General features: G+C 40.1%; 1 protein-coding gene across 1 annotated transcript; it reads left to right on the top strand.

The window, feature by feature from the left end:
• The first annotated feature begins 35,104 nt into the window (after nt 1-35,104).
• Nucleotides 35,105-67,663, top strand: Usp38 (ubiquitin specific peptidase 38). The gene is made up of 10 exons (XM_041663447.1): nt 35,105-36,240; nt 37,610-37,745; nt 43,429-43,558; nt 45,905-46,006; nt 50,891-51,049; nt 53,676-53,869; nt 56,826-56,919; nt 59,245-59,351; nt 60,765-62,130; nt 64,723-67,663. The coding sequence occupies exons 1-10, from the start codon at nt 35,559-35,561 to the stop codon at nt 64,882-64,884; spliced, it is 3,132 nt and encodes a 1,043-aa protein (XP_041519381.1). The 5' UTR covers nt 35,105-35,558; the 3' UTR covers nt 64,885-67,663.
• Nucleotides 67,664-72,089: the final 4,426 nt, after the last annotated feature.

Below are 72,089 nucleotides of genomic sequence, written 5' to 3'. Positions count from 1 at the left end.
TTACAGGCTTACATCACCACTCCTAGTTCTGACTTGGGTGCTGGGGATCACACACAGGTCCTCATGCTCATGTGGCAAGCGCTTTACTGGCAGATCCAGCTCCCCAGTGCCTGCCTTTCACTGTTAACGTTGGAGGCCAGCGTTTTACATCTCATTAGCATCGCGTGCTACATGTCTTCAACTGGAAGATCATTTATCAGTTACCATTAATGAGTTCATGCTGTAAGATTTTAAAGAATGTAAAGTAAGTAAATTATTGAACATCCCACAGGATGATCCTTATAAACTGATAGAACAGAAAGAGATCCAATGCATCAACCCTTTCAGGACTTGGATAGAACATTCTAATTGTGTAAGTTTTAAACGCTCTGTCAAAATGAAACAGTCACAGCAGTAGACATCCAAGCTGGCTTTCTGATTACCTACGCAATAGATAAAGGAAGTTATAATGACTTTTAAAAGCCTCAGATTTGTTCTCATGGGAGCCAAGAACCAGGAGGAATGGAGTATTTCACAGACTAGTGAACACTCTTCCCCTCAACGGTAAGCTTCGCTGAACTCTTGTGTTTTATCAATGAACTATCTCATAGTTCAAAGACAGAGACATTAAAAAGCACACTTTAAAAAAGCATGACTCTGATCATTCAAGAATTATATAAAAGCAAATGAGTTTTGACCTCATTAAGGTTAAAGTACACGTCTCAATATGGCGGATTAGCACAGGCTACTGGTTTTCTCACCTAAAATCAGCTCCGGAGAAACTATTAAAGCAAGTCAGAAACATGGATTCCAAGAATGAACATCAATAAGAAAAACCACAGGAGACACCCTTGTGGGAACAGATAATTGTGCTTTGAATAGGTGAGGGGATTTGAAAACCCCTGATCTTATAGTCAAGGCAGAGGCGTGAGTAACCTGAATATCTACAACTTACAGCTGGCATATGACGTCAGGGCCGGGACCGAGCGCTCGCCTGTGTCGTCTGTGCTGCCCTAGATACTATCAGGAGTGTTGTGTTTGTTTTACCCTTTTAATTCTTGGGGGGCACTGCCCAGCTCCCAAATAAATACATGGAGGCTTATTCTTAGGTGTAAATGCCCAGCCTTAGCTTGGCTTGTTTCTAGCCAGCTTTTCTTAACTTACTCTGACTACCTTTTCCTCTGGGCTTTTTCCTCTTCTTTTACTTCTGTATATCTTACTTTCACTCTTACTCCATGGCTGGCCCCTGATGTCCTCTCCTTGTTCTTCCATTGCTCCTCCTCTTCCTCTTTTCTCCTTCTATTTATACTCTCTGCCTACCGAGCCCGTCTATCCTTGCTCCTGCTTTGCTATTTATTACAACTATCAGGTGTTTTAGATAGGCAAAGAATCAGTTTCACAGAATTAAACAAATACAGCATGAACAAAAGCAACACACCTCAAAATAATATTCCCCAACAAGGGAGTTAAGCTATAGAATGCTCAATTGGTGTGTCTAGAGTCCTGGAAAATCGTGACGTGTGAAAGACTCGCTTGATGTCAGAAGTGCTGTGAGTACAAAAATCATGTTTCCTTTTCCTTTGGTGTCAAGTATATTAGGTCAAAACTGTATATGTTGTCTGTCCACCCCTCAGAATGCAGAATACTTCATGGAAGAGGAGGCAAAAAGAGTGTAAGACCCAGGAGGGATAGAAGACACCAAGAAAACAAGGCCTTCTAGAACCAACAGGGCTGATGTCCACATGAACTCACAGAGACCGCAGCAGCACGCACAGGGCCTGCACAGGGCTAAGCCGAATGGAGTCCCAGACAAGGGAAGAAGACACAAAGCCCCATCCCTAAGCCAGAAGCCATCTCCAGTTAAGAACTGCTCATAAGAGAAGACTTCATTTTCTCCTAAATTCACCTAAATGGAGTCACACTGGGTATACAAAGAACACTTAAGGGCCGGCCCCAGGCACAGCAGTGGATGGTCAGCACCAAATGACCTTAGCGATCTTTCTGAAGGGGTTTTGTCTCATAGTGCTTGTATGGGCCTTATTTTAACCTTACAGATCTTTTGCTTATATATTATGGTTTCTGATTTTATAGGATTTCTGTGGGTGCACGTATGTATGTCTCTGTGTCTGTACATGTTTCTTGTGCTTTTTCTTTGGCTCTTTGCTTGTTTGTTTTGTGCTATTCTGGTTTGTTTGATAGCTTTTTAGTGCCTGTTTGTCTTCTAATGAGAGAGAGAAAGAAAAACATGGATTTGGGTGGGTGGGATATGGGGGGAGCTAGGGAAGGGAACCATGTTTAGAATATATCATATAAAAATCTATTTTAATAAAAATTTTTAAAAATTAAAAAAGTATGTGCCTGTATAGTGTGTGGTGTGTGTGTGTGTGTGTGTGTGTGTGTGTGTGTGTGTGATGAAGAAAATGACATGGAAAAGTGAGCAATACAAAAGCTGTATTTATGTAAATGCACCTAACAGGGCATTTTTAGATTTAGATAGTAACTATAAAAGAACAGAGTAGAATCACTTGAATTTGGGTATATATTCTGACAGAAGAGTTGACAAGACTTGTTGATGGCCACAGTGAAAAGGACAAAATCAAGATCTGAGACAGAGAGAAAGGAAATCCAGTTGGCAAGATGTGGTAGGCACTAGAAATTAATAGATTGGCTTTGGGGTTGTTATGTTTGAGATGCTCGTTTTGTACCCAACTTGAGGAAACAAGCAGCTCTCTGGGTATAATAGTCTGTACCTCAAGAAGAAGGCAAAATATTAAAAATATAAGACCAACTGACAAGTGGGTGGCATTTAAAACGGCAAAACGAGAATGCAGTGTCCACGCAGACAGTGGGCAGGTCATCTGAGAACTGTACCCTACTCCCGCTGAGCTCTAGAGAGCACGCAGAGAGTCCGTGTAAACCAGGGACGATGGCATCTAGGACAAACTCGGAGTCTCCTAAACAGCCAGGTAGCAGGAATTTCAAGACAAGAACTGCCATCTGAGCCAAAGCATGGTGAAAATTTGAGTGGGGAAGATAAACTTTGGACCTGCGAAGAAGCAGCTAGGAGCTGGTGTGAACAAGAGCCATCCCACTGACGGAGACGTCAATCTCATGAGCTGTGGGTTGTGAACCAGGTTCTATTTGGACCAGCAAAGCTGACTGTAGTGATACACTGGGACGCTGCTAGGCGGTTATATACCATGAGGAGTGGCATTGAATCCCTGTGTAGTCTACGACACCTGGAACATGCACAAAAACTTGATACGATATTTTAAACATCCTGGAAGATATTAGTGGTGTGGTTAATTCTTTCCCAAGTGATTGATTTGCTTTTAAAACATTATTTTCTCAGGACCTTGAATATTCTAGACAAGCAGTCTAGCAATGAATAACACAACCAACTCTTGATTTTATTAGATGGGTCCCTCTGTGTGTTCCAGGCTGGTGCTGAAGTCACTGCGACGCCAAGGCTAAAACTTGTGCTAAAACTCATGTACCACCATTCTTGACTCTCATTCTTTGATTTGGGGTTGGGATTTATGTGGGGGGCGAGGCTTATGGAGTGTTTGGAGTTGTTTGTATTTTGTTTTGTTTCTGAGACAAAGTCTCTCTTGCTGGCCTAGAACTCTAAACCAGATTGGTCTAGGACTTCTAGAGACTTGCCTGCCTCTGCCTCTTGAGTGCTTTATTTAAAGGTGTGTGCCACGATATCCAGCTCTTCTTTTAAATATATAAAAGATTTGAAAAAAAATCCCATTTGCCTGAAACATAGTGTTCGGAATTAAAGCTGGCAGCTCGGATCACAGTGAAACGTGGTGTGGTCCCAGGGTTACAGTGGAGAATACAGGAGGGGGAAATGGAAAGTTTAAGAACAGTGAACATTAGACTTTACACTCACACTCCCCGGAAGATGGTTCACGGGACAGAAACCTTGTTTATAGGCCAAGCATATGGAGCACTCTATTACTACTGCACTTGGGGCAGAGACAGTCAGGTCTCTGTGAGTTCAAGGCCATGAAGGTCTACAAAGCGAATTCCAAGCCAACTGGAAAAGCATAGACTCTACAATGGCTAGTGTGCCAAGTAGTATTTTATACTCTTCAAGTTTTCTTTACTAAGCTGTTTTAAAAATAAATAATATTGACTAATTGGCTCAAAGATATTTTCTAATTCACAATTTTTATGACTTCAACAAATAGGCCTGGCACTCCAGCAGCTCACAAAACAATTATAGTAATTTTAAACTCCATAACAACTCTTGCAAGACAAACTAGCACATCACTAATTCTTGCATTTGACAAAGCTATAGATTTTATCTGCCATATGTGATGTGCTATGACCCAGAGAAATCAAACAAAGGATGTCTTTCTTATTAAGGTTATAGATGAAGGAAGTACCTTAGGCCAAATAAATAGCTCACAACAGGACACAACACTGTCAGAGTGATAAACCAGTTGGCATAGACAACTAACTCTCGGGGAAGAAGGGGTTGCTGTATGGTCATTCAAATAGTCATTTGAATAAAATTATAGTTAAGATTTAAATTGTCTTTATTTTAAAAATCCTCCCCTCCAAAACATAAAATTTTCATCACAGCCCATCAAGGCTTCTGTTGTAACACATGTATGTGGGGAGGGGGCCCCACAGGATCTGTGTGTGTATGTGTGTGTGTATTCCACAGGATCTGTGTGTGTGTGTATGTTCCACAGGATCTGTGTGTGTGTGTGTATGTTCCACAGGATCTCTCTGTGTGTTTGTGTGTGTGTTCCACAGGATCTTTCATAAACACTTTTTAAAATTTTACCCTTTAAAGAAAAAAAAACTTAATGTTTTAAGACAAGCACATCTGGCGAGGTGGTGGTGGCGCGCGCCTTTAAATCCCAGCACTCAGGAGGCAGAGGCCGGTGCATCTCTGTGAGTTTGAGGCCAGCCTGGTCTACAAGAGCTAGTTCCAGGACAGATTCCAAAGCTACAGAGAAACCCTGTCTCAAAAGAGAAAGAAAGAGAGAGAGAGAGAGAGAGAGAGAGAGAGAAGAGAAGAGAGAAGAGAAGAAAATCTGTTTGATCTTTTCTAATTTACACAATTCTGAAACCAAGCTACTCTAAAAATGAAGCTAGAAAAATTAATTCACAGAAAGATGTTGCTCACCTTGACGTTTCATCTGGCTTTTATAGGTTTTGGTTTGCAGTCAAGCAGTTCAATTGAATCATAAGTTACAAGCCTTTCACAGTGCTAAAACTTTTTAAACCCAAGGAAGTAAAAACTGGATGGAGCTCTCTGGTTCTACAATATTAAAGGAACTTTTAAATGTTGTCAGTTTCCGAAGCACAGATATTCGCATCTCCAGTGCTCATCACAAGGTTTGCTACATTTGTGGTTTCCTCACAACTGTTAAACATAAACTGAATAAAGAAATGAATTATTATGAGAGGCATTTCAGGGAAAAGATACCAAATGCAAAAACTAAGCTGTGAATATTCTATTGGTATTTGCTGATCACACAGAGAAGTATCTATCCAAGCTTGGATCTACTAGAAAATTAGTATCAGGTCAAAAGTAAAGGCAACGACTATAGTCAAGTTTGGGACACAAATAAAATTTCTCACATATAGGGGAACTCTTATCACAGTAAATATATGTAATATATATTGATGTTTATAGCTGTTTTTATACCAAAAGAAGTCCATTAAGCGCATATGTGTAATACTGATTTTTATTCAAATTATTAGCATGTGTTAACTGTTCATATTAATGGAAATTTCCATATAAATGTATATCATGCATTAACCATATTTGTTCTCAATTTTAATCCTCTATTCCTCCAATTCCTATGCTTTTCTTTATATTTCCTAATAATACCCATCTTTTATTTTCAGGGTTTTTTAAATTTTCATGTATGATAAAAAGCATTAAACCTGTCTTTCTGTGTCTGGCTCATTTGCTTAACATGATAACCTCAGTTGCTACCAATATTCCTGAAAATCGCATAGTATTTTTTCTTCTTTATGGATACCTAGACACCATTCTGCACACATACTATATTCATCTGTTGATAAGAACCAAGACTAAATCCATTACTGTTGTTAATAGTGCTACAACAAAAACGGGTGCACAGGAATCTCTTGTGCACCAACTTCATTTCCTTCCAGTGTACACTCAAGAGTAGTATAAATGGGTCATGTGGCAGATCTGTTTTTAGTTTTTCAAGAGTCTCCGTGCTGCTTTCCACAGCAAATAATACTTAATTTTTTAGTAAACATATTTAAAAGTCCATATCATCAAAAACTTGAAAAATTTTGGAGTTAGATGCAACATGAAAAGACTTGGGATAATGTGTTGTTCTAACAGAAGAAATCAATTAGAAAAACTTTAGCAAGTTCAAGTCATTCTGCTAAGATAACTATCCTTCCACATATTATAGAAAATTGGCTTTAAAAAAAAAGACTATTCTAATATACATCCCATTCTAATGTATGGGAAACCTTACAACAAGAATTAAGAGAAAATCCTCTTGATCCAATGGGTTATGATAACCTAGTTGTATTCGTAGCTATAAATGTCCATCTATTAGATGATGCTTCCCTTTCCCTGCCAGTAAAACCTGCCTCATCTAGATCACTGGGATCTCAAAGATGCTCCCCAAAGAGAGCATGGTAATAATCTGAAAAAGCAACAGAGCTAACCAGCAAATGGATGAACAATTAGGATTTTTCTATTTTCTTTTTTTAGTGAAATAGATTCTTTTCATACAAAATATTGTGATTACAGATTGTCTTCCTCCAACTCTCCCCAGAACCTCCCCACTTCACTACCTAACAAAATTCACACTCTTTCTTTCTCTTATTAGAATTCAAGCAGGTATCTAAAGAAATAGTAAGATAAAACAAAAACTAACAAAACAGAGAAGGACAAAACAAACAGAAGGAAAAGAGTCAAAGAAAAAGCACAAGAAACATATATATATGCATAGACACTCTCTCTCTCTCTCTCTCTCTCTCTCTCACACACACACACACACACACACACACACGCACACACACGCACCCATAAAAAACACAAAAACCAAAAATGATAATATGTACCCAAAGAAAGTACCTTCAAAAATGCCAATGGATTTGTTTAGTGTTGGCCATCTACTGCCGGACATGGATCTTTCCCTTAAATATTGTTTGTATACCCAGTGAGACTCTGTTGGAGAAAACTAATTTTTCATTTACAAGTGGTTATCTAGTAGAGATAGCTTCGGGGTTACAGGCAGGGACCGCATCTGGCTTAGACCCATGCATCCCAGTGCATTCTGCCAGTCTCTGAATTACAATGTGTATCTGTCCTACTTTGTTTAGAAGGCCTTTGGGTGTCTTCCATCCCCTCCGACTCTGACAGTCCTCTGACGTCTTCTTCTGAGGAGTCCCTGAGCCCTGAGAGGAGGATTTGATGGAGACATCCCTTTTAGGACTGAGTGTTCCAGGGTCTCTCACTCTCTGCACAGGGTCCAGTTGTGGTCTCTGTATTTGTTCCCATCTGCTGCAGGAGGACACTTCTCTGATGATGGAGGAGTGAGACACTGGTCTGAGTATAGCAGAATGTCATTCAGATCCATTTTATTTCTATCTTCCTTTAGCAGAACAGCAGCATTTGGACCCCTAGGTCCGTGGCCTATCTAATCTCAGGTTCTTGGCCAGAGGGTCAATTCCATCTGAGGAGTGGGCCTTAACTTCAGTGATGGGTTGGTTATTTCTATGAGCTTTGTGCCACCATTGCAATAGCACATATGGCAGACAGGTCACCATTGTAGACCCAAGGGTTTGAGGCTGGGTTGTTGTTTTCCTTCCGCCTTTGGTAGCATGAAGAGTACATTCCAGTACCATGAACATTTGTCAGTACAAGCGAAAGATCTAGGTAGGCACCAGCCCAGATTTTTCTTATTTAAAGAGTTGAATAGGTCTTGTCTTCAGCAACAAGGATTTAACATCAGTTTCTGGAGAGTAACCAATGACCTGGGTTGTTTGGGAGTTCCCCTGGTGCCCCTTTTGGCAACAACTCTATTATATGGAACCAATTTCCAGAACTAGAGCTTCATTTGGCAATGAGGGATATCCAGTTGGTGCTCAGTCTCCCCTATTATTTGGTGGCTCCATTTGGATAACATATAATATATATATATATATATATATATATATGCTTCTACTGTATTGTTCCCATATGACCTCTCAAATGGCCCTTAGTTTTAGCTGACCCTCCTTATATATCACCTCCCACCCCTTCCCTATTTGATCCTTCCCTCCCAATCCCCCAACTTCCATCCATAATTATCTGTTCTATTTCTCCTTCCTAGGGAGATCTAAGCCTATCCTCCCCAATCCCTTAGTCTATACCTAACCTCTGTGGTTATATGGATTTATAGCCTGATTATTAAAGATTTAACAGCTAACATCCATGTATAAGTGAAGTCATGCCATGTTTGTCTTTTGGAGTCAAGGTTACCTCACTCAGGTCGACTTTTTTTCTGGCTCTATCCATTTATCCATTCACTCATTGACAGACATCTAGTCTTTTCCTGTTTCTGGCTATTATGAATAGAACAGCATTGAACATGGACAAGTGAGTATACCTCTGTAGTAGGATGTAAAGTTATCTGGGTATATGTACAAGAATGGTATAGCTGGATCTTGAGGTAGATCTAGTCCCAGTTTCCTGGGGACCTGCCACACTGATTTCATAATAGCTGTACAAGTTTGCACTCCCATCAGCAATGGATAAGTTGTCCCCTTATTCCACATCCTTGCCAGCATGATATTTGTCATTTGTTTTTATTGTAGTTTTGATTTGCATTTCCCTGAGGACTAAGGATGTGAATAATTAGCAAAATTTTAAGCAGCATTTAAGTCACATTTAAAAAAAAAAGAAATTTTGCATGATGCAGCATTTTTTAGAGTATTTATCAAATCACATTTTAGTCAAATAGACCAAATATTGGTATCATCCACCCTCTACAAAATAAGTAAGACAATGCTATCTTATAATCAACTGAAAGGCTCTAAATATTCAGAACACCTTATATATTAAAGCCAAATCAATCCCGGCACTGCAGTGATCCTGCAAGAGGCATCTGGTGGACAGTGAATATCCTCAGTGTCATGTTCTTAGAAAGTAAATTCATCTGTCATGTGACCCCAACTTGGGCTTATTAATAAAAAGTTATAAATTACATTTGGAGATAAAGATTAGTTTCTCACAAATGAAACCACAAGTCAATGAAGCACACACATATCCACATAGAAACAGAAGGAAATGCACAGCTTTAGCTGCTACCGTACAAAAGAGTCAAAGGAAGACCCAGTTTGTCACAGCACAAACTCAAGTCAGCAACTGGAGTGATATTTTGTGTGTGTTTTAACAAGGCTTTCCTGAAGATCAGAGTGCAAAGCTAAGCCACTAGAGGCCAGGAGTGGGGCATACACCTTTAATCCCAAAATTTGGGAGACAGAGGCAGAGGGATCTCTGTTAGTTCAAGGCCACCCTGCCTACACAAGATTAAATTTCTCTAAAAAGAGAAACAAAACTCACACAAAGGTGACCCCAGCACTTGGGATCCTATACCTTTAATCCCAGCATTACAGAGCTGGAGACAGGAGTAATATGGCTGGTGGCACACACCTTTAATCCCAGCACTAGGGAGCTGGAAACAAGAAGGATATAACTGGGTGCAGTCTGAGGTTTGGTGGAGACAGAGCAGTCTGAGGAGACAGTCTGAGGACAGCATCACCCCTTTGGTCTGCGCATTGGTAGAGGAAAGAACTCTAGTGGTTTTCCGCTCTGCTTCTCTGATCCATCCATTTTCACCTCCTGATAGTTGACTCCAAGTTTTTATTATAAAGAAATATTAGAGTTCATGATGCAATCAACCTATTTCATTGTACATATGCACTGGAAGGGAATGTGCTCAGATTCTTTTAACGGCTAAAGAATAGAAGGGAGTCTAAAGAGAAAAATTTCATAATTTTTTTTGCCTGAAAACAAGACTCTTATTAACTATATCATCATCATTAAGGCTAAAATGACACGGATGCTTGGTGGTGGGTGTGCGGGTGCATACACACATGCAGCATTCATGTGGGTTTTACTTGCTGTAAGTAAAATTAAGTCCTGTAGATTTTGGTAATGAGAGCCCAGTTAGTGGTGGCCCGAGTCCCTTTTCATTTCATTTTGTTCTGCAGCGGCGTGTTGTTTTTCTTCTACTCTAAAAACGCTCATCAAGCACTCACTAAATGCCAGATGCTGTGCTTGGAGCTGGGAATACAAAGGTGAACAGAAACAAATATTACCCTTCCCCTTTGGTTCTCCCAGAATGGGACAGAGCACCACAAATCTAATAATCATAAAAGTGGAAAACATCAAGTAGAAAGGTGAGGGACACAGTGCTGTAAGAAGGCCAATTTACCAAAAAAAAACAATTTGCAGAAAACCAATTTGCCAAAAATCAATTTTCCAAATCACTGATTCACTGAATTTCCTAACAGACAACTCTGAAAGTCAATTTGCCAAAAAGCCAGTTTCTAGAAAACCAGTTTGATGAGAAGTAGTCTGCCAGATCATACTTACACCAAATGATCCATCACTGAACTGCTGACGACTTTTGAGGAATTGGTTTCCTAGTTTTGACGCATTTGCGACTGCTCTTTAAGCCGAGTTTGACTGTGTGTCTGGAATGAACGTCAGCTTCATGTTTTCACACCCTCCTTGACGGCATTCCAATGTGAGCGTCTCCTTCACTGCAGCTCACCGTCTGGGGTCTGGCTCCTGCCAGCCACTGACACTGCCAGAAAGACAGCTGCCCCAGCCATCCTGGATCAGGATGATGAACTAATCTGCAGATTGACTGTGGCCAAACTGTTGCCAGCAGATTGGTTATTTGTGAAACTGACTCTGAACTGTTTCTCAGTGAAAATGTCTGAAGTCTGTGTGCTGAGGGCCCACAACAGACGTCTTAGACACAAGAAGGCTTCATTAATGGAAAAATAATAGCTGGACTCAGGTGTGAAAAATACATAAGTCTGAACAGCCGTGGCACACACCTTTAATCCCAGCACTCAGGAGGTGGTGGCAGGAGGATCTCTGAGTTCAAGGCCAGCCTGGGGTGAGTTCCAAGACAACCAGGGCTACACAGAGAAACCCTGACTTGAAAATCAAAACAAAACAAAGTACATAGAAACAACCAGAAGAAAGGAACGCAGGACAATGTCCAAACAAAAGCAATAACATAAGAAACGACAGTTTGGTAGGGGAATCCCTGCAGTAAGATCTGCAGAAGAGACACTGGGTAGAGAAGAATGTACACGAGGAGCAGATCCATCCAGAGGCCGTGACAGCTCCTGTCTTCTAAGACTCGGAATCCTTGATGTATTTTAAGTAGGAAAATGACACCGTTGGTTTTAAGTTTTGAAAAGATCACCATTATAGATTTTAAGTGTGTGCTTATATAGGCTAACCTCTCACCTACAATTTATTTCTTTTGATAGTCTAGGAGAGAGATGCCACTATTCAGGCAAGAGGATATGGATGAGATGGAACAAATTATATTAAATCACCTGCCAGTTCGGAGGAAACAAAAATCACATTGGTTATGGAGGGCTGCACATGTGGGTGAGGACTGGGAGTGGTGGACGGTTCCTGTACTCTGGTTTGCACAGCTGCATTGAAGACTGGGAGTGGTGGACAGTTCCTGTATTCTGGTTTGCACTGCATTGAAGACTGGGAGTGGTGGACAGTTCCTATATTCTGGTTTGCACAACTGCATTGAAGACTGGGAGTGGTGGATGGTTCCTGTATTCTGGTTTGCACTGCATTGAAGTACTGTTGCTAAGAGAACTCTGGAAGAAAACCAGGCTTCAACAGTATTTTAAACAATAAATTGCCACATACGTTCTTATTTTATCTAACTTTTAGAATATCTTCTCTCAAATTTTTTTTTTGTTTTGTTTTGTTTTTTCGAGACAGCGTTTCTCTGTAGTTTTGGTGCCTGTCCTGGAACTAGCTCTTGTAGACCAGGCTGGTCTCGAACTCACAGAGATCCGCCTGCTTTTGCCTCCCGAGTGCTGGGATTAAAGGCGTGCGCCACCACCACTCGGCATTCTTCTCTCAAATGTTAAGTTATTGAAAGATTAAGTGTGAATTTGGTCAAAGATGGTTGATACAATGTAGTTCTTCCTCTCTACTTGTATTCAATAAACTAATTCTTTTTAGGGTTTCTTTTATTTGCTGACAATTTCATATATGTATAAAATGCATCTTGATCGTATGTTGCGGGAGCTCCTTAGGCTCCTTCTGTTCCTTCATCTCCTTCAGCCAATAGCAGCTGAGATACCAGCCCATCTGGGTGTGGTCTCTCTCCCTTTAAATAGGCGGCCACTTCCCTTCTTGCTCTCTCTGGCTTCCGGCTCTGCTTCAGGCAACTAGGCTCCTTTCCTGATTGCGCAAAAGGGCTGATGTCTGGGACGGTGATCTGTAAGTTTTCCCCTTTAAATAAATAACCATTCTATTAATCATAATTCCAAACTGGTGTGGGATTGTTTGTGACTTACGCCTTCAATCGTATCTACTGCAAACTTCCCAACCCTGACATGCCCATCATCCCCGTCCTTTCTTTTTACCATAGCCCACTAAATGAAATTGGTGCCCCTACCTGCTAGAGTGTTAGCTAATCCTGTGGCCGTGCTCTTTGCTGGTTGTCACAGCTGTCTTGAGTTTGTCGAGTCACACCCTACACCTCCCATCTCCCGGCTCTTAGGTTCTTCCCACCCTCTTTCCCATGATGCTCTCTGCCTGTGGGGGTTGACAAAGCTGTCCCATTTAGGGCTGAGCACTCAACAGCTGCTTGCTCTTAGCACTGCAACTTTGAAATGCTGTCCATTATAGAAAGGAGCTTCCCTGGCCAGGATTGAGAGCAGCACTAATCTGAGGGTATAAACACAGATGTCTGGAAGGCAGTTTGACAACATACCCATTTAGCAAAACAGCAGTAATAGCTTCCCCGCTAGAGTCTATGACCTCACGAGTCATAGACTTTTGGCCAGGTTTATAATTTCAGGCCTGAATTCTTTCCTATGGAACAGGCCTCAAATCTGATTTAAAAAAAAAAAAAGTCCTGACACATTGGTGATTTAGGTTAGCATTGTTTAATTTCCAGGTGTTTGTGAGCTTTCTGAATTTAGTGCTGCTGTTGAATTCTAATTTTAACCATGGTGACCCAATAAGATACATGGGGTTATTCTGATTCTTTTGTATCTGTTGAGGTTTCCTTTGTTATCCAGTATGTGATCAATTTTTGAGAAGGTTCCATGGGGTGCTGAGAAGTACATTCTTTTATGTTTAAATGGAATGTTCTATAGATGTCTTTTAAGTCCATTTGAGTCAAAACATGTTAGTTCTCTTATTTGTCTATTAAGTTTCTGTCTGTATGACCTGTCCAGTGTTGAAGTCTCTCACTATTAGTGTGTGGGGTTTAATGTGTGATGTAAGTTTTAGTAGTGTTTCTTTTGCATATGAGGGGAAGAAATAAAGGAAGAAATTAAAGCCTTCCATAAATTCAATGAAAATGACCACATAACATACCCAAATTTAGCGGACACAATAAAAGCAATATTAAGAGGAAAGTTCATAACACTAAATAGCTACATAAGGAAGTTGGGAAAACATCCCACACTAGTGAGCTAACAGAACACCTGAAAACTCTAGAACAAAAAGAAGCAAACTCACCTACGAGGACTAGATGGCAGGAAATAATCAAATTGAGAGCTGAAATTTTATTTAGTTCCATCTCTGCACCTACCTAAGATCTGCCCTATCAACAGGCCAAGGCAGTTTCTTTATTCATCAAAGAGGGGACTCCCAAATCATCATCTTCAATTTCTTTCCTTCAACATTTAAAGTTCTTGTCATACAAGTCTTCCACTTGTTTGGTTATAGTTACTCCAAGATATTTTATGTTATTTGTGGCTATTGTGAAGGGTGATGTTTCTCTGATTTCTTTCTCAGCCCATTTATCATCTATGTAAAGGAGAGCTACTGATTTTTTTTCTTAGTTAATCTTGTTACATTACTGAAGGTTTTTATGAGTTGTAGAAGTTTCCTGGTAGAATTTTTGGGGGTCACTTATGTAAACTATAATATCATCAGCAAATAGTGAGAATTTAACTTCTTCTTTTCTGATTTGTATCCCCTTGATCTCCTTTTGTTGTCTTATTGCTCTAACTAGAACCTCAAGTACTATATCAAATCGATATGGAGAGTGGACAAACTTGTCTTGTTCCTGATTTCAGTGGGATCACTTTGAGTTTCTTCTCTTTATGTGGTTTGGTTATCAGGGTAATTGTAGCCTCATAAAAAGAGTTTGGCAATGTTCCTTATGTTTCTATAGTGTGGAACAATTTGAAGAGTATTGGTATTAGTTCTTCTTTAAAAATCTTATAGAATTCTGTACTGAAACCATCTGGTCCTGGACTTTTTTGGTTGGAAGACTTTTGATGACTGTTTCTATTTCTTTAGCAGTTATAGGTCTATTTAATTTGCTTACCTGGTCATAATTTAATTTTGGCAAGTGATATTTATCCAGAAAATTGTCCATTTCCTTTAAGTTTTCCATTTTTATGTTGTACAGGTTTTCAAAGTATGACCTGATGATTCTCTGGATTTCCTCCATATCTGTTGTTATGTCCCTTTTGTTTTCAATTTTGTTAATTTGCATATTCTCTTTCTGTCTTTTGGTTAGCTTGGATAAAGGTTTGTCTATTCTATTGATTTTCTCAAAGAACCAACTCTTTGTTTCATTGATTCTTTGTATTGTTTTCTTTTCTATTTTGTGGAGAAAATGGAACTGAATGCTAGGAGGAAGAAGGGAGAGTCAGGGAGAGGCCATGGATCCACCCCAGATAGACGTGCTGGAACTTTGCTGGTAGGCCACAACTTCATGGTGATAAACAGATTAATAGAAATGGGTTAAATTAAGATGTAAGAGCTAGCCAATAAGAAGTTAGAGCTAATGGGCCAAGCGGTGATTTAATTAATACAATTTCTTTGTGGTTATTTTGGTTCCAGGCAGCTGGGACAAACAAGCAGGGCCCCCTTCCAACAAGACGACACCAGAAAATGGAAAGATCTCCCATGTTCTTAGGTAATCTTGGTTAAGTCATTTATCTTTCATTTTCTGCTTTTATTTTCAAGTCATCTAAAGAGGCACCATACAGGGTCTTAATACCCTACTTTATGACATTTCCCATCCTTAATATGGAACAGGTTTTTTCTTTTAATATTACTTCACTCCTTAATGACTTCCCAGGTGTCTTACCAAGTCTGATAACTTTTCAGTTTGCCCACTGCTGGCATGATTTCTCTATGTGGTCATGGCTCACATTGGGTGCCATTTTTTTTTTAACTAAGCCTCTATCTTTCCATTTTATCAATAAAGACTCAGGAGCCAGATGCTGAGGTGAAAACCTGCTAGTTCAGGGAGTCAGAGAAAGCATTCAGCTGCCTCTTCTGTTCTCATCCCAGAAAGAGAGTTTTCTCTTACCCATCTCAATAAAAAGTTCCTCCAACTGGATGTCCCTCCCTTCTACTTCCTATGTGTCTATCTGTCCTCCTGACTTATTTTTACCCACAACTGTTTTTTCCTGTCAACTGGCTGTTTGCTCTGCCTCTTGACCTATGGTTTATTTTATTTCCTGTTCCTTCAATAAACAATGAAATCTCGAGATTCACATTGTGACCAAATATCCTGCAACAGTTTGATCTAAAATTATATTTGGAAAAGAAATAAGCGTGCCATAGCCTTAATTACATAAATGATTACTATACACCACTGATCACTCAATTAGTTTTTATCCCATTTTATTCATTAAGGACATTCATCTAAAAATCTGCAGATTGAACACTGAGTCATATTTCCAAGGATTTCCACAATCCACATGATACTGAGCATAAAATGATTAAGCAAAAAATATCCTTTAAGGTATATGACAGGAGAGATAGATCAATGGTAAGAACACTTGCTGTGTAGCCAGCAAATTCCCAGCACTAATTCAAAAACCCTACATGACTGCATGTGACTGTAAACCCAGGGAGAGGTAGGCAAATCCTGAGAACTCACTGACCATGGAAAATGGTGTGCTTCACTTTCAGTGAGAGATGCTGTCTCAAAAGTTTAAGACAGAGAGTGACAAAGGAAGATGCTGATGCCATCCTGTTATATACGTGTCCTCACAGTATTATGCATCAGTAACACACACACACGTACTTACACCATACAACAACAACAAAAAAAAAACAGCCTTAAATAAACTTTAAGAAAACAAACCACCCAACTGAAAATGCACCATGAATCAGGATAGTTCTCAAAAGAGTAAGTACAAATGGCTAACGAACCTTTATTAACTGTTCAATATCATTGGCCCCTGGGGAAAAGCAAGTTAAAGCCACTGTGAAATTCCATATAACTCCAGTCAGAACAACCACCACATATGCTGGTTGGGTATAGGGAAAGAGGAATGCTTAATCACTGTTGATGCAGGGTGTGAATTTGTGTAACCACTACTGAAGTCAGTATGAATGTTTCTGAAAAAGTTAAAAATAGTTCCGTGCATTTACCTTTAATTTTCATTATGTTACTGTTTTTAAACATCTGAGTAATGCTCTATTGTTTAAATGTACCACATTTTTTCTCATCCATTCCTCAGCTGGGGGACATATAGGTTGTTTCCAGGTCCCGAGTATGATGAATAAAGCTGCTGTGAACATAGTTGAGCAAGTGTCCTTGCAGCATGGTAGAGAATCCTTTGGGTTTATGCCCAGGAGTGGTGTAACTGGGTCTTGAGGTAGATCAATTCCCAATTTTCTGAGAGACAGCCATATTGATTTCCAAAGTGGCTGTACAAGTTTGCACTCCCACCTGCAATGAAGGAGTGTTTCTCTTACTCCACATCCTCTCCAGCATAAGCTGCCACTTTTGATTCTTATCTTAGCTATTCTGGCAGAGGTAAAATAGAATCTCAGACTCATTTTGATTTGTATTTCCTTGGTGGATAAAATGTTGAACATTTAGGTGTTTCTTGGCTATTTGAAATTCTTCTCGTGAGAATTCTCTGTTTAGAACTGACCCTATATTTTAATTGGATTATTTTTTATGTCCAGTTTCTTGAGTTCTTTATATATTTTGAAAATTATCCCTCTGTCAGAGTAAAAAATTCTCTGGTAACCCAGATGCAGAAAATGGTATGTACGCATTTAAATATGTATTATATTAGCTGTGAAATAAAGGATAACAGTGTTACAATCCACAAACCCAGGGAGGCTAGGTAACAAGGAGGGCTCAATGGAAGATGCTCAGATCTCCCTGGAAAGGGAAAATAGAAGAGATTTCATGGGTGAAAAGGGATTAGTGGAGATAGGAACATGAGCGATCAGGTTGGGGATGAATGGAGACAAACAGTACTGAAAGAGATGACAAGAAAGGGGACACATTTTGGAGTCAGGTAGAAAATTGGTGCAAGGAAAATTCCCAGAAATCTAGAAAAAAAGACCCCAGCTAAGACTCTTATCAATAGCAGATATGGAGCCTGAACTGGCCATCTCCTGTGACCAGACAAGTCTTGAAGTGAAGGGATTGGGACACCAACCCAGCCATATAGCCTTTGACCTACAGTTTGTCCTGCCTATGGGATGTGCTTGGGTAAGGGTGGCACAGAGATTGTGGGAGTGGCCATCTGGTCATGAGAGGGAGCCCACCCCTGACACTGTCTGGAGTGTCAGTACCCAGAGGATGGAGGGCCCAGAGGCTTAGGCTAGAACCAAATATGATTAGAGAAAGAAAAAAAAGTCAATGTAATGATGCCTAACAATATTCTGATGTATTCACAAGTTGATGTCTAGTCCAATTGTCGTGGAGAGGTTTAATCCAATAAGTGATGGAAACAGATACAGAGACTCACAAACAAACATTAGGCTGAGCCCAAGGATTCATGCTGAAGAGAGGAAGCAAGGACTGATCGTATGAACCAAAGGAGCCAAAAGCATCACAAGAAAACCCACAGAATCAACCAACCTGCACTCATATGAACTCACAGCATCTGAACCAACAACCAGGAGCCTGCATGGGACTGACCTACACCCTCTACATATATGTGACAGTTGTGTAGCTTGGTCTACTTGCAGAACTCCTAATGGTTGGAACACAGCTGTCCCAACACTTTTGCTGGCTTTGGGCAACCTAGTCATCAGATTGCCTTATCCAGACTTAATGCAATGGGGGTTGAGTGCTTAGTATACAGCTTGATATGCCATATTTGTTGATACCATAGGAGGCCTGCCCCTTTCTGAACAGAAACAGAGGAGTAGGTGGGGGAGGGGAGAAAAGAGGAGGGAGGAGGAATCTCAAGAAGAGGAAGAAGGGGAAACTGTAGTTGGGATATAAAATTAATTAATGAATTAAAAAGATAAAAATAGAACTATAATATGACCCAGCTATACCACTCCCAGGTACATATCCATATGTAAGAGGACTCCATATCCTCTTACAGAGAAATGTGTATACCCATGTTCACTGCTGCTCCATTCACAATAGTTAGGAAATGGAATCAACCCAGATATCTTATCAAATGATGGATGGAGAATGAAGATATGGTGTATATACACACAGGATTCTATTCAGCTGCAAAGCAGTGCAATTTGGGGGAACATATGAAATAGGAAAATATACTAAATAAGTATATCTTCACCAAGTAACCCAGGCCCAGAAAGAGAAACACCTCATGTTCTCCCTCATACATAAATACTGGTTTTGAAATCCGTATTTTTAAGTTAGACTATCTGTGAAGTCAAAGAAACCAGAAAGTAGTTATGAAAGGGAGAAGAGAAAGGTCTTAAGAGGACGGGGACAGTAGAATACATAAGATATGAAGGTAGAGGGGGAATATTGGAAGTTAAAAGTTTAAGTAGGCATGAAGTCAGGGGAGGGGGAAGGAAGGGTGGAGGTAGGTTAACCAAAACTTAAAAACAAAAGAAAGAAGGAATGTCCTTGAAGCTGATTCAAGTAAACAAAATGTTATCTACAAATCGTATTTTGAAAATATTTGTGATGGCCATGTAGCTCAATGAATTTATGTTTTCAGTCTGGATACCAATCTAAAGCAACTTTTCCTACCAAAGAGCCTCTGAGGTTGCAGAAAACAAAGCAATCAAGTGTGTGGCACTTGTATGTGAGAAAGTCTATATAAATTTCAAGTGACTTCCAGAAATAATAACAATGACTTAGAAGATGGTACATAATACAAGTTTCCATAAAAATAATACCACCATTCATGGCTTATTTGCAATGGATCAGAACCCTCTTAAGGAAGATGTGGAGAACTTGGGAGAGCTTAGATGAACGCTTGTCAAGGAAAAAAATGGAAGTCAAACACAGTATCCCATCGTGAAGAACTGGTTCTCAATTTTGTATATCTGACTGCAGTGCACAAAAATTCCTATGTGGTATTTGCCTAAATCATAATGCACAGGATCTCCTTCCTTACACATTGTTGGAAAGGGCTCAGGGCAGAAAGGACCTGTTGGAAGAAATGCACCACCATAGTCTGTAGTCCCAACAATAATCCTCGCCCAGGCCATTCCTCACAGATGAGTCGGCAGCGAGCAACCCTGAGAAGTAAAGTTTTGTCTAAGATATAGGTCAGGCTTGCTCACTACTTCCTCTAGAATCATCGGAGTGTCTCGTTCGGTGCTGAGCTCTTAGAGCACAAGCTCCTGCTGGGGCCTTGGCACCACTCCCACAGGAAGGAGAGGCAAGAGGAAGTTTCCAGCCGAGAAGATGCATCTGCTATCAGTGTGGATGGATGGTTGATGAAACAGAACCTGGTTCATCTGCTACCTTGAAACACAGAAAATCAAATCTTAGACATGACAAATTCTGTTTTTAGTTGAACTAAAGATCCCAGAGTAGACAGCCTGAGGCAAATGGCACATTATATATGACAGGTTTTAAATTTTTACTAATTTCAAAGATTTTCATTCCACAAAATGCCTCCAACAAGAGCCTCTAAGATGATCACTAAGGAACCACTCCTGTGCCTTCAGAGGTAAGTTAGCATTCTTTTTCTAGGGAATTTAGACAGTGTTTGGTATCTGTCAATTTATAAACTATTATTGAAACACTGTAAGATCCTTACAGACAGACAAATCAGACAGTAATAAGATTGAGTATAAGAATAATGTGTGTCTGTGGAGAGAAAGTCAGAAAGGAGAGAGACTGATGCCACAGGATATGACTGAGAAAGCAAAAACTTCAAGAGATGTACAGAAAACACAGAGTTAGAATTAACAAAATTGAGAAAAACAACAGTGAAACCATTTTCCCACTGGAGAAGGGAGAAGTGAAGAATGTAGCCTTCACTGTAGTAAGAACAAAGGGAAGCAGAGGTAGGATACTTGAGTTCTGAGGCATAGGAAATATTTAGAAGTGAATATGAGACTTAAGAGCAATGAGGCCACCGTTCATGGAGATGACCTAAACCAATGGTGTAACCAGACAGTGTGGCTTGACACTATTAGAACATTCTGAAATTAAAAGTATGTAACTAGCTAAACTGTGGGACTGAATTCCATGATAATTTAACCAAATTCAGTAATGTTTATGTCATGTACCTACAGATTAGCTCAAACACATCTTTCTACAAGGCCTCTTATTCATCTTATACTATACCATAAAACATTAAGGCTACTGTAGTACACATTGTTGATAAGAATCAGAAAAAAGTGACTCACTTAAACTAGAATTTTTGTCTGGTACAAGTCAAGCTAAAGATGGTCAATTTATTCCTGTGAACTATCACTTTCAGATAATTTAACCAACTGGCCTACTTGTGCAGTATGGTGAGACAGAGAAATTGTTTGGGTTAGATAAACACATTATGGATTTTACACTCTTAGAAGAGACAGGCTTTCTTCGTCTTAATGACCAAGTACCTGTAAGTTATGCTCAAACTCTAGAATGGTGTTATTATCTCTTTATCTCAAACAAATAAAAAAACCAAAAAGGTACTTCTACCCTCTTTTCAGGAGCTCATTTGCAATAGAGAAGCTGTAATTGAACTATTGATATTTGTGATTACTGATACCTTTATTATGATCCTTCAGTGTCTTCATTGCTCTCGCAGAAATTTTATCTTCAATAAACATCATGAATCCCCAGTTTTCTGAACTTTTCTATCCGTGTGTGTGTGTGTGTGTGTGTGTGTGTGTGTGTGTGTGTGATATGCTGGGGGTCTGAGTCCAAGGCTTCTTGCATGCTAGGTAAAGCAGTCTACCACTGAACTGCATTCCTAGCCCTCAGAGTTTTCTAACCTGGTCCCAGATTCCAAGTGGGGAGCTTGACATGTGTACCCCTTTCATTCGCCTTACCCCTAATGATCTCCGTCATAATTACAGTGCCAACTCAAACCACAACTCTGCTTCCTAAGGCAGGAAGTAAGATGGAGAGAATGAAGCAAGGAGAGAGGATATGAGGGAGAGAGATCTCAGAGAGAAGGACCGGGTCTGTGGTGTTAAAGGATTTGATTCAATAACATTCTATTGATTTTTTTTCTCAGCCATACAAAATACTATATCACTCCATACAAGGGACTTGAGCTTCTATTGATTTTATAACCAATATAAATGGAAAACTGCACTTCCTGTAAACCTAGTAAGTCACATTTTTCACACGTTTTGCTCCATAAAACATCTCTAAGAATAGAGTAATACTAGCATTCTTCTAATGAATAAATTTTCAGTAATTTACCCAGTGATAAAATTATGTAGAAGTAAAGTAAACCAAGCTTTGTCCGGTTTGGAAAACAAGGATATATCTTCATGAATCTACAGCTCCAACTAGACAGAGCATACAAGACCAAAAACAGGAAGATGGCCTGCTTGGTTCCCAACCCTCTTTGCTTGACACCCATAACTGTATCTTCCAACTAAAAAGAACACTTCAAGTGAGCAACAGTGCTGAGCACACAAAGCACAACATCCTCGAAGCTTTCTCGGACACCTTTCCCATTCTTCCTGCACCTCTCTGACCCAACAGAGACAGTTTAGGAAACTGTGCTTTGCTTCACAGTTTCAGGTGACTGCAGTCCATCACTAGGGAAGGTGTCACACAGTGGCTCCAAAAACACTGGTGAAAACCCACGGCAAAGGCTCTCTGTGAATAAAGAAAGAGCCTGGGCCAAGCGCAGCTTTCACAGACCTGCACCTAGGGGCCTATTCCCACCGTCTAGTCCACACCTCCCAATGCAACACGACCAACTGTGAGCAAAGACTCTAAACAAGAGTTTGGGTGGACACTTTAAATTCAAATATGACAAACACCCGTATCCCAAAGGACCAGTATTTTTTTCTACCTTGGAGTCTGTATCAAACTATCATAATTTTGTTTAATCTAAAAAACAAATGTTCCTGATTAAATCCTCAAAAAAAAAGTCCTTAGCACATTTCACCAAATATTTAATATCCCAAAGGTGAGCAAGGTCTATTAGTAATTTATTTTCGTAGAAATTCTTATAGCCAGTAGCCTTTAAATTACCAGTCCACTTGAGGCATGGCTTCATATTATATATGCCAATGTAAAGCATGTGTCCGGGCTCTCTTCTAGCTGCAGGATTCGGTTGTTATTCCTTGTTCGAGCAGAGGACTGTAATCTGTGAGTCTACCCCTAAATAAATAACCCTCTATTATACTCAATTCTGAGCTAGTGTGGGATTTCTTTTAAGCATCCGTCTTCATGGGTGCCCACGTGGATCTGGACTCCACACCTACCTGGTGGACTAGCTTAAAGGCCTAACCAGTCCACAGCCCATAAAGTCTCCCACCCCTGCCCGCTTGGCTTGCTTTTGCCTAAGTGGTTTTTTTTGTAAAACCCTCGCCACAGCGGAGCTAACCGCATGCAACAACTTGGAAGTTTTCCAAGCTCACACACAACCCCTCTTCCACTGCCACATTCCCTGCCACATGGCGACTTGTGCAGCTTCCAGTTTGTGCTCCCTGCCCGTGAGTTCTGGGCTTCTTGCTCCATGTACGGAATTGATTTAATTGCTTTTAATTTGTCAAGCAAAGCATCTTTCTCAGTGTTTAACCAGCACCAAGGCGAAAAACTAAAGCAGCTCAAGACTGTTCCTGGCACCAGGTTGTGCCATTAGTCACAACTCTGTAACCATGACATCTACTGGACAATAAAGAATATTACACTTAAAACAATTTATCAGACCTCATAGCAGGTAATTAATAAATCAATATATAATTGTAGACAACATTACCTTGGAAAATTTTAGTAACATTTTTGTTAATACTATGGATTATATTCTGCAAGGCTTATATGGCTATTGTGATACATCCATTTGTTGGATATTGGGACTCAATTTTTTTTCTTCATATTATATCCTTAAGAAAATGGTTTAATAACAGAGCCAAGAGTGAGGCACTTTTAGAAATGATACAGTCTTTACAGATTAATAATGAACAGCTATCTGACAGGATTATACCATTGAAAATCAAAAGTTACCTGAAAAAATTAATACTGTTGAAAAGAATAACATTAATTTGACAGACAAACTTGAATCCATGTCAAAGGGTATTGAGAAATTATCTGAAATAATTCATACTGTTGAATTTGACAATTGAAATTTGTTTAAAAGTTATAATAGGTGAACAGATAGAGTATCTTTACAGGAAGGCAATCTGCATGCTATCCAAATAATGTCCAAGGATGAGATGTTATCTTTAAATGAAAAACTTCAGATCTTGGAATCACATGTGCAGAATGAGGACCAGAGTCTGGGTACCTCAGTGAAATCACTAGAGATATATACAGGCCAGGAGATTCAGGCTTTACAAAAGACAGTAGTAAAAAGATTTGAAATGATTGAGGAAATTATTGGAGCTGATGAGCAGAGAAAGCAGGTACAAGGATAGGATTCAAAATTGCCAGTAGCTGTCAGAGATGACTTAACCAGGATTTTAGCTTCCTACCCTATAATCTACTCTGACAAAGCATCAATTTCTAAAAGCTCAAAAGGATACAAAGAAGGTAGATGGATACCTACAGGAATAAATGATCTAAAAGAAACTAAGCAAGCAGCAGTGACTTACAGCTTGCTTTCCACATGTGTTAGGGAGATGGTAACGACATGGGCTTCTAGCATTAAAGCTACACCACATGACTGGCTTCAATTGGTTTCAGCAGTCCTGAATAATAGGCCTCAACTGATGTTTAGATGTTATTTCAGAGAAGAGGCTAAAATTTTAGAACAACAGGGAAAAGCAAAAGGGCTTGAGACTTCACAAGATCAAATCCTAGGTTAGGGCACTTATACTGACCCCACAGGCTCAAGCTCTTTACAATGAACAAATCTTGTCCCTATGCCACAAAGCAGCCTTAAATGCTTGGGACAGAATTCAAGAACCGAGAAAACGATTTGAATTATATACCAGGTTAAATGGGGCCACAGAGAACCCTTTAGTGACTTTTGACAAAGATTAACTAAGGCTGTATAAATAGGAATAACAAACCCAGATGCTAGATGAGTACTTATTGAATCTATGGCTTTTGAAAATGCCAACTTAGAATGCAAATAGATACTTAGGCCTTTAAAGGTTAGATCAGCACCAATGGATGAATGGATCCTGCATATACTGAACATTGAGACATTTAACTATGATACTGAATCTTGGGTAGGAGAAGCAATTTCTAAAGTAATGAGAAGACACCAAAATGTCAAATGTTTAAATTGTGGTTGAATAAGTCATCTGAGAAGGTATTGTAGACAAGGAATTCCTAGGAAAATATCTCCTCTGGGAATGGCAAGAATAGGAGGACTCAGCATTCAGGTATATGAAGAAGATGTGGCAAAGGCTGACATTGAACCAATGAATGCAAATCAACATCAGACAGACAAGGCAACCTGATACCATTAGGAAACTCCTTGGAGGGCCACCCACAGGCCCCTAAGTCAAAAGTAGTCCAGTCATTCCCAGTCACTCTGGAGGATATATCTCACCAGGAAAATTAAAAAAAATCCAGAGCCTTCTGAAAAAAAAAACATACTATTCTAGATGATGGAATAAACAAGAAGAATGAATCAAAATTCCAATATGAAATAAGAAATGTATATTCTGGCAGACTTCTATAAATGATCAAAGACAAAAACTAAGAATGAATATAAATGGCATTGTAATTATAGGTTTGATAGAGATGGGTATGGACATGAGTATCATTACTCCAGTATCTTGGCAAGGAAAGTAGCTTCTTCAAGGGGCAAACATTCTTTTGGAATCCTTTCTAAAGTGAAAAAAGCTCAAGATGGGTTAAATGCATAGGGCTAGAAGGACAGAGAGGAAGTCCAAGGCCATATGTAGCTAATATTGCAGTGAATTTATGAGCTTGTGACCTGCTACAGCAATGGAATACCAAGATTAACATTCCTGCAGTCCCAGAAACTCATAATTTTGGGAAGGATATTATAAGGTACTATACATAAAGGTCACCAGTCATTCAGGCTATACAAGAACAAAAAGCAACTAACAAACCTTTAGAGGTACCAGCAGCCGTACCTTCAAAATGGTTAACTGAAAAACCAATATGGGTTAAACAGTGGCCATTAACAGAAGATAAACTGCAGGTTTTAGAACAGCTGCTTCAGGAGCAACTAGATGCTCGCCATATTGAAGAATCTTGGAATTCTCTAGTATTTGTTGTTAGAAAGAAATCTGGTAAATGGAGAATGGTGATAGATCTATGAGCTGCCAATAAGGTAATTCAACCTATGGGCCCGCTACAATCTGGAATCCCTCTGCCTTCTCTATTACCAAAAGGATGGCCTCTTATAGTTATTGATTTAAAAGATTGTTTCTTCACTATACCTTTACAAGAAAAGGATAGAGAAAAATTTGCCTTCACACTGTAAAGAGAATTATCACTTGTGAGAACATGCCATCTGAGGGTAAGAATCTCTGAATACTAAATAAAATAATAATCATGACTCACTTAAAAATCAAGCTGACTTTGGAGTTGAACACTGATTTTATCCTTCTCTAAATTCAAGCATGTTGTTAAAATAAAAATTTGGAGTTTCTGTCTCATGTCAGGAGCCATGGTATAGGACAGAAAGAAGAAAGAATTTAGAAAATATTTTACTTTTCTTCATACCTATTTTTGTCACTGTAATACCTTTTATTAAATATATGTCTGTATAAATAATGTTTAAGTTTTCCACAACGAACAATGAATTTTCCTGCAGTAATTTTTGAAGTTTCCAGGAAGAAGATGGGGCCCCACAACAACAACTCCACCTTGTGGTTATGACATCCTGATGTTGATAGTGCTATTATAAGACATGTTTTGGTACTAGCTGCTCCAGATGGTCCCAACTTGGTTAGCTGAAATAGAGCACTTTTTTACAATATTCTGGCCAGAACTCCAAAACCCTACTGAATGCTCAAAGACTATTTGCAATTATACCAGATAGTAATCTTGGAACTTAACCATCATTTTACTTTCACAGGATTCCATAGAAAGAACATCGCCCCCATGACAGCTGGAAGTAATTAGAGAAGATGACATCCCCTTTCCCAACAAAGTTTGTCCTCAGGGTTAGGGACATCATTTAGAGGTTGATTATAATTGGTATCGAGTTGGGGGTTGAGGGAAAAATTATATAAACTCAGGGATCTCTTTGAAAAAAGGGGGGGGGAGAAATTGGATAGGATAATAGATTAGTCTGAGTTTACTCACACTATTATTAATAATGAACAATGGAGTGAATACTTCTGAGCTATTATTTACATTGGTACAGTTTCTTGCATATTGATGCAAACTTGAATTATATTGAATATTTTCCTATTTTCGTCTACAATATTTGTATACCTAGGCAAAGTTATTTTGTCATATTGTATGTGTACATGCTTCTACCTCTGCTTAAGATATTCTGTATATATTTATCATATTGAAATATATATTTCTACCTCTGATCAAGATAACTATACATTGTTTACATTTGAGATCATTGTCCTCATTTGTTGCACAGTTGTTTAAAGATTGTTTAATATTTTAATATGAAGTCTTAGTCTTTAAGCTATATAGGTATTGAGATTCATAGGTCAATAGTCATCCATGTTTGTCATACCTATAGTTAGACTAATCAGGTTCTTTAGATACATAGATATTGTATTCTGCATAGAAAGGTAATCTTCAACCACTTCAAAGAGTTGTAGAATATGGTATTTAAATAACTTAGTGTTCTGTTTACATGAGACACTATTGCTCCTGGCAGAACCAATCTATTCCCAAAAGAATGTTGAGCACCGAAGACACTCCACTTGGAGCTTGTTTTCTTCTTGGCAAAACTGGTCTTTGATCAAGGATCTTCTCATGCATAAACCACTGACAAAATGCACAATGTCCGGACAGGACAAGCAGGATACAAGAAAAAAGACTGTCAAATCTTGCCAAGACAGGGTAAGACGGTTCTGAAAAATTTCCTGCCTCTGAAAATGGTCTGTCAGTTACTCTAGGCTTTAGCCAAAATTGGGTGCTCCAACAATGCAAATGAGACTTTGGGTGATTGCCCAGGTGGCCAGTTGTCTCTGTCATTTGTTGCATGTTTTGGAAGTTGCTTGATTGCACTTCCTGCTTACTCAAGTAATATTATTTCCCTTCTCGGGTCTTCATTGGAGTTGAAGAATAGATAGTTGCAGTTACTTTCCTCTCATGACTTGGACAAGTTATTTATTATACAAGACTTAAACTCATTAGGATAATTACTGAAAAATTTATCACATTTCTTGCTTGATATTATTTATGCTGGCTCTACTTCTAATTTTTATACCTGATAATTGTTCTTATTGTATATAATTTTCTATTAGGCTTAGAACTTTCTTATTTAAACAAAAGTGGGAGGTGCTGTAGGAATTCCTACAGCCAGTAGCCTTTAAGTTACCCACTCACTTGGGTGTGGCCTCTTATACTATATATGCCGATGTAAAGCACATATTTCGTCTCTTTTGGCTGTGGGATTTGGTTGCTGTTCCCCGTTTGAGTAGAGGACTGTAATCCGTGAGTCTACCCCTAAATAAATAACCCTCTATTATACTCAATTCTGAGCTAGTGTGGTTTCTTTTAAGCATCTGTCTTCAATTTATGGAAGCTGCCGTAGAGATAACCCTCCTTACAGGTCACGATGGGTAGCAAGGTGTTGCCCGGCAGAGACATCATAGAGTCAAGCTACATACTCCATCAGCAGGATGCTCTAATAGAAGAAACAATCCTAAACCCAGGGCCAGAGAAGCTCTATATCACCATGGATCCCATCTCACTCTTCCTGAATTTCCCAGCATTCTAAGAAAAGCTGATCGCCAGATCTGCTAAGACAATGAGATCCACCAGACACTAGATGTAACAAAAATATAACATCAGAGCAAAGCCAGGCAGTGGTGGCATGTATCTTTAATCCTAGCACTCAGGAAGCAGAAGCAGAAGGATCTCTCTGAGTTCAAAGCCAGCCTGGTCTACAGAGCAAGTTTCAGGGCAGGCTCCAAATCTACACAAAGAAATCTTGTTTTGAAGAAAAGATAAGAGGAGAAGAGAAAATATAAGCAAAACATTTTGAGAAAATTCAGAATTTATCTAATGCGGAAGCCCAAGTTAATAATTATCATGGCCACTGTACGTCATCACATAAAGAACTGTCTTTACAATAAATGATAAATAATATATTCAACAACTTTAATAAACATTCTGGAAAAATTGAAACATGGGAAATTTAGGTGCATTTTGTATCTCACAATTTAATTATTTCGCTCAGCTTCTTCACACACTCACCCTACTTGTGTATATACTTTACACATATTAAAGTATAATTTAAGGCCAGTCTAATAATTTGATTACCACGTACCCCACACCATGAACTGTATAATGCATACAGTAACTGCCGTAGATTTCCTACAATTTCATCTCTCTTTCTGACATGAAAAGAATTCATCAGGCAAAATTACTGTCTTATAAAAGTGTTTTTTTCCTGAAATTATATGGGACTTGATGGAGTAATTTCACCATTACTTGTTCTTTGGTTTCTAACTTTTTTCCATTTACAAGATTATGAAGTATAACCTGTTTAGTAAGAGTATCCTGCCTAAAAAGACAAAAGTGTAACTAAGACAAGAAATGTGATTGTGGTCTTAATGAGGAAGATAACACAAAAGTTTATTTTTAAGTTGTAATTTGTAACTATAAACTGCAATTTGTAATTGAGAAGAAAAGTATCAGAGTAAAAAGATAAAAAAAATAAATTTATTAGCATAAAAATAACTTTTTCACTAGAAATTGTAGTTTATTACATTTGGAGGTGATTAAGAAGTTTGATTTTTTTTTGTTTACTGTTTGTGATCCTGTATACAAACCCCAATAGCCATCACCTGCTTGAACTTTAGTGTCTAAATGCAATTTTTAAAATCAATCTAAAGTCGGGCGGTGGTGGCACACGCCTTTAATCCCAGCACTCGGGAAGCAGAAACAGGCAGAACTCTGTGAGTTTGAGACCAGCCTGGTCTACAAGAGCTAGTTCCAGGACAGACACCAAAGCTACAAAGAAACCTTATCTCGAAAAAAAAAAAAACAAAAACAAAAAAAATCATCAAACTAAATATTTACATATCACGGCATATATATGTTACAATAAAGAAAATTTATAAGTAAACCTTGGCAAATATCTCTTTGAAAATTAATGCATGAGCATTTACCAAAAAAGACTTTCTTTTACAACAAAGGTCAATTTTTTGAATAAACTCTGAGTGTTAAGTGCTAGGACAGTGGTTTTCAGCCTGTTTCACTGCCCTTTGGGTGTCAACAACCCTTTCATAACAGTAGCAAAATTACAATTACGAAGTAGCAACGATATAATTTTATGGATGGGGTCACCACAGCAGTAGGAAGGTTGAGAACAACAGAATATTTAATATCCCAAAGGTTAGCAAAGATATACTACACTGGGTGCTAGGTAGTGAGCAAGAGAGATGACCCTTGCCTATAAAGAGCTTTACCCTAATGCATAAGAAAGACAAATAAGACTCATTGAAATATAATTGTGGTAAATGTAGAAATACAAGACACTATGAGGATATTTTATAAAATAATTGGCTCTTGCATTAGTTTGGCAAAGTGTCCTCAGAAGATAGGTGAGATGGTCAGTTTTAGCTGCCAGCTTGAATGGCTTAAGAAACCCCTAGGAACGCTGGGCATGTTGCATATTTTTAATCATAGCACTTGGGAGACAGAAGCAGACAGACCTCTGTGAGCTTGAGGCCACCCTGGTCTACACAGTGAATTCCAAGACAGCCAGAGCTATGTAGAGAGACACTCAAAAAGCAATTTCAGGAAAGAAACGCCTAAAGATTAGTAAAGTACAACTCGAGCATATCTGTGAGGCATTGGGGGGGGGGGGTCCCTGAAGATCAGAAAAGCAAAGCAGCCTGTAGAACTCTAAAATAACTCTAAAGCCATTTCTGACAACTCCGAGGCCTCTCAGCAGTAGTGCTCCCCCTCCCCTGGGAACCAGGAATCTAACAATTACCCACACACGTACTGAAATGTTGGGAACTTTCCATTTCCCTGAGTCTTTGTGAATGTTCTCCAGAAATTGGGGCAAGATAACCTTTAAGATGTTGACTCAGTTCCAGATGTACACCAGGTGGGAGGCCTCCCAGAGACTTGATTTGACTCAGCCCCTAGGAAAGGGGTCAAAGTGACCCTCAGATGTTTCCTCTTACCTGGCAACTGCTCTCCAGCCAATTATTGGTACTAGCCCTTTTGAATAAGCCAATCATTAAAAGCCCCCTTGCTTATGTGGCTTTTTCCTCTAAAAGTAGCCTGTACCAGCTGTTCGGGGTCTTTCTGGCCTCTCTAATGCTGGAAGACCCTGTCATGACAGAATTAATAAAATCCTCATGTTTTTACATAAGCTGTGGTGTGAGAGATGGTCTCTTGGGGCAACTCCTCCTCAGTGATTCAACTCTAGGGTCCAACACAGCCAACCACTAAAGAGACATTTCACCTCTACCAAATCTTCAGATCAAAAGAGCAAGATCCTGTCTCCACGAATCCTCAGACTCTATACTTCCTGTTTCTTCCCCTTTAAATTCCTCTCTCTTAGCCCAGCAATATTGCTTCTGTCTCCACCTCCCTAGTGCTGGGATTAAAAGTGTGTGACTCCCAAACACTGGGATTAAAGGTGTGAACCACCACCATCTTTTTCTTGTTAATAGTCTATGTTTTGAATAAAAGTTTATTTATCCAATTTAACCATTCCATAGATTACTATTACACATAAAGCTACTGTAAGCATCTGCGTATGATTATTTTTATTTGAATACATGTTCTCATTTCACTAAAATAAATACCTTGGAGTTCAGCGACATGGCCATATGATAACTGCACGCTTAATTTTGAGAAATTTTTGAGGTTATGCATATATGTCTGTGTGGAAGTGGAGGTGGGTGTATGTATGTGCACGTCGGGATTGGAGGTGGGTATATGTATGTGCATGTAGGGTGTGGAGGTAGGTGTATGTATGTGCATGTAGGGTGTGGAGGTAGGTGTATGTATGTGCATGTCGGGGGTGGAGGTGGGTATATGTATTGCATGTCGGGGGTGGAGGTGGGTATATGTATGTACATGTCGGGATTGGAGGTGGGTATATGTATGTACATGTTGGGGGTGGAGGTGGGTATATGTATGTACATGTTGGGATTGGAGGTGGGTATATGTATGTACATGTTGGGGGTGGAGGTGGGTATATGTATGTGCATGTCGGGGGTGGAGGTGGGTGTATGTATGTTCATGTTGGACGTAGAGATGGGCATATGTATTGCATGTCAGTGGTGGAGGTGGGTATATGTATGTCATGTCAGGGGTGGAGGTGGGTATATGTATGTCATGTCGGGGGTGGAGGTGGGTGTATGTATGTGCACGTTGGAGGTAGAGGTGAGCATGTGCACTTTCCTGTGGATGCACACTGAGGCCACAGCCATTGGATCTGTCTGCAACTGGATGGAATTACAGGCTTCTGTGAGACAACCAATGTGGGGACTTCGATCCAAATGCTGGCAGTATGCACTCTTAACTGCTGAGCCATCGCTCCAGCCACCATATTTACCTTTAAGAAGCTGCCAAAGAAGACAGATGTAGGAAGTATGCCTACAATTCTAGGTCTTGAGAGGCTGAGGCAGAAAGATTACAAGTTGAGGCAAACCAGGGTTTATATAACGAGACCCGAAAGGAAACTGCCAAATAAATTTTCAGAGGGGCTAAACCATTTTGTACTAACACCAGTAATATAACCCTATTTTTCTGCATCCTACCCAGAACTGTCACCAATTCTAAAGTTCATGGCTCTAACAAGTGTGCTGTGGTACCTTAGTTTAATTTGCGTTGCTTTTGTGGCTAATGATACTGAATATCTTTTCCTATACTTATTTGCCCTCTGTATGCTCTTTTCTATTAAATGTTTCATATATTTTGATCACTCTTAGTTGGATTGCTTCTTTATATATCCTTTTTAGTGTTTCATATAGCCTGGACTGAGCTATATTAAAAAAGATAACACCAAACTCCGGGTACTCCTGCATCTACCTCCCGAGTGTTGGTATTATAGGCATGTACCACCATACCCCGGTTACCAAGTGCTGAGGCCCAGGGCTTAATGCACACTAGGCAAGCAAGCACTCTGCTAACTGATCCCCAACCATAAAACATTAAGAGGTAAGTTCAGTGGCAAAATATTTTCACATCATCATACAATTACCACTGCTGTTCGTTTCCAGAACTGTTTATCTAAGCAGAAATGAACATGCTCTAAACAAATATCCTGCTCTCTTCCTTATCCTTCTAGAAACCTCTATCTTTCTGTCTCTATTGACTACTCTAGTTACCGCACACACATGGACTCACTCTGTATTATTGCTTTGTGAATAGCTTCTTCGGTGTGGCTAGTGTTCGTTCATGTACCAAAATTTCATTCTTTTAAGGCTAACTAATGTCCCTCTGCATGCATGTATCACATTTTACTTAACCACTCATATGTTCACAAATAGTTTTCACCTGTTGGCTATTTTAAATAATGATGCCAGGAGCACTGATGTATTGTTAGTCGTTGCTTTTAATCTTCGAGGTATATGCCTAGAAGCAGAACTCTGTGCTTATGTTCTTCATAAAATGGTGAATAGTGGCAAAGGCAGGCAGGCCCAGCACTTGAGAGTTGGAAGGCAGAGAAAAAGGACGTCAAGATAACCCTCAACTAAACCCTTCTGAGGGCAGCCTGGGCAAAAACAACAACCAATGTACAATGAATTTGTTTGCTGTATTTGTTTTCAAATGTTGCAGGAAAAACAAGCAAACTTTTCTCTGCGGCTTTATCTTCTACTTAAAAAAAAAAAAAAAGGAGTTTGAAAGCCATTCCTGGGTCTAGATCCAACCTCTTTTTCCCCATCTCTTCCTACAAACCAAATCTCCAGTTCCCATTCACTCCCATCACCCCTCAACTGCTATCTTTAGTATTATGGAAATGGGTGTGTTACATATATTGCTGTGATCATGTCTGTAACTTAAAAGAAACACTAGAGTAAAATAGAAACAAGTTACCTCTTCTTCCTACTGGATACTATAAAGGTTTAGAAAATAACCAACCATGGCTGATTTCACAGCTATATGACACGAGGTTGAAGGAAGCTAGAATTAGGCAACATTTTCCAAACTAAAAGCCTATGATTAAAGTTTTTGGTTGTTTCCGTACAAGGGCGTCCAATCCAGGACCTTGTCAGGTACTCTTACCACTTGGTCACAAGCCCACACCTAGAGTTTAAAATCTTTGGGACTTAACTTGAAAGGAACATGTAGGATGACCTCACCGGTCCTTCCTCGCTGTAGAAGATCTTTAATGTAAACTTTATGGCACCGTCAAGTCCACTTTCAAAAGTGCCCTTTTATACAGACACATATACACACTTCCATTCAAGGTTACCCTCCAGGCTACTTGGGGCGCAGCTTATACACTGTGCACAGGATACAAAACTCCAAGACTGTATTTTTTATCACAACCTTGTTTCGAATCATCGCTCAATGGATGAGCTACCAGTACTGTTTTTACTTTAGCAATTAATTCATGGGGAAAATTCAGTCATTTAGGGACTGAAGCATGTCTTGACCCAACACGGTCTTTTCAAAAATTTCTGAAAACGTATGCTTAGTCTTATACTTTCCTCACTTCCTCACCCAATGCTCTTCTCGAGTTTCCAAAACTTTCTCAGACAGAAGATTTTTAAATAAGCAGGACTTCCTCAGAGTTTCGTAAGCATCATGACTCCGGCCGTGATAGGGTAAAAGGTTCCTCCATCTTGTCTTTGGCGCCATACTTGGCTTAAACTGAAACTATCTCCACCGTGAAAAGTCCTCTCTACCCGATTCTGTTCTAGAAACTCGGGGAAATGCCCCAGCTAACTGCACGTTTTGGCTTCTATTAAACTGTTTGCTTACTTTACTCCCCCAGCCAACTGCTAACAAGGACGTAGCTTTTCTGTGTTCTTTGCCTTTAAAAGTGCATCCGGGCCTCTCCGGGGGAAGCGCTTTTCTCCGGGCAGTCGCAGAGACTCCCCATCCGGGGGTGCTCAGCGGTCTCTGGGTCCCTGGGTCCCTAAGCAGCAACATTGACAGACCCGAAGTAAGGCGACAAGAAGCTGAAGAAGCGACAGCCGCCCTGGACTCCCGGAGCGGCTCTTCCGAGACCCCGCCTATGACGTCGCCCTCCTCCAGTGATGCGAAAGCGACCGCGTGATTTACTCGGCACCGCGGCGCCTGCGCGTCAGGGAAGGAGGCGCGGCCTGGAAGGGAGGGGAGGAGCTAGATGGGGGCAAGAGGCGGGGAAGGGGCGGGGCTAGAAAGAAGAGGGTCGAATGTAGGTGAAGAGAAAAGATCGGAAGAAAGTGGGTGGGGCGAGGGCGGACCTAGCTGGGGTACCTCTCAGCTTCACTTCCTGTTTGCCGGTATTTCTGCTTCCGGGTCAAGGGTGTCCGCCGCCTCCGGCTCCTCTCCCTGGCCGCTCGCGGTGCTCTCGGTGACAGCGCCACCTGACTCAGCCCGGGACGGCTTCCTTCTGCCCACCGGCGGGAGCCTGGACGCCGAGGCGCCCCTCACCGTTCGGCTCAGCCCGGGGTCCCGGGGTCCCGCCTGCTGAGAGCGCCCGCGGGCCCGGTGAAGCTGCGGTGTGCGGGCCTCCGGCGCCCCAGGCGAAGCGCGGGGACTGGCAACCCTCAGGCGCCCCGGAATCGCCCGCTCCCGTCCCGGCTCGGATGGGCCCTCGCACTCGATAAATGTGGCTGCTGAGGCGGCGCTGGCGGTGGCCGGACCTGCTGCTGCTCTGTTCCGAGTTCCCCCTCGCCGCGGCGCTTTGCTGCCCCCCGGGGCTGCCGCCGCCAGCTCCTTTTCCCCTGGGCCTGGCCTTGCAGCGTGGCGACGATGGACAAGATCCTGGAGGGCCTGGTGAGTTCCTCTCATCCTCTGCCCCTCAAGCGGATGATTGTGCGGAAGGTGGTGGAGTCCGCGGAGCACTGGCTCGACGGGGCGCAGTGCGAGGCCATGTTTGACCTGACGACCCGTCTCATCCTGGAGGGCCCGGACCCTTTCCAGCGACAAGTGGGCCACCAGGTGCTGGAGGCCTACGCGCGGTACCACCGGCCGGAGTTCGAGTCCTTCTTCAACAAGACCTTCGTGCTGGGCCTCCTTCAGCAGGGCTACCACTCACTGGACAGGAAGGACGTAGCCATCCTGGACTACATTCACAACGGCCTGAAGCTGATCATGAGCTGCCCGTCGGTGCTGGACCTCTTCAGCCTGCTGCAGGTGGAGGTGCTGCGCCTGGTCTGTGAAAGGCCGGAGCCGCAGCTCTGTGCCCGCCTCAGCGACCTTCTGACGGATTTCGTGCAGTGCGTCCCCAAAGGGAAACTGGCCATTACCTTCTGTCAACAGCTGGTTCGAACGATAGGGCACTTCCAGTGTGTGTCCACCCAGGAGAAGGAGCTGCGGGAGTATGTCTCCCAGGTAACAAAAGTGAGTAACTTACTCCAAAATATCTGGAAGGCCGAGCCCTCCACGCTGCTACCTTCTCTGCAAGAAGTTTTTGCAAGCATCTCTTCCACAGGTAAGGGTCATTATTGCAGGAAAATATGCCTTGGAGATTCGACCCGTGTCTCAAATGTACCTCACTTTCTGCCCGGAAACATTCTCTTTTGGGGGACTAGCGGGTCAGCAAGCATACCTTCTTATTTGTGGAAATCCTCCAGGAAGAGGCATTCTTGATGGAGAGCAAATCCAAACGCCTTATCCAAAACTTTATTCCACTCCACTGCCCTGTTCAGAATCGTACGCTGTAGCCGAAAGGTTGAGGAGCCTAAGTCCGAAGACCTTTGTCACTGAGCAAGTCACTTAATTACGCAGCCTCTGCTCCAGTTTCGGAATGCTTCCAGGCTGACAGCCATTATGGAAAGCGTCTAGTCATTACTGACTAATGGTCTCGTTTGATGCTCACCACATTGTTATTACTGTATGTAACTATTATCTTACTGGAGTTGTTTTTCAGTTTTTCAGTGTTCTCATTTTTTAAAAACTCATGGGTCGTGCACAGTCCATTATAGGATTGTCCCGGCTTACTGTGTAGTGTTTCTAATGTGTTGTCATTTTCACTCCATAACATGTATGTAACAGGAGGTGCAGGTGGCATGGAAATAGATGTGAAGTATGACGTGGGCCGTTTGGCAGCCTAGGTGGATGCTTGTCTTGTCTTTATCACCAACCAGCTGCATCCTCAGAAACTGGAACGTTCAAAGGATTGTACTTAACCTAAGAATTCTATGTGTCTGTCCTTGGACTGGCTTTAAAATCTGTCAGTCAAACTGCACTTGTAAAGCTGCCCTCTTTATCTTAACCAGAAATGAGGGTCGAGTTTTAAAAGCTCATACAATGTAAAATACCAGGTCCATTAGCTTCCCCTCCCTGTAATTTTACTGGTAGTTTGTCATAGTTGTTAGATTTCTGTTTCACGTCTTTAAACTGTAGTAGTGAAGCTGTTCATCATAATCCTGACATTTTAATGTAAGCAAAGTCAGCCCCTTCCCCTTAATTTCTACTCAAGATTTGTAAGTCTCCCTTAGAGTAGTATAGTAACTACTATAATATTTCTTAATTATTTTAGAACCGCTGACCTAGATATTAGAATGATATATGACTGGTTGTATTATTTTTTCTAATTGCTACATGTCAAAACAGTATCTAAACCATTAACAGTGGTTATTGACTAACGTTAGCAGTAGTTTTTGTAATTCACGGTTGTCTTTCGAATGAGTGATTATTGCTGTGCACCACTAAATATTTTCTGTGATTAACTTTCAATTCAGAGTTATAACAACTTCTTAGAGCGCCTTTGCTACAAGTGCGCGTGTCGTTTTTTTCCCTTTAACTAGTTGACGTTGAGCCTCTTTGCCATATTTACCTATCTTTCTAACTAAAACTAGATGCATCCTTTGAGCCCTCGGTCGCCTTGGCCAGCCTTGTGCAGCATATTCCTCTGCAGATGATCACGGTCCTCATCCGGAGCCTGACCGCCGACCCGAATGTAAAAGACGCCAGTATGACCCAGGCTCTCTGCAGGTACTTTGTGTGTGTGCCAGATGTTAACACCGAGAGGAGACGGTATTCTGCCTTTTTGTATGAATAGTGGAAAACTTGGGGAAATTTCTAAAACTGAAATCATGAAATATATTAGTAGTTTCTCCAAATTAACTGAATGACTTATCTTTTTATAGCTCATCTGAAATTGTTTGGTTGGCTTTTTCTGGAATCTTTATTCCTTATCATTTCCTGTAGACTTTCGTGTAGGGTGGTGGTTGTTACTGTTATTTGGTTCTGGGTTTGTTCCTTTTAACTAGATAGGGATTTTATTTTATGCGTGTGTTCTGTCTTCATGTATGTATGTGTACCATATGCTTGGTGTCCGAGGAGCTGCAACTGGGGTTATGGGTGGTTGTGAACCCAGTAGGTGTGTGCTAGGAATTGATCCTAGATCCTCTGCAAGAGCAACAAATGTTCTTAACCACTGAACCATCTCTCCAGCCTCTCTACCTTTGCTTCTTTGGAATTTGTTTTCTCTCCCTTATTCATAATTAAATGAACTTGGCCAGATCCAGAATTCTGGTTTGATAGCTGTTTTCTTTTAACATTTTTAAAGTGATAGCTGTTGGGCATCTGCTGTTTGCTCTGGGAGCTGTTGCCAGTCTGATTGTCGGGTGTTTCTGAGAGCATTTTTCTTCTTATCCTAAATGATGTGCAGTCTCATCTCCCATGTCTAGAGATAAACTGACTTGCCCTTTGCAGCACTTGATGCTTGTATGCAGGCATTCATTTAAAGTGACTCACCTTAGCAGGTGTCAGACAGCGCCCAAAATACCCTGAGCAAACTGGTCAATATAAATACTTTGATGAGCTTCCTTTATAGTCAGACAGACCAACAGTAATGTAGTAATACTTCATGATTCCAGCATGCATCCTGATTTTAAAAATGTAAAAACGTGTAGTAATGGGTGCCCAAGTTAGACAGGCCTGGCTTTTTTGCTCTACTGCTAAATAATTAAGTTGATTTTGTTTGGGGTTTAAATTTTATCTTTGGACATTTAGTAAATAATTTAGTATGTTAAATGATAATAAGTATTTATCAGGAAAGGTAGACAATAAGAGGTAGGCTGTAAGTAAGTGCTTTGCAGTTTTCAGTACGATGGCTAAGGAAGGGTTCATTGAGGTGACTGTGCACTAAAGTAAAAAAGGAAGCAAGGCCTTGGGTATTAGAGGGACATACCAGCACAGAGAGTATCTGACTTAGGTTGGCTCAGTTTATGATTTCTCAACTTTCTGATGGTGCCAAAACAAGCATTCAGTAGAAGCCATGCTTTGAATTTTGAATTCCTCTCTCCTGGGCTAGAGTATAAAGTATGATACTTTTTTGAAATGCTAATAGACAAAGCGAGCCACAGCTCCAAATCAGCCACTCAAGCAGGGTAAGCACCCAGTACACTACATTGGACAGTGTTGCTAAGTCAGGATGTTTGGTATGTTGTTTTTAAGGCTTTACTTCTTACGGTATTTCCCATTTGCAAAAGTCTCCAGAACCTGTCATAAGTCAGGAAGTCCCTGCCTTGTCCTCAAATCTGCTCATTCTTCTCTGTGAAGTACTACCCATCTGTAGTGCTTGTTCCAGCTCTTGTTTTTTAGCTGCTTAATTTTGTTTCTTGAGTTTTCCTGTGTTAGCCTGTTCAGACAGGAGGTGAGGATTACAGTGGCTTCTGTCTCTGTTGTTACAGTTACATGAACTGAGGTTTTTTTATGTTGAGCACACAGAAAGTGCTAAGCTCTCTACAGCACAGACGCACCTAGCTTCTTCTTCTTTGTGCTCTTTAACTTGTGGAACCAATTAACCTGTAACTTGTGCTTCTAATGTCTCAGATCACAAATATAGAAGTAAGTGTAACTCCGTTCTTTTCTTACTCTCTTTGATTAATATCACTAAGTCCTTTGTCCTCTGCCTCTACCATTTGTGGAAATCAAACCCGTTTTGTTACAGTAGTCTTAGTCTTGTAGTTGGGCAAATGTAAATATATTTCAAGACCATGAATAACATTCAAGTGTGAAACAGGCCAGGAGTCAGTGAAACAATGAGGACTGGGGTGCATAAATAACTTCTGAGAGAGAAAGATAGGCTTCAGCTCCAGGTGTCTGTCGATACAGAGAAACTTGAATCTGGTCTTGCCTCATCAGAACTTTCAAAAGAAGCCTGAGGTCAAATTGTCTGTGTAAAATTTCCTATTAATAAAGCATTGGGCCAGGTAAGACTGAAAGCTGGATGCAGTCCTTAAGCTGCCTTGTAAAAGTGAAAGTTGGTTTTATATTCCATAATTTATAATTAACTCTGTTCTGTTGCTTTTCATCATATTGCCTGTTTTAATGTTACAGTTTTAAAGCTGCATGTATTTCTCTGAGCTATAGGAACAAATGCCCTTACTATAAATGATAGAATCCGAAGTACTAGATGTAAACCACACAATCACTGGAGGAGAAAGGCCAAAATACAAAGGACTGCCACAGTTAAAATTAAAGTACAACCCCAAAATTGCACTTTATATTCCAGAGCATAGTGCAGACATCGCTAACACTGCTTGGTGATTGTTGACAGATTTCCTGACATTTTTTTCCTTCCAGTTTAGGGACAGAAAGGAGATCTAACCATAGCATTCTCAGTGCCTTTTATCCCTTACTAGCTATAGAATATACTCTCAAATACTTGGCCCATGAGTGACCTCTGTCTTAATCTGTTTAGACTACTATTAAAAAAAAAAATACCTCAGACTGAGTAATTTATAAACAACAGAAATATACTTCTTGCAGTCCTGATGGGTGGAAATTCTGAGATCAAGACCATGGATCCTTCCACTTGTTCTTGCATGGTGGGAGGTGCAGGAGCACTCACATTTAGTATCTTCATCAGAGCACTCATCCAGTTAGAAGGGCCTTCGTCATGATTTCAGCAGGAGCCTGAGAAAGAGGCAATGGAGATGATTATAAGATGAGAAACTAGAAGAGGACTCCAGGAAAAGGCCGATTAAATAAGTGATTAACAATAATAAAGAGCTACTATCAAGTGGATATTACTCCTTCTCCTTCCAGTCAATCCTCTCCTTAGACTGAGATGAGGGTTCTGGTCTCCTGTGCACATGTTCTGCACTGACAGTGCCGCCATCCACAGAGCCAAAGACAGGTGCGCACCCTACCTTATTTTCATGTGCATATTTCCACTTACACAAAAATGACTCGTCGTTTTTAACTTACTGGCATTATTTAACAATATCTCAGATATTTTATTTGGGGGGTGAGGGGAACAGGTTGAGACCCTGGTCTAGCCCAGGCTTGCTCACTGTATGGTCCAGGCTGTCCTCAAACTCTATGGCAGTCTTTCTGCCTTAGGCTCTTAAGTGCTGAGATTACAGATGAGCCACCATGCCCTGCTCATAGCTTTCCATTTTAGATTGCTGTGGATAGCTTTGTGCAGAACTTCCTCAGTACTAAAATTCTTCCACAGTATTCTACATTGTCAGTACTACAATGTATTTATATTTATTATTTATTGTATTTATATTGATTTTATTTTTTACCTTGTGGGTGGCCATTTATGGCTTTTGCAATTTTGCCATGTCATAAACAATGCTGGAGATAGGTTATTATACATTTGGGAGTGAGGGCTGCAATACTGTAGATAAAAGCCAAGGTCTTGCACATACTAGGCAAGTGCTTGACCGCTATGACTTGTTCCCAGCAAGAGTAGACTCCTATAAGTCTTACTTTTTATTTTGCTTTTTTTTTTAAGATGAGTCTTGTTATGTACCATTTTCTGATCTCTAACATACAGAGCTCTGCTTGCCTCTACCTCCCAAGTGCTAGAATTAAAGGTGTGTGCTACCACACCCTGCTTGGTTTTACTGCACCCCATCCCTCCGTGAATTGATAGTCATGACTAAAGATCAGCTTGAGTTTCTGATTCTCCTCAAGTGCTGGGATTTATAGACACGTGCCACTATGAAGTGCTGATGATCAAACCCGAGGCTTTGTGCATGGTCAACCAACAAGCACACTGCCAGCCCAACCATGTACTCTTCCCCGAGCCTGTATATACTTGAAAGAAATGCACATATGCCTCTTTCTTATTCTTTGTATAATGACTACAGATTTTTGTAAAAAACAACCCTGCAATAGGTAGATGGTAGAGTAGCTGTTAGCAACTACTTCAATGACTTGTGGCAGTTATTGTTGTGAGCAGCCAGAAAAAGAAGAAAAGGAAAATGTATGTAAGGAATAGAGGGCTCCCATGTAACAGGCAGTTAGTATGCCTTGTATTTGGGATCCACACATCATACTTTTTAGAACATTTACATCTGAAAAACAAAACAACATTGTTGTGCGCTACTATAAACCCTTCACTTGGACCCTGAGACAAGAGAATTTCCACAAGTTTAAAACCAGCCAGGGCAACAGAGTGAGACCCTGTTTTGAAAGCCAAAAGAGAAAGACTGATGATGATATTCCAGTCTTAAGATAGTTATATAATGCCCATGTCAGTGCTTTTAACATGGTAGTGTTCTTTTGATCACAGCCTATATCCTCAGTATTTGTGTCTGAAATTTTGTACAATCAAGGTGTTTATTGCTGGACAAACAGGATGACTCAGTGGGATGAACGTACTTGCTACGCAAGTCTGACAACCTCAGTTCATTCCTCAGAACCCATGCTTTGTCCTCCTTGTGTCTGTCAAGGCATGCATAGACATATATATGATACCACACTCACCAGCAATAATAAATAAACTTTTTAAAAAGATGATAATTGCTCCCTGGGTTAGTAATTGGTGGAGGGTTACATTCATGATGAGTGTTTCCAGTGTTATTCATTCATTTAATCTTCAGAACAGCCCTGTAAATAAGCATATTTATAACCTAGAGATAAGAAACTAAGGAAGAGAAAATAAGGTGTTTAGATTCTGTCAACTAATTGAGATTTTTAAACCAGTTATTTTGACTCTAGAAACCTGTAAAGTTTTTTTTCACTCTTTATTAGTATCTAATCCATCTAAATAGATTACTTCATCAGTTATATCAATTACATAGCCTGACTACTTTCCAAAGAGTTGAACTAGTCTTTAGTGTGCTATATATCTAGCTTTAGACAAAAGGCCGCATTACTTCATTTTTTTCCTGTTGAACTGACTTGATATAAGGAAATACGCAATAATAGAAAATCAGGTCATTAGAATATTTACACAGTGTTTTTTATGATTGGTGGTTCTCCTTGTTGTCATTGTGTGTAGAATTTTGAAAGAGGTAGAGACACTTGCACCATGATTCAGAATGTAGGCGCTTTAATGGTATGTTTCACATTACACTACTTAGCAAGAAGCAAAATCTTAGTTGATATTCGTGCATCTTAGTTCAGATGTCTGATTTTAAACTCCTTATAACAGTTACTATTGAACGAGTGATATATATATATATATATATATTCCTATATAGTGTTCATTTGAAACTTGACAGTTATGAGAAATAGTCATTTATAATAAAGTCTTTCGTGGGAATACATTGAATAAAGAAACTGTCAGCTTACAAGACTGGAAAGTGCTTGAAGACAGGCCACAGTTTGAATTACAAAGTGAATGGGTATCAGTTGTAACTCTTGCTATTCCTGAATGATGTTGAAAATATTTGAAGTACTGATAATTATGTCTTCCTTCACTTTTTAGAATGATTGACTGGCTATCTTGGCCCTTGGCTCAGCATGTGGATACCTGGGTAATTGCTCTCCTGAAAGGACTGGCAGCTGTTCAGAAGTTTACTATTTTAATAGACGTTACTTTGCTGAAAATAGAACTGGTAAGTCGAAGTGGATCAGCCCATCGGAATGCATAGACTTCCGAGCGTGTTCCTAGTTTGGGTTTGTTTTAAATAGGTTTTAGGGGGCAAAAGCCATTGCCATGTAGGGAATAGTCAGTTGAAATTAGTTTGCTGTGTTCAAACTTTTTAATGTGAAAACAATCCACCTACTAGCCCTTTTTTGTTTGCTTTTCCGGGTTGTTGTTTGTTGTTGTTAATGATTTTGGTGGTGTTTTTATCTTCTGCTTCTCTGAGACTGTCTCACTACAGAGGTCAGACTGACATCCAACTCACAATCCTCCTGCCGTAGCCACACACATAGAAAGGTTATAGGAATTTAGCACTATGCTCGGCTCCCATGAACTCTTAAGTCCAAATCATCAAACTTCTAGCACTGTGCTCTACCTAATTGCCTTCTGAGATTCTACTTCATGTTTTGCTAAACCCAAGACACAATTGATCACCACATTTTTTGTTTGGGGTTTTGGTTTTTCCACGGTGCTAGGGATCAAAGTTAAGCAACTTCCATCCGATCCACATCCTGAGCCAAATCACTCCCTCATTAAAACACTTTCTTTACTTAATTCCCAGGACACTGTGCTCTCTTGTCTCTTGTCTTTTGCTGGGATATCAGTCTCCTAACTTTCTTTGGCCCACTTTCTCTCTTAATTCATGCTTCAGTGTTCTGCACCATGCAGTAATCATGGGTGCTCTATGGCTTTAAATAAAGTGTCCAACTTTATGACTGACAGATTTATATTTCATTTCATTGTTTGCCCTTGAATTCCATATCCATTTTGTCTTAGCTACTGTTCTGTTGCTATGAAGAGACACCATGACCAAGAAAAACTCGTATAAATGAAAGCACTTAAGTGAGGCTTGCTTATAGTTTCAGAGAGTTAGTTCATGGTCATCAAGGTGGGAAGCAAACAAGCATGGCTCTGGAACAGTAGCTGAGAGCTTAATATCCTGATCTGCAGGCAGAGAGAGAGAAGGAGAAAGGGAAAAACACTGGGCCTGGCATGGGCTTTGAAACCTCAGCGCCCACCCCCAGTAACATTCTTCCTCCAGCAAGACCACACTTCTTAATTTTCCTAATCCTTCTCAAGCAGTTTCACTCCCTGGTGGCTAAGCCTTTGGGGCCATTCTCATTCAAACCACCACACATTTATTTGGTTATCTACACTCAGATCGTTCTCTTTATTTTCTTCTTTTCTCTTTTTGCAGGGAGGGGGTGTTTTGAAGTGAGGTTGTTTTTTTTCCCCAAAAAGGTTTTTATTGCAGCAAGAGAAAGCTAAACTATATTCCAAAGACATGGGTGTTAACTAACTCAAGAAGTGAGTAGCCTATCTATCTATACTCAGAAATATTAAACTCACCTTATCCACAGTCTTCTGATTTTTTTCCTCCCAAACTGGTCCTCTGCCTCTTCATAGATAACTATCTCAAATAGCTCCCCCTCTCTTAGGCCCTAGTCTTTGATGCAACCGTCACCTCTCTTTATTGACTCAATCACTGTCCTACAAATTCTAACTGCCTTTAAATAATAACCCAGAATCCTACTACCAGTTTTAGCCAATTACATCACTGTTATACCTTGGTCCAAAGTTGCCATCATCTCTTGTAGCACTGATTTCAGTAACTTCCTTGCTCCTGCTTTTGGTTCCTTATAAATGTTGCACAAGAGCTCCATTTGCTGTCCTTTCTTATCCCATTTCTCACTTCCAGTGACATTATCCTCTGTGGTCTGACACACCAGTCTGGAGAACCTAGGGCCTTTGCAGTACTGTCTGCCCTAGTTTATAAATGTTCTTGTCCTAAGTGTCTGAAGCTGATGTCCCTTCAGTTTCCACTCAGATGTTGCCTTTTTCCTGGGGCATTTTTAACCTCTATAAAATGACAAGCTCCTTTGCTACCCAATGTTTCCTGGTCACTGTGTTCTACTTCATATTTTTAGCATGTATCTATGCTTATTACTTTTTGTTATCTAGTTAATTTCCTCTAACTATAACTCATATATGACCTACAGTACCTGGAACAGTGCCAAACAATCATAGCTACTCAGTACTATTGATGGAGTAAGCTGAATGAATAGTGACTCCATAGTAAATATGCTTATTGACATATCTGGACATATTTTCACTTAATGGGGGAGTTTTGAGAATTGTTTAGATCGTTACATTCTCTTTGACTTCAGTCCTATTGTACTTCCTTTCTCTCCCGCAAGGTCTAATAATGTGTTAGGATAGGGCTTTAAAGAAAGAGGGAGACTCACATACATGACTATCAGCGAGGGAAGGCTAGTGCTTTTCCTGTGAACTCTGAGAATACTCTCTCATTCTGCAGGTTTTTAATCGACTTTGGTTTCCTCTTGTGAGACCTGGTGCTCTTGCGGTTCTCTCTCATATGCTGCTTAGTTTTCAGCATTCTCCAGAGGCATTCCATTTGGTAAGTATGACACAAGCTCTCTAAATACTTGTCAAACTCACATTATAATGGAAAGACTATAGGTTAGCTTTATAGTATTTCATGTAACTATAAATTTTTAACAAATTGAGTTTGTAGAATATTCTGGCAAAGAGTATATTTTCACAAAGTTTTGTGCTTCACCAAAACTGGCCCACTCAGAGCCATCACCCGCAACTGGAAGTTGCTGCTGCACAGGGAGCTATCGATGCAGGGGCCTTTACACATCAACAGTGCAGGATCGGTGTGGCATCAGTGCTGGTGGTGGCACTGGAAAGCACGAAAAGAGTTGAGTCCTCCATCCACTGACGCCATCTTTAACAGTAGTCACAATTGTACCTGCCACCCGGAAGCAGCTGCTTGCTGGCTTTGATCTGATTGCAGCTGTCAGTTACTGCAGACGAGGAGTGACAACATGTTTTGGGGATCTGTCCGCTTCAGGAGACTTTCAGGTGGTTATCTGCATTCTCCAAGGTCTGCTCATGTTTTACAAGAGTAGAAACTCAGCAGCAGCATGCACCACCTTAGGGACCCTAATGCACCCTGACAAGTCAGAGAAGTCATGCAGAAATGCAGACTTCATTCCTCCTGGCTGTGCTTAGCTAAGGAACCGCAGTACCGCCGCCTCACACAGGCTGCACAGGGCCTCTTCCTTTGGGGGAAACCCACAAGCTTTGTTTTAAGGAAACCGTGGCAATAAGTCATTTCATTTGATATTCTGGATGAGTGCTTTCTGTAGTTTCTGGTTCTCGTTGTAGTGAAATTGATGGTGAAACCATAAGACTCTTAGTTTATCAGATGAATCTCAATTTTGAGCTACTTTAGTAGGCATATAAACAAAATGCTTTAGCAGAGAAAACATCTGTCGCTGTCTTCATGTGCAGGCCCTCTGAGAAAAGGGTTCTTTTCGGAGTTCTGGGAAATGAACTATTGCACATTGCCTTCTACATTGACGCCATTCCTTAATTTCTAGGTGATCACTTAGGCCCTGCTATAAACCTATTTTTTTTATTGTTGTTGTTTTGAGACACAGTTTCTCTGTTTAACAACCTTGGCTGTCCTAGTTCAAACTCACAGAGATCCACCTGCCTCTGCCTCCCTAGTGCTAGGAATTACAGGTTGTATGCCACCACCACTCGGCCCTATTCTTTTCCTTGCAATTTGTTTAAAAAAAAAAAAGTACTTCCTTACCTTTTGTATTTTTTTTCTCCCATTTCTGAAAAAAGTGAGTTAAAATAACAAATTTTTTACTTTGAAATTTTAGCTTTTGAATTAAACTAGTTTTAAATCATCCTATTTAAGAAATATCTAGATTTGAAATTGAAAATTTTTGATCTGACTTAGTAAAGCCTGAAAATCGAAACTTAATACTGTGTAAGTACTCTACAAAGTTCAACTACAAACATCTTGGCGATCTAGTAGTGAAGTGTGTGGTAGTTAAATCAGCAGTGACTCCACGTGATTCAGTGAAGGGTTTGTGCGTGGGTGAGTGTGAGCGGGAGCTGGGATGAGCATCATCAGTCATGCATTACATCTTGTGTTTAGAAATCCAAGCACATTTTAAACCGATCTGTGATGCATAGTTAAAATGGAGAAACAAAAAAATGTAGTTAGTAATTAAACATGTCATATGTATTCCTCAAGTAGCAATTGTGTTTAATGAGTCTTACAGTAATTTTTAAAGGCATTCAAATTGACATGTTCAAAAAAATCTAACTTTAGGGGGGCTAGAGAGATGGCTAAGTGGTTAAGAACACTTGTTGAACAACCCAGGTTGAGTTCCCAGCACCCACATAATGACTCACAAACACCTAGAACCCCTATTCCAAGAAATCTGACCTCCGGAGTATGTACACATATGTACATACATGCAGGCAAAAAATTCATCTACATAAAATGAAAGAGAAGGCAGCAGCCTGCTTGTGTGGCAGTCTGTGTTGGTGTGAAGGACTGTCTTATTTCCACGCAGGTGACGAGTGACCATTTAGGAGGTCATAGGACACAAAACTGTAACCTGGTTTTAAAGACCAAATCTGCACTAGAAGAGCTTTGGAAGAATTGAAACTATGAAATTCATTTTTTTTTTAAATTCTTAGCTTTCATCTTTCTCTCTTCACTTGTAAAGAAATACTTTAAAGTAATTTTGGATTTTAGACTAATCTAGCAAGAAAGTAACAGATTTTTACAGACTTATCACTGAGTTGTGTTTAGAAATGCAGAGATGAGGGCTGGGGATATTCTCAGTGATAGAGCACTCCTTTAAGATGCAGGAGTCCCTAGGAAATGTTCAGCATCCTTAGTCATCAGAGAAATGCTTACACCTGTAAGAATGGCCAAGATCAAAAACACTGATGACAACTTATGCTGGAGAGGTTATGGGGAAAAGGGAACACTTTTGCATAGCTGGTGGGAATGCAAGCTGGTACAGCTCCTTTGGATGTTAGTGTGGCAATTTCTCATAAAATTGGGAAACAATCTTCCTCAAGACCCAGTAATACCACTTTTGGGTGTATATCCAAAGGATGCTCAATCGTACCACAAGGACATGTGCTCAACTATGTTCATAGCAGCTTTATTTGTCATAGCCAGAACCTGCAAACAACCTAAATGTCCGTTGATCGAAGAATGGATAAGGAAAATGTGGTACATTTACACAATGGAGTACTACACAGCAGAAAAAATAACAACAGCTTGAATTTTGCAGGAACATGGATGGAGCTAGAAAAAATTATTTTGAGTGAGGTAATCCAGACACAGAAAGACAATTATCACATGTACTCACTCATAGGTGGTTTTTAAACATAAAGCAAAGAAAGCCAGCCTACAAACCACAATTCAATTCCAGAGAACTTAGACAACAATGAGGACACTAAGAGAGACTTACGAAGATTTAATCTACATGGGAAATAGAAAAAGACAAGATCTTTTTCTTGTCTTCCAGTGGACCTAGGTTTAATTCCCAGCACCCACATAGGACTTAAAACTATCTATAACTCCAGTTCCAGGGCATCTGACACCCTGTGGGCACCAGGCCAGGGATGCATGTGGTACATGAGCGTACATGCAGGGAAAACACCCAAATACATAAACTAAAACTTTTTTAGGAAGAGAGAGGGTGTGGAATGAGAATAATTAGAATGTTTATATATGTTTGAATTGCCTTAAGAACAATTTCAGTTAATAAAAAGTTAAATTTTAAAATCATAAATTTAAAACTAGTTTGACCTTATCAGTAACTGTCATAGAATTGAGTTTAAAGAAGGTGGCATAAAAGCTACCCTATGATTTAATGCGTTTAACAGAATAAATCCAGACAGTGCAGGGCAGATATTACTGTTGACTGAAGAATCTGACTGCTGACTGGGCCAGTACCAGCTGTTCTTAGTACTGATTTGGGGCTGCGGTGATGTTCTGCATACGGAACCTGAGACACTAAGGTTTCAGAAGTTATACATATGTAATATCAGATTGTGATTAATAATTAGTTTAATAATTATTAATAATTAAAAATTGAAAAGCGTTCTATCATAATAATAGTCATTTCTGTAAAATAAAATGTTTCTTTTTTGATTATATTGTCTTAAATCTTTGTATGAGTTGGCTTTTAGACTGATTTTAAATGAAAGATCATTATTGTACTGGTTATCAATATTAAATATTTTCAAGATTTTTATAAATAATGAGCATTTAAATTTTTCCAATTTTTATTTCCAGTTTCTTAAAAATAGTAGATGTTTTTGATTGGCTTTATTTTTGGAGCAGCTGTTTGTAAATAAGGATTCTGTTTAATCTAAGGTATCATTCATGTGCTTATCAAACAATATAATCCTGATATCTGACCACAATTTTAGTTACATATGTAAGTTATTTCAGAGACTTTCTTGGAGTTCACATTGCTATGCAAAATATGTAATTTTTTCAACTGAAAATTTTAAACTCAAACTTACACTAGATGGAGCTCTTTCACTGATTCCAGGTTGGGATTTTTAATGTTCTGTTAAATAATCTGGTTGGGTTGTGGTTGTTACTCGGATAGTAGAGCACTTGTCTGGCATAAAAAGGTGAGGCATGAGCCTTAGTACCCCAAAACAGTTTTTAAAAAAATTATCTAGTCAATAGAATAACCATAACATTTTTCAACTGATGGCATTTTTAAATGCAACAATGACTGAAGCTTCTATATTACACCTAGTTGGTATTTTAGGTGGATTGTATACATACCATGACACACGTTACAGAGGTCAAAAGACAATTTATGGAGGTTGGTTCTCTTTTTCTACCATATGGGTTCTGGGGACTGAACTCTGGTCCTCAAGCTTGTTAGTAAACACCTTAACCTACAAAGGCAACTCACAGGCCCTTTTATTATTATTTATTTATGATATGTGTATGTTTGTGTCTATATGTCTGTGTTATAATGTATGTGTGGAAATCAGGACAATTTGACAGTGAGTTCCACCGTGGAGGTTCCATAGGTTTTTGGGCTTGGTGACATACACTTTATGCTGAGCGGAGGGAGAAGAGTATTAAATGAGATTACAGGAGCTGGAAAAATGGTTCAACAGTTAACAGTGCTCGCCAGAGGAGCCGAGTAGCTGACAGCCACCTGTAACTCCAGCTGCAGGAGAATTCTACCCATCCTCTGTTCTCTATAGGCACCTATACACATGTGGGAGACAGTGATTCCAGACACATACATATAAATAATACATTTTTAACATGATTACAATTATGTGACTTCATTAAGAAAAACATGACTAAACATACAGAAAAGTATATGCTAATCATATAACCATTGCGTTCTGTCTGTATGCTGGGGATGTGCTGTCAGCTTGTGTGAACAGAATGCTTCTCTTTTCTCTTCAGATTGTTCCTCATGTAGTGAACTTGGTTCACTCCTTCAGAAGTGATGGCCTGCCTTCTAGCACAGCCTTCTTAGTGCAGGTAACGGAGTTGGTGCACTGTATGATGTATCACTACTCCGGATTTCCAGATCTCTACGAACCTATTCTGGAGGCAGTAAAGGTATGATGGCTGTGTACCAGTCCTGTGAGCTGCACACACTGTAACGGACCAGTCTGGCAAATGTATTATTTTATATAATGAGCTGCTTTTAAGGTGGTGATTTCACTTGCTCAGCCTTGATACAGGGCAGAAAGGCTTGGTCCTGCCTTAACTTGGTATACCAGACATAGTTGACTCCCCAAGGGAGTGAATGGGGGTGGGATGGGGAAAGGTGGAGGGTGGGAGGGGAGGAAGGAGTGGAAACTAGGAACTAGAGCTAGTACGTAAAATGAAAAAAAAAAATGAATTAGAAAAAAAAATGATTTCATTCTTTTTTGACACCACCATTCTAAATCAGTAGGCACGTTTCTTAGCTCTGTGGTGCCATCAAGTAAAATATGTTCCTTTAAATTTATAAAGCTGTTAAAGGAACTGGCTAGTGACAGTATGTTACATTGAATGTGTACATATTTCAGTTTTGCATCTCAGTATCAGAAATGTTGAACAGTTAAATCGATCTTGGAATCAAGGAAATACTTGACTGGCTCCCTCTCTATTTTGGTTTTCTTTTGTGTTGTAGACTTTGTGAATGTCTATATTTGTTTACCTTGTTTTTCAAATTCAATAAATGGCAGGTTCAAGAAAGTGTTGCTTCTGTCTGTATTGCAAAATGGTTGACTAGAAAATCAGAGTATCGTCAAAGAATTGAAAAACTTAATTCAGTCAGGCTTAATCAGAAGTTACTAAATACCAATTCTAATCGTGATATTAATGTTGGAAATACAATATACAGACCACATTGCCTTACTACCCATATGTGTAAGGGATATTAAGAATATTTTTATATCCAGCTAATTCAGACTAAGGACTGAGTCTAAAACAAAATGCTATTAGGCCTCTGTGGTGCTGGTATGACCCTGCCCTCTCAGAAGTAGATTACATACGGAAGTTTTGCCACGGACGTGATAGGTCATTACTGTCTGCCCTCATTGCTGCCATTTTGTTGACTGACACTCTTCAGTTTTTCAGTGCATCTCCAAAGGAGCTCTCAGGCTAAGGAAAGTATTTCTACCAGCTGCCAACAGACAAAAGAAAGGGGTGGGGAGGGGCGTCTTAAAATGCTATGTCGAAGTGTTAGATTTCTGTAGTGTGAGCATTAGATGGTAATCTCAGTCTAGAAAAGCTAATCATTTAAGCATAAGTGATTTTCTAGGGTTCTTATTGCCCATTGCTCTATTTGAGTGTGAAGTCATTTACACTTCAATTTCTATTTCATTTTCTGCTTACTACATTATTTACTTTGTTACTAAAGAAGAAGGCTATGTCATAGTGTTTTCCTTTTCTTTTTTTTTTTAATTTTTTGTTTTGTTTTGTTTTTGTTTTTCAAAACGGGGTTTTTCTGTATAGACCTGGCTGTCCTGGAACTCGCTCTGTAGACCAGTCTGGTCTTGAACTCAGAGATCTGCCTGCCTCTGCCTCCCAAATGCTGGGATTAAAGGTGTGCAGTACTACTTGGCTGTAGTGGTGATTTTCTAGGTGGCAAAACATGAGATTGAGTTTTACTTTTCATAGTCTGAGGTCCTTATGCTAACCTGACTTGTCACTCCTACTCTAGGCCCTCATTTCTAGGGTTAGTCCTGAGTACTACTAAGTGAGCAGTGAACCAGACTTTGGATACAAGTAACTGACATGTGATTTGAATTTCTTGTTCCTTCAACTTTAAAGTATTTTTTTTTTTTTTTTTTTGGATTTTCGAGACAGGGTTTCTCTGTAGCTTTTGGTTCCTGTCCTGGAACTAGCTCTTGTAAACCAGGCTGGCCTCGAACTCACAGAGATCCGCCTGCCTCTGCCTCCCGTGTGCTGGGATTAAAGGCGTGCGCCACCACCGCCTGGCTAACTTTAAAGTATTTTAAGACAAGCATGTTATCTCATGTTTGTGATCTCAACACTTGGGATACTGAGGCAAGAGGATTATTGTGAGTTCAAGCCAAGCTTGGGCTACAGATTCAGATTTTGTCTCAAATAAATAAATAAATAAACCTCCTTAAGATTTTAGAAGACATTTGTTTCCCATGTCTATTACTGTTCTGCTTGTGATGAGCTTAATGTCAAGAAGCCACGTAAAGGAGGACGGATTCTTTTGACTTTCATTCTGAGGGCCTACTTCATCACTGTAGGGATCATGGTAGCAAGAGCAGCTCTCAGCTATAATTCGAGGGTCATCCACCCCGAGAAGAGCAGGAAGCAGAGAAAGGTGAATATCAGCACTCAGCTAGCTTTTTCCTTTTCCTTTTGTGTTATTTAGTCCTGGGCCCTGGGATAGCATAGCCCACATTCAAGGTGAGTCTGTCCCCTCAGTTAAGCCAGTCTAGAGACACCATCATGCACATACCCAGAAGTGTACCTGATTAACTCCTCCTTGTTTTTAATTCAGTCAAGCTGACCATCAAAATTAGCTGGCACCCCAAAATATAATTTAATTTTCTTAGGGCTGACCGAATGCTGTCAGTAATATACAAAATGAGTGAGAGCAAAAAAAGCTTAAATGTCAGTGGGGAAAATCCTTATTATGGTATTAGCTTCTTAATTTGAAACATAGCTTTTACTTTACTTTTAAACTTATTTTTTCTTTTTCATTATGACCTAGGATTTTCCTAAACCCAGTGAAGAGAAGATTAAGTTGATTCTCAATCAAAGTGCCTGGACTTCTCAATCCAATGCTTTGGCGTCTTGCTTGTCTAGACTTTCTGGAAAATCTGAAACTGGGAAAACTGGTCTTATTAACCTGGGAAACACATGTTACATGAACAGTGTTTTACAAGCATTGTTTATGGCTACAGAGTAAGTTTACTTGTGAGTGTTCTGACTTAACTAGAAATGAATACATGCTGAGAAGGCAAGAATCACCCCTCCCATGAAAGTGGCATGAATGTTGACATTGCCTGTAAAAAGACTTTCTCTGTCCTGATAGCCAGCTCCCAAGTAATACCACAGAGACCTCTTATTAATTATGAAAGCTTAGGTTGTTTGTAAACGGAGGTTTTTCTGTCCCACCCAGTTCCACAGCCACTTTTAAAATAATCACTCAGAGGCTTAATATTAATTACAAACCATTTGGTCTATTGCTCGGGCCAGTTTTTGGCAAGAAGAAAACAAACTCCATATGGAGTGTCTTCAGTACCCATCCTGCTCTCAGAAGTAGATCGGTGCTTCCAGGAGCAGATGTGTCTCACACCAAAAGAATTCTAAGTTATTAAAACATTAAATGCATATTCTATAGGTCTTTGAAGGGTTTGAAGATGCCTGTCTATCTAAAATATATCAGTCTATCTAGAAAACCTAACTAACATGACCTTAAGTTTGACTATTATAAATCTGTAATTTTTTTTTTGACATAGATGAGGAACATTATAGTCAACTTTTCCTTTTAAAAAAAAAATGTATTTTTCTCTTAGTGTCAATAGAGTTAAGCTGACTCCAAGATGGGAGATGTTAACACCCACCTGGAGGCATCAGGCTCTTAGGGGGCTTAGCTTTAGGTTTCTGTGTTTGTCCCTGATTATAAGAACCCGGTAGGGTTTCATTAGGTTTTGTTGTTGGTTGGTTTGTATTTGGTAACTTTTGTTGTTGTTTTAAATAAAGGTGTACTCTTAGACACAGGTGGCATTAGATCTAAGACTGAAGAATCCACATCTCACCACCAGAGGTCACCTTGCCAGCCATCTCCTACTATGCAAAGTAGGGACCAAAAGCAACTGTAACTAGAAAGCATTGTGGTGGTATCTCAGAACAGGAAGAACTCTTAAGGAATGCATGAATTCTTATTCATGGTTTTAAAAACATACCCTCATAAAAACCAAGTGCATACATTCTCAAAAATGTCAGCTATGTGCATTGCTCCAGATTATTTTTCTATAATTATCTAATACAAAAACAGTTACATATGATTAGTATGTGTCCACACACATGTTGAGAGAATCTTGTTGAAATTTTAGCACTTAAGAACTTTTCTATGTGAGAGCAATACAGATCTGTTACTCTGAGTGAGTAGGACATAGTTTTTATTTATATGTTTTTGCTTTAAATGTATTTGTTAATGTGGGATGGGAACATGTATGCATGTCGTGACATGCATGGAGAAACCAGAAGGAGTCCACTTTCTCCTTCCACCTTTAGTCATGGGTTCCAGGACTGGAACTCAGATCTCCAGACTTGTGTGGCAAAAGTACCTTCCCACTGAACCATCTTGCTAGCCTGACATCCCCTTACCTATACTTTTTTGCTGACCATCAGATAGTTTTGTTCATAGCGGACATTTCTCTAACCATGTGCAGATAAGGTTTTCTTTGACTACGACATGCCAAATTACTCTCCCTTAAACACTGTAGGGGTCAGATGAGGATTGTTCACCCTGCAGACGCATGTGGAGTCCAGATGTCTCCTTAATTGCTTCTTCACCTCATGGCACTCATGGAACCTGGGGCTCCCTGCTGCAGCGGGACTGACTGGCAGCAGGCTCCCAGAATCTGCTTGTCTTTAGCCCACAGTGTTGGGATATGGGAGAGAAACATCTTGCCCGTCTTTCACATGAGAGCTGCAGATGTGAGCTGAGGTCTTCACCTTTCCCACTGGCCATCTCCTCAGCCAGATTTGACCTTATGGACAGTATATGATTGTACCTGTGACCTTAAACCTCTGACAGCACTTGATTTAATTGGTCTTAAATTTTTCACAATTTGGCAAACGTCATTCTTGTTTTCTTATTTTTAGAAAAGATAGGGTCTTGCCCAGCCTGACCTCAAACTCCTGATCCTCCCGCATCAGTCTCTGAGGATTACGCACTACATGTGCACAGCCTGCTCGCAGTTAGTTAGTCCTTGTGTTTCTATGTGAACATTGCTGACCTTTGTGGAATTTTCCCCTTTACTCAGAGCAGAATGAAATGAATGAGCTATTATTTTCTGTGTATGTCTTTCTGTTGATGTTTTGTTTACTTCATGTCAATTTGTATAAATTCTGTATGATAATCCTGTGGTGTTTGCTTTCTTCCAGTCATGCAATTCAAATTTATAGTATTTTATTACATATTTTTGTTTTAATTTTTGTATTGTCTAGAGTTTAGCCCCACAAAAAAAAATCCCTTTTTACTTTGAAGTGATTTTTTTTTCTGATGTTTAACCAATTATTTCTATACTATTTTTGGAATAATTTGTCCCTTTTGTGTGTGTGTTTCTTCTTTTAGACTCTTGTTTTATTTGTTTGAGTAAACTCACCCTCTCCCTCCCTTCTTCCAGTGTTAGCCTGGAACTCACTCGGTAGCCAGACTGGCTTCAACTCATATTTCCCCTTTGCCTACTGAATGATGCTTTACAGGTATATGCCACCAAACGTGGCTTGCATCATACTTCTTTTATGTTCAAGATTTACTTTTATTTAAAAAAAGAAGAAGAAGAGGAAGAATAAAAGCCAGGAGGCAGTGCACACCTTTAATCCCAACACTCAGGAGGCAGAAGCAGGGGGATCTCTCTGAGTTCAGGAGGTCCAGCCTGGTCTACAAAGAAAATTGTAGGACAACTTGGGCTACACAGAGAAACCCTGTCTCGAAATAGCATATAGTCCATCCATTTATTGTCCTCCTTCACAATATTACATGTGTATTACATTAAATGTAAATATTAGCTAAAGGCCACCCTGTAAGTCAGGTAACTGAGGCTAATAATTCCCAAACCAGTTTCCTTTTAGCTTTTCTTGTAAAAAGTGCATGTGTATATGTATAACATATTTTGTTCTTTTTCAGTTTCAGAAGACAAGTGTTATCTTTAAATCTAAATGGGTGTAATTCATTAATGAAAAAATTACAACATCTTTTTGCCTTTTTGGCTCATACACAAGTGAGTATCTGTAATATGTGCATATTAACTCCATGATAATGTTCTTTAAACTACACACTATAATGGGTCTTTTGAACTGCTGGAATTATTGTCATGTCTTACCCAGGATAAGACATCTACCAGTCCTCAGGGGTCCTGCCTAAATACCGAGCACACTTATCTCATCTTCTGCTTCCCATCCCTGCAGATATATTGCTCTAAAACCTACTATACAGAAAGTCTAATTTCCTGTCACTAAGCAGTCTTCTTCATGAGGAAAGAATTTTAAAACTAGGCTTAGTGGCAAACACCTGTCCTCCCAGCACTCGAAAGGCTGCAGTGAGCTGAGGACCTGTCTGGGCTGTGCATATAGCAAGACCCTGTCTCAAAAAGAGGGAGGAATGGGAAAGAAAAGATGTAAATGTGGTTGAGATTTCTTTTGGTGTGGCTTGATTTTTGTTTTTGTTTTTTTTTTTAGTTTACAGAGACTTAAATATATTGATATAATAATGAACAATTAAAATAATTTTGTAGTCTAGACTTTTTTCTCTTTGGTTTTCCATGACAGGGTTTCTCTGTGTCGTTTGAGGTTGGTCTTGAACTCTTGTTCATCTGCCTGCCTCTGCCTCTAAAGGTATGCACCAGTCATCATGCCCAGCCTTTCTCTATTTTCTTTTATGTATCTTTCATTGTAATTACAGGTCTTTATAAATATTATTCATCTCGTAAGTCCTTGCATTAACACTCTGTGGTGACCTTTTATATCCACAAATTAATTCAGGGAAATCAGCTTGAGGCAGTGACTACAGGTAGTTAGAGCTGGAATAAAGCAGGAATGATACTTGATAGGATTGAGTTCGTGGCAATGCTTGTGTCCCTCTTGCAAGCTGAGAAATATCTCAGGGATAATTTGCTTTGAGACAGATCACATATGATACAAGGTAGCCTCAAACTGTGTAACCAAGGCTGGCTTTGAATTCCTGATCCTCCTGCCTCTGCCTCTTAAGTGCCAGGAATACAGATCAAATATTTTTAAATGGGAAAAATAAAAACAGGATCAAGAGGTGACAATCATGACTTTAGAACTGGTAATACACTCATATGTTGTTTTTCTGGGAGAAATATGTTAACAAATTGACATCAAGACCAAAGACTGCCTCTTAGCCAGGTGTGGTGGCACACCCTTGTAATCTCAGTATACAGGAGGTGGGGCAAGAGGATCAGACGGGCGACAAAAGCAGTACTAAATCATAACCAAAACAAAAACCTCTCCTCTCCTATTGTTTTCTAGAAATTTAGTCATTTAATTATTTAACTAAATGTTTACTTTATACATAAACATGTATGTGTATTTATGCAGATATGTATACGTTATTTACTTATTAAACCAGAGCTATTAGGAAAGAAAACCTTCGAAGGTTTCCCTGCTCTCAAGAATGAAAGAATAGCTTCATGGTGGAAGTGGTGGCACACGCCTTTAATCCCAGCATTTAGGAGGATCTGTAATCTATGTTGATAAAAATATGTCTCCAGTTGACTGAGAAAAATGAGCTTAACTTGAAGTTGGCACCCAGCTAGGATTTTGACCTTCCTCCCTTTAAAGTGCTGTGAAACAACCCTAACACGTAACATTTTCCTGGACTAAGAAGGCGCTGTTGCTTTATGCCACAGTATTTAAGATATTGAGAGAATTCCAGGTATTCAGATCATAGGTCATTTCCTGTGTCTGTGCAGTTCCTTTTTGTGAAAACATCTGGGATTTGAGCCTGATGGCCCCAGAGTCCATTTCAACTGCCTTTGTACTTCTGGGTAGGAGGGGATTATCAAGGTTCTAACAACTACTCCAAATGCTCCCATTTCACACGTGTATGACTTACACCAGACAGAAAATTTCAGCTAAGTAGATTTAGATGGCTCCTAGTGCTCTGTCACCCCCCCACACACACACACACAAACACACACCACTCATCAGTATCATTCTCACACTCAGCTTTTCAAAAGAAATCAGGGACTCAAACACATGCGTGTCATGGGGGGATAAATGCCAGAGACAGAATGTTGAGTTAGAGACATCTGAGACCTTATTTAATCACCCTGCTGTCAACTTGGCTGAGCTAGTCCCTCAGCTTTTTTTGGACGTCAGTTCTCTGCAGAATTCATTTGTGACTAAAGGTTGCTTAACATAAAAGTTTCACTGCCCCTGAGTTTGCACCCATTCCTGGCGTGTCTCCGTGCAAATGGAGTGCTGTAGAGCTGTAAGCCGTCTTTATTAAGGGTCATGTTGCAGGTTCAGTTACTGGTGTGCTATAAGAGTCACTGTCTTGCATTTTTCTTTCTGCTGTCAAGAGGGAAGCATATGCACCTCGGATATTTTTTGAGGCTTCCAGACCTCCGTGGTTTACTCCCAGGTCGCAGCAAGATTGCTCTGAGTACCTCAGGTTTCTGCTGGACAGGTACAGAGTATTTTAAACTTCCTTTAAACTGTGTCTTCTTAGTACTTTAGTGCCACTTCATGCCGATTTTAGCTTTAAAGCACACTTTTTCAGAATTGATCTCTAAAATAACCTTGTGTTACTGTGTGTTTTTAAGGTTTTTCTTTGTTTTTAATTTGGTTTTTGTTTTGGATGCTTTCACTTTAAAGTACCTGTTGAAAGATAGTAGAAGATTCATAAGGGACCCTTAAAAGTCTTTTGAGTCCTCCCATTTTTTTCACTACATTTCTATGGGAACTTAGCTTTTCTTCACATATTTCATCTTTAAAAAGCAGATATCGGTAAGAAAGGTTGCAGTACAGCTACCAATATCCAGCTGTCTTCTATGAAGCTAGATGCTTACAAAATGTGAAGGAGTGCCATTCATTTAAAAATGCTGCATATTGATATGTAATGAATTCATGTTTAAATAGTTTTATATATATTCTGTTTTTATATACTAAATATATATACATACGTGTGTACATATACATATATACATTTAACCAACATATATATGCACATACATGCGTGCGTGCGTGCGTGCGTGTGTGTGTGTTGGTTACTTTTCTAACAGTTGATAAAATACCATGGCCAAAATCAACTTTAAGGGAAAAGGTAATTTTGACTCACAATTGCAGAGAGGCAGAGAAGGTATGGCAGCAGGAATTTAAGGTCGGCCTGGCAGTTGGGAAGCAGAGTGAACGCAGGAGGTGGGGCCAGGCTAGAAAGACTTCAAAGCTGAGGCAATGTACTCCAGCAAGGAAGGCTACACCTCCTAAATGTTCCATGACCTTCCAGAACATCCAGAACAGCGCCAACTTGGGGTGCTGGTTCCTTAGGGTTTGTTTTGGTTTTGGTTTTTTTTAATGACTATAAAGAGACCCTGAGAACAAAACCTCTTAAGAGCCAATTTATAATTTTAAGGGTTTGATAAGTTATAGTGTATTTTTACCACTTAATAATAAAACATATTATATCAGTGCATTTCTCTGTCTTTGTTCCTCTCTGTAGTATGACTGACTAGTAAAGTTAGCCGGGCTCAGCCTGCACAGCCTGCCTTCTTTCCTACAGTCAGTGGTTTCTTAGTGCTAGGCTGCCAAGACATCAGGCACATGGAGAGGTGTGTGAGACAGCGCAGCAGCGATTGGAGTTGGCTCCAGTGGGACTTGGGCTGTAAGACAGCAGTGCAAGGGCAGCAAAGTGAACGTAGAGTGCCGGGTAGTCTTCTAAGGCTTTGCTGGACTCTACCGTTCATACTCTTGATGAACAAAGGAGAAAACAACTTTAAATTGAGCTTTTTTACTGGATTAAATTAACATTTCTATAAGCCATCAAGATCTCAAAATATAAGTAGCATTAAACTTGGCTATGTGGTGATGTACCCTCCTGCAGGCTCCATGAAGAAGAAAAGATCTTACGCATGCAGTCCCCACATGAGCCTTCGGAAGGTCCAGGCTGTGCTGACACTTCTTTACAGGAAGTGGCCAGTAAGGCAGCTGCAGCCACGGGGTCTCCTGGCACCAGTGCCGGTGAGGAGAAGACTTTAGTAGAGAGGATGTTTGGAGGGAAGCTGCGGACCCATGTCTGCTGCCTGAACTGCAGGAGCACCTCACAGAAGCTGGAGGCTTTCACAGACCTCTCGCTGGCCTTTCGCCCTGCCCCTTCTGTGGAAGACGTGTCTTTTCAAAATCCAGCTTCCTTACCCAGTGCACAAGATGATGGCCTAATGCAAACCAGTGTGGCTGACCCAGAGGAAGAGCCAGTAGTTTATAACCCGGCTACAGCTGCTTTCATCTGCGACTCGATTGTGAATGAGAGAGTAGTAGGCAGTCCTCCTGTTGAATTTCACTGTGCAGAAAACAATTCTGTCCCTAGTGAGTCTGCAAAGATTCTCATCAGTAAGGATGTGCCTCAGAATCCAGGAGGTGAAGCCACACCTTCGGTAACTGACTTACTAAACTATTTTCTGGCTCCAGAAATTCTGACTGGTGACAACCAATACTATTGTGAAAACTGTGCCTCTCTGCAGAATGCTGAAAAAACTATGCAAATCACAGAGGAGCCTGAATACCTTATTCTTACCCTCCTGAGGTTCTCATATGACCAGAAGTACCATGTGAGAAGGAAGATCCTAGACAATGTGTCACTGCCACTGGCTTTGGAGTTGCCAGTTAGAAGAACTGCTTCCTTCTCTTCCTTGGCAGAAAGTTGGTCTGTAGATGTTGACTTCACTGATATTAATGAGAACCTAGCTAAAAAATTAAAGCCTTCTGCGACTGAAGAAGCTTTCTGCCCCACACTAGTGCCCTACCTATTAAGTTCTGTTGTTGTGCACTCTGGGGTGTCCTCTGAAAGTGGACATTACTATTCTTATGCCAGAAACATCACAGGTACAGAGTCTTCATACCAGATGTGCCCCGAGTCTGAACATCTGGCATTAGCCCCCTCCCAGAGTTGTTTACTAGGGGGAGAAAGCTCCAGTGCAGTCATTGAACAGGACTTGGAAAATAAGGAAATGTCACAAGAGTGGTTTTTATTTAATGACAGCAGGGTGACATTTACTTCCTTTCAGTCAGTCCAGAAAATCACAAGTAGATTTCCAAAAGACACAGCTTACGTGCTTTTGTACAAAAAACAGAACAGTGCTAATGGCTTACGCAGCGACAATCCAGCCAGTGGTGTCTGGGTCAATGGAGACCCACCACTACAGAAAGAGCTAATGGACGCCATAACGAAGGACAACAAACTGTATTTACAGGTGAGTTGCAAATACAAGTGTCATTTCTGGACAGCATAAATAATAGGAAGTTACTCTGATGCTCTGATTTTACACGAACACATTTTCCAGGGATACTGAAGCTTAAGTCTGGATTTATATCTTTCAGCTTGTTGTAAACATAGTGTGGAGGGTGCCAATTATATGAATATAGAAGGCTGTTTGCCTTCAGAGCTCTGTCTCGGGTGTTTATTAGAGAAGATTATAAAATCATGCCATACAGAAACAGTTTGATGGAATGTAAATGTCCTGCTTCCCCTGTCCCTGAGTTCCACCGCAGGGAAAACACCTGCTAACTTTTCTGTTTTTATTTACTGTGGGGAGTGGTGCACACATGGAAGTCAGGGACAGCTCTGTAGAGCCAGTTATCTCTTTCTTCCTCTCATAGGGTCTGTTGAACTAAGACCTTAGGCCCGCAGAGCAGACACTCCGAATCACCTCACCATCCCACAGCTCAGTTTGATGCCAATTCCTGCAGGCTCTTTCCTGTAGTGTTTTAGGGAACATTTCTTGGCATTCAGACAGATCAGATGAACTAAAATGAGCATGTGAAGGGCATCTGTTCTTCAAGGGTCTGCCACAGAGCCAAGGCCGATAGAACATGTATAGAAAGTAGAAGCTGTGGACTAACATTTCATGAGAGATAAATTCATCTATGAATATTTTTTAAGAAACTATTTTCTTTATTTGATTGTGAAATTTTCAAACTTGTGTCAGCAAAAGAGCCAGCAGAAGCTAGGAGTGGTGGTGGTTTCCTATGCCTGCAATCCAGCGCTAAGGAACTGCAGGCAGGAAGATTGCGAGTTGGAAACAGCATATGCCACATAAAGAAACCCAGTCCCCAAAACAAAAAAAGGATCAGCACTAATTCACAGATGAAATTATAGAAATAATGAGTGGCTAGTTCAAATAATTCTATGAGCTTAAAGGTAACTTTTTAAAAGTTTTCTGTTTTAAGTTCACAGAACCCATAAAATATTAGAAGGGAATAAATGAGCCATTAACAGATTTTTGTGGAAAATTTTTTTCAGAGGCTTTCAAATTTACTGAACTATAAATATCCAAAGGGTGATACATGATAAATTTTAGAGGGGTATGGCAATGTTTTAGAGTGTTGCAAGCATTAATTGACTTTATAAAATAATTAGAATTTTAGAACTGGACTGTACCCATTCTTGTGGCTTCATATCCAGGTGAAAAAGCAGGACGTGTCCATCTCCCTGGCCTTGTGTCTCTTGACATTGTGAATCACCACAGTGTTTAGAGGTCGAAGAGGGAGAAGGAAGAGCAGAGGGAAAATGTACAGCACGAACTGTACGGTAGTGCAAGGCCCACTCCACCCTTCCCTTGTCAACAGATTATCAGTTAGGAGGTTCAGCCGTCATTGAACTGGCAAGCGTGTTTTATGGCCACAGCTGCTCCTACTTGGAATGCAGTCCAGATCCTTGTGTTCTGGCTTACCCATTCCCTCTGGCCACATGGCATTTGAGCGTGAGTGGCCCTTCTTTTCCCTGTTCTTTTAGGGTCCAGTTTTACACGCTGCCCGATGACTCTGCCACTATCTATTCACAATTGCTCTTTGTAAAACTGAATAATGACCTTTTTACAATTTTTTTGCATGAGCGTGTGTGTGTGTGTGTGTGTGTGTGTGTGTGTGTGTGTATATATATATATATATATATATATATATATATATATACACAACGTGTGTGTTGTTCACATGTGGAAATGAGAACAGTTTATGGGAGTCATCATCACTTTGCCATGTGGGTTCCAGAAATACTCCAGGCCAGCTCACCTTCCCAGTAAATACTGTTCTAAAATAAAAGTATTAGGATTTATTCAGCACCTAATATGCACTTGGCACATAGACAGATATCTCTGATTTCCTGGTAAGCACTCTATTAAACTAGTAGGAAAGAGTCCTAAGTCCCACTGTAAGAAGATAGCTTCATTTTACTTATCGTTGTTCCTTGAGATTTGCCTGACTCCTTAAGTAGACTAAGGGAGCAGTAGGGAAAATCCGGGCCTTTAGTAGTGTTGCGCTCAGACAGTTCCAAACTGCATCATAGCTGTTAAAGACTGCCATTGGATTAGGAGGTTTCCCAGGAGCTTCCCCTTCCTTAGTTGTTAGGTGAAATAAATAGTAGCAGTGATTTTCAGGGTCTGTCACTCTACAACTAACTACAGGAATTTGCCCTCTGCCTTGTTTCCTCCAAAGGTGGTTGTGTTCACAAAGGTGGTTTGTGCGCCTAAGTGATAACTACTTTAAAAAAATGATGTCAGTTTTTATTTCATCATTTTTGATTTTTCGAGACAGGGTTTCTCTGTGTAGCCTTTGCTGTCCTGGAACCCTCTGTAGACCAGGCTGGCCTAGAACTCAAAGGTCCACCTGCCTCTGCTTCCCTAGTGCTGGGATTAAAGGCGTGCGACATTATGCCTGGATTGATGTCAGTATTTTCAAATGAAGGGTACTTGGTAAAAACTAAGATGGTTTTAGAAGATTTGTATATGTGCTGTATTCATCCATTGTATATAGCTTTTTAATTTCATAAACATTACTTTTAATTTTAGGAACAAGAGTTGAATGCTCGAGCCCGGGCCCTACAAGCTGCATCTGCTTCATGTTCATTTCGGCCCAATGGATTTGATGACAATGATCCACCAGGGAGCTGTGGGCCAACTGGTGGAGGGGGTGGAGGAGGATTTAATACAGTTGGCAGACTCGTATTTTGACCCTGAGAGAATTGAAAATGCATCTGGTCACAAAACATCCAGTACTATGGCTGTTAAAATGTCAGGCTGTAACGGATAGCATATCTATCTTTTATTTTTCTTTTCATTAGACCCAAATACTTTAAGAAAACACACTCAGTGTTTTTATTTTCTTGAAATACAAAATGCATCATGGAAAAAAAATCTACCTCTTAAACTTCCATTTGCATTTATGGTTAGACACGCTTGACCAAAAATGTTGAGAGGAAAAAAGCATACCTGGTCCCTAATTAAGCTGCATTAGATTTGGTAGAAGGATTTAAATGGTGGATTTTCGGTTTTACTGAACGAAAATAATCCAGTTAGCATTCTTTATAAAAGAATTGATGCTAGAGTTTCAATATATATATATTGTTTTAAGAAAAATGAAAATCTTTGTTTCTGGTAGAATTACCCCATTATTAAATTCAAGTCTTTGGAAACAGTAAAGATGACCAGTCTCTGGAGGCAATAACAGTTTAAACTTCAGCTGCCAGACTTGGGGCCTTCTGCGCATGCTGTTCTCAGCATCACTCTTGGTTTCAAGAACTAGTGTCTTTTAAAGGATTATTTACACACACATGGTGAATGAATTTACAGAAGGTGCATGACCCTGTAAGGGCAGTGTTTTTAACCTGACTTTGTAGTATTTCCAGTTGTCCAAGGACCTTAAATCCTGTTTTAGGGAGTGTATCTCCTGTGTGTTTCACAGGAGTTGAGTCCTGTATGTGCCTTGCAGTACTGTAATTCAAACATAGGTATCTTTGGCTGCAGAAAGTTTTCTAAAACAAAATGTTAGGAAGTAAATTTTGTGCTAACATTAAAATTATAATTTTTAAAAGTATTAGATTTTTTCAGAAGTAAAATCTGACGATTCTAAAGCAGTGAGTGTAATGGTAAATTTCTAACTCTTAGAAAAATTCAGAGGAAATAAAGCTAGTTTAAGTAAAAGATCTTCAATTGATTTGTTACTGAATCCTCTAAACATTAAACATTGATAATATGTTTAGAGTTGTATATTTGGGATTTCTTTCTTTATTTGAGACTCATGCCTTATAGTCTCTGCTTCAGAGAGTACTCAAATGCCTCACCCCATTATCCCTACCCCCTCACCCCGCCATCCCTGCCCCCTCACCCCACCATCCCTACTGTTCTTTTTTGGTTCTGGGGTGTTTTTTGTATGGGGGAGGGAGGGTTCTTTTTATTTTATTTTGGCCTGGAAACTGGAAACATGTCAGTCCTCCTGGGTCTTGATTATACAGTACTCAAGCGTTGTCCCAAATACCCTTTTTCCTGGCTCTATTAACACATCCATGGCCATGTATTGTTCTGAAGATTGATCATGTGTTTATTTTGAAAACACTTTAAGGAAATAATGGCCTTTGGTGACTTGAGGTTTATCTTTTTCCCAGCTTTTGTGGCAGTGAATAAGAATAACTCCTCATCTTCATCCTGCTGCCCCCACCCTCCCTGTTTCCAGTCACCAGGGAGACTCTGAACACAGCCTGTTAGAGCTGGCTTCCTCCAGTCCTGACAGTGCTTTCCCTAGTTACCCTGTGTTCAGTTGGCACAGGCTGAATGGTGACTACAACCAGATTGTGTCAGTCTCAGCATTGTGGAAATTGAATTAAAATTGGGTGGAGGTGCTTCTGGAACTTCCACAGAGGCAGTAAGCTCCCAGTTCTACCTGTGACTGTCAAATATTTCAAGGATTTTATGTATCAAAACATGATTGCAAATGAGAAAGTGTAAATTCTAGTAGTAGTACTAGGATTATGCAAATTTTGGTCGGATAACCAGTGCCAAAGTTGAGGGCGTTAGGATGAGAAATATTGCTCACTAACAGCTTGCCGGATTCATGTTTGGAAATCGAGAAGCCCCTTCAGCTGAACTTAATAAGGTGGCACCCTGAACTGACCTGCCCCTCACACATCTGTTAGTGCTGCCTCATTTATACACTGTCACCAGGCCTCTCTGTCTCCGGTATCTCCATGTCCTTCCCATGCTCTTTGTGAATGTTGTTGAGCTCTCGTGTTAAAGAGGACCATTGGTATTTCTCTTCAGTTCAGTGCAAGACAGATCAAATGAAACTACCATCGCTGCTAAAGAGAGTAATGTGTTAGGCTTCACTATGCACCAAATATAAAGCTGAACATGCAAGTCTGTACCTCTGAAAGATATCTGCTGATACACTGCAGAAGTTGGGATATTTTTCCACAAAGAAATAGGCAAGAAAGGAAATATATATAGGGAATGATCTTGCTACCCTTTTAATATGTCTGTGGTAGATGGATGTACAACTCCTGACATTTACATAGCCAGCTGGAGGGATGATCCTGGCTCATTCTCCAAGTATCCTCCATTTGAATAGCCAGAGACTGTCTATACCTTAAGATGCCGTTAGAGTCCTTTGATGGAGAGACAAGAATCCCTCTTTGTGTCTTAGAGGTCCTGGGATCCTTATGACAGTTTTAAGCAGCCCATTAAATCACATCAGGGAAGAAAAAAAAATTTACTCTTAAATCTATAATAACGGGAGTCAGCGTATAAAGGTGCTTGCCACCGATCCTGAGGACCGAACTTCAATTATTCCATCTTCATGATCCACCTGATGGAAAGACCCATCGTCCGTCCACACACATGCCATGGCACAAGCACACCCACTTGAAATAAAAATGTATGACTTTCTTTGCTCGTTTACGTATTTTAATGATGGTGTTATCTACAAAAATACTTCTTTTCACATTCACATTAATTCTGTCCTTCAATAAATGGAAATTGGAAGCTTATTCTGTGCCCAGCACACTGTAAGAAAAAAAAGTTGGTACAGTTTGTCCAGTTACTGGAAATCAACACTTTGCCATTTGTTTTGTTCAAAGTGTGTACATTACATAGCATACTTTATATATAATCTACATATACTTTTTAGTATATGTACTTTTTAGGGGGTGTTTCAAAGAAAGCAATACCATATATTTATGTACCATCCTTTATCAAGAGTGCTGTATGTATATAGCACTGTATATATATGGGCTGTGGGTATAGTTCAACTAGCAGAGTGCCTGACTGGTATTTGAAAATCTCTGCATTTTATTTCGAGCACCCACCCATAAACCAGTCTTAGTAGCCCACATCTTAATCTCAGTGGAAACAAGAAGATCAGAAAGAAGCTCAAGGTTATCCTCAACTACACAGTTCAAGGCCATCCTGGGACTTTTTTTTTAATGTGCTTTATATATTTCACTGTTTATAGTATTTTGTTCCTATTGAGTTTGGATTCGTGAAACTCTTCCTGAGGAGGGAAAGGTTAAGTTGTCTGTGTTTGTTTTAAAATACCCGACAAGTGTTGACTGTTACTAACACTTGAGTGACAATGCCGGAAGAGTCCTGGGACAGAGAGAGGCCAAGTACCCAGGAAGTCAGAAACAGGCATCCTAGATGAACCAGGACTCTCACTGTGCAGACTGAGCAGACCTGCCCAGCTGCTGCTTCTCTGTTGGGCTCATTTCCTTTGCTAAATCAATGTTTGTACAGAGTCCTTTTTTAAGAAATGAATGAACCTCAAAATAACTAGGGTTTTTTTTTTTTTAGGTTTTGTTTTTTTGGGGGTTTTTTGGTTTGATTTGGTTTTGGTTGTTTTGGATTCAAAGTAAACAGTGTTTTTAAAAGATCCCTTGTTTACTGCAGCTTCCCCAGGCAACGATAATTTCCTATAGAAGTAACTTTCAAAGAAATGAGAATTAACAGTTCTATAAACTCAACAGTCCAAGTTTCAAGGCATTCAGCAGTCATTATGTAAAACCTTTAGCCCAGTGTTACATAACCAGTGTGGATTTAACATTAAAAATAGAATCTAAGAGTCAGCCAAGTGTACTGCCAGCTCTTGTCAGTGTCTGTTAGAGCCTGCAGTTGTTTTTCTCTTAATAGATAGATTTTGCCTTGTGTGCTACACACCAACACACATATAAACCCCATACACTTGCCCCCGACGTCGATTTGTGGGGGATGAAACACTTGCATTCACCTGCTAGATTACTGGGATGGGGGTTGTTTGGTTGGTTTTTTGCTTGTTTGTTTTCCACATTGTGTTGTGCTCTTATTAAAATCACTTGGAATCTGGGTGTAGAGTCACCTACCTGTAATCCGGGCTCTTAGGAGGCAGAGGCAGATGGATCTCTGAGTTCAAAGCCAGCCTGGTCTACTTAGTGAGACTGTTTGCTTGGCTCTAGAAAGATCAGGAAGCAGAAACAGAGCAGCAAGTGGAGCCAGTTTATAAACTAAGCCTTATTCCTACTAAGTGGCCCATTTTTTCCATCCAGACCCTACTCCCTAATGGCTCCACAGCTTCCCAAAGAGCACTACCACTTAGGAACCAAGTCTCAAAAAACACGAACACTTTACATCCCAGCTATGGACAGACAGATGTATGTTCTGTGTGAAGCAAAGTTCTTCAGGCCGGTGGGAAGTGCTACCAGGCAGGAACTTAGACCTGCGCAAAGAGCACCGGACCTAGTTTATCATCTCCAGTCAGTTTACAAACTGTCCAGGAAAGAAGAGCTTTAGAAAGCCCGAAACCGCTGTCCACAAGCAGCCGCTGGACATCCTCTGTTGTGTGTCAGAGATGGATGGAGACGAACCAAAGCAGGAGCAGGCAAACCACAACCCATCATATAGTTTTAAAATCCAGAATACTGTACATGAAAATATTTAACTTACATAGACACTTTTAGAATTAGCTTATTTAAAAACTAAAAAAACAGTCAAGCTCCTCTGTGGTATTGCGAGTAGGAGGGTACCTTTGGGAAGGAGTGGTCTGTGCTGTGGGCAGGTGTGGTTTATAGCTGGTTCTCCGTTTACTGCGTTGTCTTCCTCTTAGTACTTAGAAAATTAATGTCTCTCTGTCATGCTCTCCAAAAGCTTAACAGTTGACAAGTCTTTTGCAACAAGCCTCCTAAGGTATAAGACGAGAGGAAAGGAAGAATTTAAGGACTTGGAGACTGAGTCAGGAAGATTGTGAGTTCGATGCCAGCCTGGACTACATAGCAAGCCCTTGTGAGAAGAGAGGGAGATAGAAAAGATGATAAGCAAAAAGGAAAGAAGAGAAGGGAGGAGAAAGGGAGGAGGAAGGGAAGCTGATCCCCCATGAAGGTGGAAATGAGTTATTTGCAATCTCTTAGCTGAAATTGAAATGTAAAATAGATAAAATATCAGTCCCTTGACTTTAAGAGGATATGGTCTCAATGAGACGCAGCTCATGGCTACCCACCAGAAAGACTTCAACTCTAGATGGTGGTGTTGAATTGATCACATTTTGTCATTTACACTTGTCCTTTACTGTCTTGTCCATCATCGGGGCACTCTTAAACAATTAAATGCATACATATTATCTAACTAGGAAATAAATGAAGATGCTTAAGAAAAGTATTCTGGGTACCTATCCCAGGAAATGTCCAGCTCAATTTAGAGAATTGATCATAATGAGTTGCGAAAGAGAAACAGTGTTGATCGCTTCCCCATGGTTAACACAACAGACCCATGAAGTTACTTTTGCTGCTGCCGCTTTTGGCAGCTTATTAGCCAGTCTTTCTGTGGCTATAATAAAGGAATAACTCACAACATGTTCTTGACCCCAAGAGAACATCATGTCTTTCTCATAAGTTTATTTTCATCTCTAATTTGGGGTCATGCTCTTTCTTCCACTCCCTACCAAGGACTCTGGTTTATTGAGATGAACGAGCACAGAGGTGAGTATTTTTCAGGATATTGCCTTGTGGTTTTATGGTCTCAATATCAAAACAGCAGCACATTCCCGGGAAGAGCTCTGTGGCCAGTTCATGTCTCTAGCACAGTGTGTGCTTGGCTAAGCCCAGGACACGTGTTTACAAATCATACCCGTGTTGTATTTTTGACAATTTCTATTTCTGAAGAACTTCATTTTCTGGTGCAAAAGACAAGCTTGACCTTAACTTGGTCGAGCTGGGAGCAATTTGTTCTCAAGCCACAGTGCAGGGTTAATGGGGAAAATACCGAAATCTAGACTCAGAGCATGGAAAGCTAACTTGGTGCTGAAATTGATGGTAGACCTCCGTAGGTCTCTGCTGAGCAATTTCTTTCCCTGGATAGTTTCCGCCCTTTATAGTTTGGCTTCCATAACAGCAAAAGCAAATTTCATAAGCAGATTAGCAAATAGACAAAGCATACTGCTCTCCTCACTGTAGCTGAGATGAACACAATAATAATAATAATATATAAAACTTGCCTTTCTGGCCAGTGAGATGGGTCAGTAAATAAAGGCATCTGCCCGAAAAGTCTGACAGCCCAGGTTCAATTGCTCGGATCTACATGGTGGGAGGAGAGAACTGACTCCTGGAAGTTGTCCTCTGACCTCCACACCCATGGCATGGCCACACACACACCACCACCACATATCTTAATTAGTCTAATGAAATTTTAAAACTCGTCTCCCAATTTACACAATCTTCCCCTAAACCTCAGCAAAATCATAAGAAAACATTCTAAGCTAAACTTAGACTCTTGCCTTGGGAATTGGTTGTTTGGGATAATCTGCTTGGTCTTCGTTGAGGATAGTGGCTGTCAACAAACAGGTCAGCATTTGTCTGGGACAGGAATTTATTCTGCTTTCGCTGGAATGCAATATTAAGCCATCATAGTTCGGCATATACAGCATAAGTACACAACAGGCTAAGTGTGTGTTAATTACTAGTGACAATATAGTAGCCCAACTAGAATCTGGCCAGTGATCGTCCCAGACCAGCTGAGTCATAATGAGTGCTCGGAACAATTCCTGCATCTTTTTCCAGGCAACTTGGCGTCCATTAACACCTGGAGGATTGATTCTGAAAAATGAGTGTGTGTGTGATGTTTTTATAGAGGGTCTCCATTGGAAAGTACCAAACCAGGATAACGTTTATCCTTTGGGATTTTAGTAATAGCAAAAGCAATTTCACAACTAGATTGGCCCAAGACAAAAGTATATTCCTTTTTCACCCTTAGCCAGGAACACAAAACTGATGGTGAAGATGATGGTGGTGAGAACATGGGTCAGCTTTGGTGAATTTGGTGATAATTCCCATTGCTCACATCACTCAGTGACCTGCTCTCACAGGAATCTAACAGCTTAGAAGCAAAGAGCGCATGCCTGCACGTACCCAAATACACCCACACAT

Source organism: Microtus oregoni, unplaced genomic scaffold (assembly GCF_018167655.1).
Source record: "Microtus oregoni isolate MIOR12 unplaced genomic scaffold, Mior012 000014F_ref0000157, whole genome shotgun sequence".
In the NCBI taxonomy this organism is placed as follows: domain Eukaryota; kingdom Metazoa; phylum Chordata; class Mammalia; order Rodentia; family Cricetidae; genus Microtus; species Microtus oregoni.
The sequence above is the reverse complement of the archived record's forward strand: the minus strand, read 5'-3'. Positions and strand labels throughout refer to the sequence as shown.

What these genes read in the sequence shown, in the direction of transcription:
- Usp38 (XM_041663447.1), top strand. Translation starts at nt 35,559, where the DNA reads ATGGACAAGATCCTGGAGGGCCTGGTGAGTTCCTCTCATCCTCTGCCC. An exon ending in ATGACCCAGGCTCTCTGCAG is followed by an intron (nt 37,746 to 43,428) that starts GTACTTTGTGTG and finishes TTCACTTTTTAG; the next exon opens with AATGATTGACTGGCTATCTT. An exon ending in GCATTGTTTATGGCTACAGA is followed by an intron (nt 53,870 to 56,825) that starts GTAAGTTTACTT and finishes GTTCTTTTTCAG; the next exon opens with TTTCAGAAGACAAGTGTTAT.